Here is a 72089-nt window from a genome sequence, read left to right on the forward strand (position 1 = left end):
ATAAACTGAATAATAGTGATATTTGCCCACTAAAAGGATAAAAAATCCTACTAAAAGCATTATTTTCAAAAGCAATTTCCTCTATAATAAGTTATCAGATTTTAAAAAACAACTAGATTATGAAATCTTGATAGATTTTGATTTATTTTATTCAATAAAATCACCTTTACCCTTAATTTCAGACTCTATACGAGGCCAAAAGTGAAAGCAGTTCTTCGCCACTTGGTCTTATGACAAATCTAGAAACTTGTTGAACCGTCTGATAATTTTGTCTCTGGTATTACAGGGTGTTTGGTTGGAATTTTGTTTCATCGTGCCCCGCATAAAAAAATCCACCGTGTGTAGATTCGACGAGTTTGGAGGGTAAAAGTTCCGGCGTGATAAATTCGTCAAAATTGTCTTGGAGCCATTTGATACTTTTTTCCCCCGAGATGTACAGGGAAGCAAGTCCAGTTGCCTCATGTAAGGGCTACTATACTTTGCTAACGAACGTCACACTGAGTACCAGAGTTGAGCAATTATTATATTGCCGTTCCTGGTACAGATTCCAATGAGGGCTCTATGCCTTTTCAAATATTTGGGAACGCACATTTGTCAATTGATGTCCTTTTTTTCAACTAGAGTAGGTTTGAACAAGCTGTATAACAAACCAAATCAGCTGCATATGTGCCCGTGTTTGCCCAATGGAGTACTTCAAAGTGAAGGCATAGATAGCTTGCGTACACTCTAATTTGTTTTGATTCTCCAAGGAAATGTAGAAATAGCATTTTTATATTATTATGTACTAATGATTTTTGAAGATTTATCTAAATTTGGTTCCAATGTATTTCTTAGAATAACACTCATCAATATAAGATACCACAAAATTTATAAGATTCTTATTCTTAAAATATGCTTTTGAAGCTACCTATATGCATATAATTTTTTTGCAAAAAATAAAAAAAGAAGTACCACGATGAAGATACATTTGCAAATTTTCTTTCATATCTTGTTAATTATGTTATCCATACATATAAAAATGTAGGGGAAAAAAACAACAGAAGAAAATAATTAATAAATTAGCTTTGTGATATGTTTGATGAATAAAAAAATATTTATATTCATATGAAGATGTAAGTAAATGATGAAAAAATATAAAAATGAGTTAAAAGTAGCTATGCGTTTTTATTAACATAAAATATAGTCAACAGGAGGGGTTTTCATCATTAACCCTATGTTAATTTCCTATCAAATCTTAAAGTGAATACGTTCCTGAGGTTTTTCATTAACTCCCACAACAAAAGTTATTTTTTGAAATTCCTTAGATGAGATTCCAGTTTGAGAATTTGAAGATTTCAAAATTGCAAACGTATTTATATATATATATATATGGCTCGTCAACACAGAAGCAAGTTAAATTGAATGAATATGGCATTTGCTTTCTTCTACAAATAATTTTCAATTTCTATCTACAAATCAAAATTATTAACTCCTTGTAAGCTCTACCAAATAACACTCAGAATGATAAATTGATATATTATATTGAAAGGCCATAACTGTGCCACATTTTGTCTATAAATAAAATATAAGTTTTAAGCTATGACTAAAGTTCTTGGATATCTTAACTCACCCCAGTAATTTGAATACAAAGCCTATTGTGGACTCAAATATATTTATAAAAAATTGCTTAGTATGTATGAAAAATAAATTGGGTTTGACTCCTTTTCTTGATTTTTGTTCAATATTGCTTTATGTTGATACAACATATGTATATATATATATATATATATACATATAGTCTTAGGGTTAAATATATTAAAAAGAAGTAATTTACAAAATAAATTTGAGTAAATCAATAAAAGCATTATATCCAAAGAAATGCAAAAAAATATAAACATATATCCGATATAAACATACGAGGAAAGCCATTAGGGATTTATTCTAGTTTGGTCATATATGTATACAATATACATACAAATATATACAGTTGGGCAAAAAATATATTCTTTAAGCATAAATAATAAATGATGAAAAAAGAAATGTAGAAATTTTATAGCTAAAGCTAGGTGCTCATGATTAAATAATTTACCTATGTTTTAAAATAATGAACATTGCAAAAAAAAATCCCAAAGTACATTTTCTGTAATAATATTGATTGATTTTTAAGCTTTATAGGATTTTGTAACTCTTTAATTTCGTAAGAATAAAAAAAACTACTTTAAATATCATATGAATGTAATAATAAAATATTTGTGTTATATTTTTATAACGTAGTTATTATATTGTTTGGACCCCGACAAATAAATGTATTTTTTTATTTGATGGTTACATAAAAAGAAAGTGCCCGGTATAAATATTTATTCGCCTATGGTTCATTCACATATACAATGTATATGGGTATTGAGCGGCGCTCCCTTGAACGCACCTCACTTATGCTTACTACATGAGTCTGCTAGAGAAATAGTTACATACCTAAAGTGAGTCACGGATCTCTTTTGAGTAGGTGGTAGAGAAATGATCAAAAATTTAAACATCTTAATAAATATTGGAGTTAAAGTGTTAAATTAGTGTAGGATTTGAATGGATCCAGTATTATCCAGTATATCCAGTAAATGTATTTTTAAACTACAAACATTAATAATTTTATGGGTGACGTTTTTTACTCTGATCACATACAATATTTTCATTTTAAAAAAACTCAGGAATTAAAAGTTGAAAAATATTTTTATCTTAATGTACATACGTATATCTTTATGGTATCTAATGACACCATATTTTTATTTCCTCCAAAAAAGATTTTTCATTATGTGTATGCTGATATATTTAATATGTTACTGTAAATATTTATGTTTAAGAAAAAAATTGGTTGTTTTTATTTAACAAGGGCTTTACCTGGCTCAACAAGAGAAAAAAAGGATTTCAATAAATATAAATATTTGCTCAACTTGAAAAGTATGTAGAAATGTTGAGCCTCAAGTATATACACTGTATGAATAAGTGCACACCCAACAAGAGTATGTGTATAAGTTTAAATTGGTTCTTAAGCACTTAAAGCAGAGCTGTTGAAAACGCTAAAAATGAAACTACAATCTATCAGTAAACAAGGGTCAGTTCTTTGTTATTTTTTTGAAAAACCAATAATGAAAAAAAAAAAAAATCTCCTATGAGTTGTTAATATGTAACCCTCTTTGTATTTTTTTGTATACTTACAAAAACGATCAGAACATTATATTTTGTAGGCATGCACTGTATGTACTATTATCTTGTCAAAATATGATAATACTATATTAAAATATTATTTTTATAAATAAATAATGGACCTATCATTTCCAAAATTTGTATAAATATTTCCAGACTAATTCTTGTAAATTAAGAAACATAAAAAAAGGATATATTGGATAAAAAAATTGAATAAAATAACCTACAGCTTTCTGAAGCATAATTTTGAACTAAACTCTAAAATAAACCAACAAATATCAATTTTAAAAGTGCTTTTTACAAATAAGAAGTAGTAAAATTAGCTAATATCTAGAACAGAGATTATAATCAAAGTGTGAGAAAACAAGCCCACTTTAAGAAATATAATATATTATAATGTGATGTTTATCAACAAACTGGCCTCCGATTTTCCATGCACCCCTGTCCTATATACACCAATATTGTTTAGTTTGGCACGCCTATTTTTGAAATTGTAGATATAAATCAGTGATCGAGAACAGAGGAAAATTACCCTTCATGCAGTAATTTAGAAATTTTTGGGGATATGGTAATTATGTTAATGAAACGAACATCATGCCACTAAAAAGCTAAAAAAAGTAACCTAATCCATGATCTAAATGATCATGAACATCGTTAGGAGAAACAAAAAGTTAAAAAGAGTTTATAGAACCTCTTATATAGTATATTAGTATTATTCTTCTATATTTAGATTCAATATTTATATACAAATATACTTATTTTCTGTTGATTTACAAAATAAATTAGGATTCTTATTTAGGTTTAGTATAATATAATTGTAATTTTAAAGATTTTATTAAATAATAATAAAACTGACAATAATAATAAAACTTATGATCATAGGATCGAGAATGGCCGAAATAACAACTAATTAAACGTACTGTCATGTTATTACATCTATTGACAACATTGCATTACCTTTGTGCTACTTTCATGCATGTGATGCCTTCGAAATGAGTGATAATTATGAAAATAAATTACTCAAAAATTCGAAAACAACAACATTAACGCTGTACAATTTCAACAGTGAATATCTATTGATAGACGTGAATTAACTTCTACAGTACTACCAATCCACGACTTTGTTGAACGTTTCTTTGAAAAATAGTCAAGCTAGCCAAACAACAATTTATTAATAAGGCCCAAAGCAATTTCTTAAAAAAAAAGAAATTACGAGCGAAGTAGTTTTGATAATTGATGACTTTTCAGAAAATTATATTTTTAGTGTCCAGGATGCGGCTCAGGACTTTTATTGGAATAAACCAAAGGCAACAATATACCCTTGGGTTTACTATTAAAAAAATAGTGGTAGGCTATACCACTCTGGCAGTATACCAGAAACGACTTGTAAGTCAATTAAATGAGTAATATTAAAAAATATATTGATTTTCCGATGGGTGTGCAGGCCAATAAAGAAGCCTTCTTGAACTTTATGTTTCATCAATAAGACATTCAATTGTCTGCTGAGTAGCATTTTTTGCCACAATTCACGGCAAGGGACCTTCAGATGGTATAGGTGGTGCTGTTAAAAGAGAAGCTACGAAGTGAGCATACGACGGCCTTATATAAATTACAAAGCCAAATTATTTATTAAAATATTCACGGGACAACATAAAAAATATGAAGATAAATTTTTTCATCGAAGAAGATTATCAAAAAGAAAATAATATTTTTTAAAAAATTAAGATTTGTAAAAAACCATTTATAATACACAAAAATTTTATTGTATTATTCTCAAATTCAAAGTCGAAAATAGAACATGTTATATAATTTAAGTTTAAAATAAAAATTATTAACTCTATCATAATATTATTTTATCAAAATCTTTAATGGTACTGAAGTGAAGGTGTGCACACTTGACGTGGAATAGCTCATATAAATGTACTCTAAACATTCAAAACTTTTCTTGCAAAGTTATTTCTACTTAATAATTTTGTGTAGTATAATCAGTTTGATTTTTTTTAGCAGTAAACTCAATTTAAGGGGCAAAAAATTACGTTAACATAGTTCCTCGTAAATTTTCACAAATATGTACAAATGGAGATCGATTTAATAACATTACATAAATAAAGTATTTATGTATGAAGTAGACCCCTTCTAGACTTTCTTTGACCCATTTTAATGTCTTTGTGCGTGAAAAAAAAATCTAGTGGTGAGGAGAAGAAAATAAAAATAAAATATTAATTGAATATAAGAACCAATTTTTCACTTTCTCACATTGTAATACACTTCGTTTGTCGGCTTATTTAACTTTTTTTTTTTAAATAGTTGCACTAATGAATAATATATAAAAGATTTTAATGTAAAAGGGGTCCCCACATAAAGCAGTCTCAAACAATGTGAATTTTGCATAACGCGTTAAAGGAACTATTCCGACTCCTGGTATTGTGCATTTAAATCCTGTGGTATTGTATTTCTTTAAATTATGATAAAACATTATAAAAAACTATAAATTTATTTATTTATTTAAAATAATGGATTTTGAAAAATAGTTTCTCCTATTTGACTGGTTTTTGTACTAAAAAAAGTTCACGTACGACACGAATCCTTCTTGTTCCCAAAAATTGCAATAAGCTGAATCCCCTGTATGTATATTTGCATTATAGCACCTTGGCTAAGAAAAGCGTTTCTCAAACTTTTTAACTTTCTCATCTGCTCTCAGATGGGAATTATAGAGAACTTTTGTCTGACTTTTTCATAATAAATAAACCTTTAACTCTCCAACGTAATGTTATTACTTCCCTGGGGTGTTTAGCCACCTAAACATTCAAATGAGTATTTTTACAATATAAAACTTTCTTTCCCTTAAGTAATTATTACAAATGAAACTTAAAGCATCAGAGAACAATTTGCATACTTTTTTCATATTACAATATTTAATACCTATGAGCTTATTATTTAAAATAGTTATAGAAAAAAAAAATTAAATTTTATAGATTAGTTATCAATTAATAAATGATTCTCCTTAAAAAATATGTCATGTTCTATACAGAAAAAGGCATCTACTCTTTCTTCCTCTTTTTTTATTTTCATCGTTATTATAGATAAAATAAAAATATTTAAGACTTCGTTATGTAATTCCATAATTTATTAGTTACTCAGAAACTAATCAAGTACCATAGCAAAAGAAAACAAATGGAATATATGTAATAATTTATTTATAATAATCGAAAGTTGAGAAAAAATATGAGACCTAACAAGGATCACTTGGGGGATAAACATCCCAAACAAGTAGCATAGGGTTAAAAGAAAGTTATGAAACGTGATAATTTGCTAAGTAAGGTCTTCGTGATTACAAGTTAAACTTTTTCTACAATATGTTGCTTTTGCGGTGTTTATACATATAGGTACGTTATAACACAGATCACTTCACCTTTTTTTCATTCATGGAGCTTCTAATGAATAAAAAAGGCGTCTATTAGTCATACAAATTTGTAAACAAACTCATCGATTTACTTTTTATCAATTTTTGTATCGTCGCTTCACAACTTTCTTCCACCACATGTTTACATAAATCTTTGCATAAATCCAAAATATTAAAATGCCCCTGTTATTTATTTAACCCCCCCCCCCCTTATTATAACTAATCATTTTTTCTCATGACTTATCACATTTTTTCTTCCCTTTGCGTAATTTGCCTCATAAGTTTTGATTGTAGGGTGAATTCTTAGAGTTTGTGTAATTAGTTATAAAGAATTTCATGGAATCATCAATTCCCTTAGTAGACAAAAAATATTCGATCAGGCAACTTAATCGGAACAAAGTTACCCACGTGATCATCGTATTTTCGGTGAAAGCCTTTAGATGAATTTATTTAATTTTCATAAATGAAAGACACTTGACTGGGCCTCATGTCTATTCAAAAATTTCGGGACAAAAAACTCGTTGTTGGATCCTATTTTTTTCCAACTGGAGCATCAATATGTGATAGCAACAAGCTATCTAATGAAAAAAAAATGAGTTGTCTAAGTACAAGCGTTTGCCCAAAATAGGGCACCAAAGTGTATAAATAGATTGATTTACTTATATCTGAATAAAAAAATTCATAAACTTTTAAGGGGGCTCAAGGATGCGACCCAATTGTGTTTTTGAAACTATATTCTTCATTAAAGAGATAGAGAAAAGTGGGTTTTATTTAGAATTAAATATAAATATGATATTATTCAATCAATGATATGGTTTTTAATTAAGGTCACATCTACAAGATAGAACAATGTGGAGAATCCAATGCCTAATTGAAACAAATGTAACCAAGCTTAGATTGATAAATAAATACAAATACTTTATATATAACATGTTATACGATTTTTGTACAATGTTTGTAAGTACAATGATAAACAAACTATATTTTCATTTGATGGCTTTACTGATGGAATACTAATTAGATCTCTTCCCCCAAAAAATAGTCAAAGATTCACTATAAATGTAAAAATAATTTCATGTTTTATATCTTTTGTTTCTTATATTTGTTTTATTTGCTCTATTATCAATTAAACGGTTGAAGATAAAGAATATCATATAAAAAACTTGTCAATCTGTATGAAAATCATGTTATTCATCTCATACCCAAAAGAAAAATAGAGTTAGATTTGTTTACATGTACAACATACATAAAATTAATTGGCAATTTTATTTTTTGGGTCATTTAAAACGTTCTAATATCCTTTTTTATCAACAATTGGAGCTTTTAATTAAAATTCCGTTAATTTGAAGAGCTTTTCTACAATATCTAAAGTCTTATACAGAGCCATAATAATGGACTTTATTACTTTTTAATTAATTTCGACGTCATTTTTTGAAGATTGACAAAAAATTCACGTGGTTAATTTGTTTTGGATATTATTACTTCACATAATACAACAGTGGTTCCCAAAAAATTTTGAGTTCAACCCTTAAAATATGTGACTAGACATGCGCAATTTTAAGTGTATTTTATGAGTATTTTAAGCAAATAGATGACTTAAAAGTCAAATCAACCTTCAAAAATTCAATCCAAAGGCAAATAATATAAGTTATAGAACTATACTGATGAAGAATAAACATTTTGATTCGACATATATTGGAAATATTATAAATTGAACTTAAAAATAATCAAATTTTTATTGTAAATATTTATTCAGCGATATATTTTATACTTGGAATAATTTTTTACTATCCTCTTTTCTTTTCTTTTTTTTTGTCGTAAATAAATTCAAAATTGAGACTCTCAAATAAATAACATTACAGGCTCTGGACATGAAAATAGGTTAATTGAGAAAATAATCTTAGTTTTGATTTTGGAATCATCAACTTGAAGATCGTCCTCCAAGTGTACCTGCAATCTGTAATTACTTTTGAAAAAAGTTAATACAGAAAAGCTCTTCTCACAAAATAAGTTGGACTAAATGGTATAAGTAAATCTAAAGCTACTTTAGCCTGCAGTAGGTGCTCATTTATCAATGATATCCAGAATTCCTCAATTGTTTTAGACTCAATATATATTTTTATTGTTTGGTCACATCAAAGATCGGATCATTTTCCATTTCAAACGTAGATAATTAGCTGTGGCGATAAACGGGGCGTATCGAGTTACGTTTTTGTAGAGCACCATCTTCCGGTAAATTATATTTTATAAGGATCTAAACGTGACTAATTAATCATTGTTTAAGTTTTGATGCCACTCAAAGTAATGCCAATTTAAATTAACTCAATGTATTTGGAAATCCCCTGGCGACTCTTCCTTTGTGTTCTGCAACTCTCACTATAGGAACCACTGTATTGCATTTCTATGTATCTTATAAATTAAAAAACCTATATAGTTTTTTGAACACAATATTAATTCTACATCAATGAAATAGACATATTCTTAAAGAGACTATTGGAAGGAATATTGAATAAGAGAAGAAGATTTGCTTCCAAGGAACCCTCAAAAACTCTTCAATATAAGATGTAATAAAGAACTGTCAAATATTTAAATATAATTTGAATAATATCAGATTTTATTTATTTATAACCAAATGTTATGGTGTCATTATATATTTTCGGCTAAAATTGAATTTGCTCATTTTAATAAATTAACACGCTCCACCCGAATCTAAGGAAAATGATAGATTGGACACATAAAAAGTTTACAAATTCTAACCTTTTTTTTTAATTTTAATTCAAAAAGATATCTTTTGAAAGTTTATGTTTGTAGGCAATAGTTATATTGGGAACCGTTAGGTTTTAAATTATTTTGTATATAAACTTATCCATAAAGTTGATCATCGCCACTTGTAGTGATAAATTTTTTTATTAAGAATAGTTCATTGGTTTTTATGTACTAATATATGCTACATACATTTTGTATACCAAATACAGTTTTGTGAGCCCTCATATCAGAGCCCGGACTATATAGTTTCCAGGTAATAATTCCCATATTGAAGGTGGTAGTTGTATTAAGTATTTGAGGTTATAAAACAAACATACATATAAATAAATTTATAAAGTAGCTATAAGTGTGGTTAAAGATTTTTGTGTGAGGCTCATTAAATCAATATAAAAAGTAGTGTATAAACTTACAAGTATAGAGAGTGAAAAATGCTAACTCGACATTTTTTATGAAGTACTGCTCTATTTCATAAAAATAAAAAAGAAAGAAGGATAAAAAATGGAAAAAAACGGAGGTAGTAGAATTCTTTTATGTAGCTACAGTCATTCCTTTCTATGACGAGTAACATTCATTTGGAGAAAGTACTCGTTCTGAAAAACTTAACATGACCTTCTTTCCCAAAAATCAATTGACAATATCATCCCATTGCAATGACCAACTTGTGGCCTTTCCATATAAAGCTAAGGATTTATCAAAAAATTAGTGCACTAATCAAGGGCGGTTTTTGAGTGAGTGCCGCCCTTTTTTGTCTTTCATTTATTAAAATTGTGGGCCATTTTATATTCATTTGACTTTTTTATTAGAATGACATTTTTCTATTTATTTTTGTGTGTATATTTCAGAAATTACATCCACTAAGACCCCCAAACAACAACAGTCCTGGGAGCGTGCCTCTTTTAAGCCCAACCTTAGTCTAATGGAAAGATCTTGTTGAACTTTTTGGAATAATTAAAGAAGAAAACACATTTTACCGATTCAAGAAATCCCTCTTTACCATCCATATTGATAATTATGGACTCTCAGTGTCCAAAACATTCACTTAAAAAGTTATTTGCAATGGATATACTACTTTTTTAAACAAAGATAAATTTCTGCAATATATATATGTAGAAATTTACATGTATCGACATATGTATAATGAACATATTAGAATATTGCATGCTAAAAAAATCATAAAAGTTGGATACTTTTATATACATACTTACTAATTACTTTAATGTGTCCATTTTTCCTTCTCTCTCTTTGATTTAGACAACCAACATAAGCTGAATACTTTACTATATCAAGTATAAGTTGACTAAATTGAAAGTTACTGCAAAAAATACTACAAATTATCTAGCAAGAGGTTTTTTTTGTGCTTGAAGGGATGGACATAAACCGGATACAGTGCCGTAATCACAGATTTGTTATTGGAGGAGGGAAGGGGATTGGAGTGACTCATCATGATTAGAAAAATAAATACCACAACTCAAAAAAAGTATTTTGGACTCTGAGATATTCGCAGGATTTCATTTTGGGGTTTAACTAAAAAATATAAAGTTTAATTTTTTCCCTCAAGGCGAACATTTTTTCCTTATAGATACAAAAATGTATTGATTTGGCTGCAGGTGGCGGTACAACCTCTCTTGCCTACCCCCCGACTCCAGACCTTCTATTGATTAAGAGCCAACATAGTATCTAAAATCCAACCTCTACTTTTCATTTCATACTACTTGACTAATTTGAATTAAGCTTTCTTGAAAATAAAATCTTACCGTAGATCATAGTGGATTTGGATTATTTATCCAAAAGTCAACAATGGTATTATTAAGATGACCTTCCACAATTTCCATTGTTGCTAAAAGGAATATGATTAATGTTTGATATTTTAAAAAAAAAAACACATGATGGACTTAGTTATTTTCAAGGTTCTACTGACAAAGTGTTCTTTGATCAAAAAAGACGCTAATTAGTAACATAAAATAAGATAACAGTTAGACCATATCTGATCCAAAGAAAGTCTTATAAAAAAACATAGCTAACATTTTTTAAATTTCTAAACTTGTTCCAGAATCTAATGATGATTCCGTTTCCCAAATTTCTACCTTGTGAGTACTATTTTTACCAGACCTTTAATTGAAAATCTAACAAGTTGGCCTTATTTCATAGATATTGCCCTTTTGACTATAATTAGTAATTATATGGACTGATAAAAGTAAATCATTGCTTAGAAAAATAGGTGAGTTACGATATACACTCGATTTTTACGTAATGACGCCACGAGTTATAAGTAAAAAATATTTAACATATTATGTTACTAGTATGTAAATAGTTAGGATATAAATTTGACATAACAAAAGATCAAACTTTATATTAGAAAGGCCTGATAATCTATCAGTTGAGACAAACTTCTTAGATCATGCTCTGCAAAGAAGATGAATATTTGAAAATGTAATACTACCTATATGTGGAGCTCTTAAAAATGAAAGCATACATATAAATAAATAACGATTAGTTATTGCGTCTTCCTTTAGAGAAGCTCCATATCAATCCAAAAATAATTAATTTTCTGTCAATAAAAGTATGTATGTATCATATTAATATTTTTTTATATTTACAATTACTCAAAAATAGTTTGTTGTACACATCTTAATAAGATATCCGCCTTTTTGGATGTTTTTGGTCTTTCTAATAAATAATGTTTTTGTCATAATATTTATGTTGTAAGTTTTTTTTACGTGTTAAAGCATTATAAACTAAGTAACAATGAGGTCAGGCAATAAAATAGTATGTATAAACATACATACACCACTTTGAGTCATAAATTATGCTAATATGCATTTGAAGAATTAAGGAATGAAAAATAAAAATAATATACTCAATTATTCCTCATTCTTTCATATTATGCCACGGTTAAAAATAATTTATTTATGTTTTTATCATTTCGGGGTTACTTTAGATACATATGCCACATACAGAGAGATCATTTTTGTTCTATAAAGAGTATATTTGGCCCATCAACATATAGGAAAGATCGATGATTTTTTTTTTTTTTCAAATTTTAGTTGTACCTAACTTTTTCCATGTAATTCCCAATTGTTTAATTGAATTAACAACATTACGCCCGACTATAGATTTGCAAGTTATCTCCTTTTGTCCCATACTTAGAATCATTGTTTTTTCTTTGTGAATTCCAAAACCATACTTTTTTTTGAAGCGATTGTCAATCCTTATACAAAACCTTACTTTTTTTTAAGTTTTTCCTCATTTGGAAGCTCTATAAAACTGTAGTTGTCGTCAGCATAAAATTCACATGAGATTTTTTTAATCTTAAAGTACTATTCCAAGAAAATCACAACGATTTATTTGGTCCAGTAGAGGGATAATTGCTGTATTAAATATATATGGTGATATTGGATCATCCTGACGTACGCTTCATCTACATTATTTGCTCATTTCATTTAACATTTTTAAGTAAAAGTCCTTCGTTAAGGCATGGAAATAACACACAATAAAAATTTCCTCATTTGGGGGCATTTACCACTGTGGGGTCCCAATTTTAATGAAATATTTAGCAATTATAATTAAAAATGAATAAATATGTAGAAAACTTCAATCTTACCAAAGCTAGAATTCCCTATTTTATAAAATGATGAATAGGCTATCAAGCCATGGATGACTTATTATTATAATATCAAATTCAAATCATCAGTCTTAAACTATAATTCGCAGTTGTGCGTTATTGAAAACATAATTCCAATCGAGGCGGTTAGATTTAGTTACTCATTTGTGGGTCTCATGCAAAGCATTAATTTTTCAACTACTAAGAAGGTGCTAGGAAACTAATGGGCCAGCCAGTTGAAAAAAAAGGACTTCCTATATAAGAAAATTTTATTCGTGTTATATTTTGATCAGCCATACAATTGAAGAAGGTCAATCCAAAACCATTTGGCCCCTATGCAAGATAAAAGTAAATAATATGTTTATTCAATATTTTTTTCTCACACAAAGTCTCTGACAAACAATAAAAACCTCTAATAGTATAATAAATAATTAACAAATGTAACATCAGCCACCATTGCATGATATAAAGTTGAACTATATACAAAATGAATTCTGTAGATAAGTGTTACAAAATAAACTATTAATATTACAACTGCTCGAATATATGTAAACCGGTGATATGCTCATAATATATTCATAATAAGCGCAACAGTTCTTAATTGGTCGGGGCAGTGCATTCAGGATGGACTTTAGCCAAAAGGCGGGCCTTGTTAGTAAATAAAGTTAATCAGAAAAAATATTTCTTTTCAGCTGTTTTTTTAAAGGAGGGTGGCTGTTAAAAATAAATTGAAGATTGCATTTTATAATACTACTGCCTCAAGGCACTTTTCGAGGCTGCCTTAAAAAAACTTCCGGGATACTATTTTGAGCCTGTTCAAGTATACCATTTGAATAAATTGGAAGCCATTTTATAACAATTGAGAACCTAATTTTTACCATTATATTGGAACCTTCTTCATTTCAGCACCTCTAGGATTGCCTGGTTTGCTTTTAGTAAGTTACGCCCTGAAGGTTCTTTTTTATTTATTGATTAACAAAAAGGGCTTTATACATTAATGAGCATTGTGTGAGTTGGACTTTATATTGTAGATAAATAATAAATAAATAAATCGCAAATGAACGATTGATCGGGAAAAACAAATAAAAATATAGGAAAAAAAATGAACGGAAAATGTTTACATAATGAATAATTGAACTAAAAAAGAGTGAACAGAAACAAACCTACCTCTAAATGACCAAAAAAAGACTGTAAAAGATTGAGTCGTTCCATGAAAATTTTTCAAAAGAAAAGGATTTAACTAAAATTTGCGATGTGATGTTATTGACAGTAGATTAGCTAAGAAATGAAATTTGGATATGTAACTCAATTCGACTCTGAGTTATGAGGCCTTAAAGATGAATAAATTAGCATTTCGATAAATATTTGATTAGCGATAAATCGTAAACCAAGGCAAATATAGGCAAGTTATTCTATCAGTAAGAATAACAAAACTTATGTTATTAGTTTCTAAATTTTGAATGAAAAAAAGAAGTATAACATCCCCTTTATTTTTTTCTCTTAAATTTTTCAAGTTATGTTGTTTTTGAAAATTTATCATTGAATGATAAAATAACTTAGCACAAATTTACTTTGTTTGTGCTGTATGCTTTCCTCGTAATACTCTAACTTAGTAATATCATCCATGACATACTGCTTATAAAGAGCCTTTATAATTTCCAACAATTCTTTAAGTTTCTTAACTGTATCAAATTTCAAAGATTTGATATGTATACCATTTGATCATTAATTGTGAAATTATCAATTTAGAATGAAAAAAAGTAAAATTTCACTTCATAATTTCCCTCAACTAAAGTACAAACAAGGGACAGTTCAACCAAAAATGAATTATATTCACTACATTTTTGTAATTCCTAGAAAGTTAGAAAGAGTTCTGTTGTATGTTCTTTTAATAAAACAATTTTTTCGGCAAATGAAAAAACATATGAAGTTTTTTACGCTGTTTTGTGAAACTTGAGCTGTCTTTTTAATTATATCTCCTTCCGATATAAGAAAAAATGTTTTTAAAACATTCAAATGTTATTTAATTGATCTTGTATTTATTTTTATTCTTTTGCAAAAAAAGAATAACAATTATAAAATTATATCGACATTATATAAAAAGTTTTCTTGAAAGAAGAAATAAGATATATAAATGTATATATTTATAAGCAAATAAAACTTTTTCTAAATAAATATAAAATTTTATATGAAAAAAAAATCTAAGTCTAACTTGTAATATGTTTTTTTTATCTTCATGTTATTAAAGTATTTTTGCTTTACTATCTAAAATGTTTAGTTATATTTACATACATATATATATTATTTGGGAAGAATTTACTCAAAAATAACACAAAATAATTTTATGTATTATAGAGTTTTGAAAATAGAGTAAGTGTCTAACCAATTATGAAAGGATGCTATAAACAATTGTAACCTTGAGAGATATCATACCATCTAATAGGCTGGGAGTGACCCATCTGTCTTTATTTTGCTTTTTCATCCAAAAACAGCTTTTTTAAATTCTTTGAGTATATCCCTACGTAGATGACGTGAAATATTTTTTCGATATATTATTTTAGTGAACATTATTTTTATATTGGGGTTAGTGAAGTAGGTAAAGTTAAAATAATACGACTTTTAAATTTCTATCATTTTTAACTTTTCCACCCCTCCTTTGTACTCGTAAATATCAATTTAATTTCAAAAAATACTTGCATGAATATAGGACATCAAGAAAAAATAAATTTTATTTAAAAATAATCTGAATACCTTGAGTTTCAACGTGATATAATTTGTTATCCTTATAATAAAAATATTGAGTTTCATTTTTTGGATTAACTATATATTAACAATTTTTTACGTTATGCAAATTTTAGAAATCAAATTAGTATCTATGAGTTTTGATAAGGCTACATTTATTATTTAAAATAGGATCTATAATATTATAACATTGTAGCTACCGTTGTACGCTTAAGTCCCTCATAAAAAAAATCTAAGTAATCAAAGGAACAACTATTTAGAAAAAATGTTAATTCAATTAATTACACCTCGCTTAAAAACTACAAAATATGAGAATAAATCCTAATCAAGCCATTATAAAGATAAATACAGAATTGTATATAATAATATTTAATGTTTCAGAACCATACTGAAAAGTTTTGGCGCTAAAATGTAAGTTCAATGGGATAAGAACCATTTATATAAATCTTTGGGTTTAAGGTAATACCCACACCCCCTAATAGATGTGTCATCTAAGAAAATCAAAACAGAATAATTATAACTTTAAAAACAAATATATAGCTAATAGTTTCTTTAACAACATGATTTTGGGGGGGATTGACGCTTGCCTGAAAAGGATCTTTTTTACATATATACTTATACTGCTATGAACAACAACTCATTTCTACATCATTTTATAAATTGGGCAATAGTTCAGTGGACCTTAAGCTGTGGCAATCTTTTAGAGACACGTGGAGGAACGTTATCAATATGTGAAAGCTTCCTTCTGTATACAAGTTTAGTCATAATACTGACTACTTGGAGATCTTGATATTTTCTTCGGTGGTACACACAGTAAAAAGTTCAAGAACCTCTATTTACTTCAATTCTTTTGATCAATCATTTTATAATCATTTTAAAATATATTTTAATTCCATCTACATATTCAGATAAACATTCAGAGATAATATATTTCTTTTATCGAGGATAGACATAAAATAAAGTATATTTTTTAAAATTGAAACGACTTACAATTTTAAATTTTTAAAGAAAGAAAGTTATTATTTCATTTCAATTGTAATAAAGTTTATTTTTATTCCTTCTACTCACAAAACTATGTCTGACCTCTATGGAAAATTTCAAGCTAATATTTTTAAATGCAATGAGGATATACATTGAATCATTCAAAGATAGGATTGGGATTAACTATTTTGATTATTGCTATCATAATTCATGTGCATTTTCAGGATATGTTAAGATTTGAATTCAATATAAGCATAATATTGAATGGAAATTTATCATTTAAAAAACACTTGAACACTCCGGGCAATGCCGGGATCTACCAATAATCCCCTATATTTTCATAAGATTTTGAGTATTATACATACTTATATACAAAAATATGTGGATCTTCAGTTTTTCTAAACAAAATTTTTCAATGGCCCCAACAAGTATCAAGTTTATAATTCGAAAGAGCACACATTAATGACTGTTATAACTTTTATTCAATCTTTTATTTTTATAAATAAAAATTTTGATGTATTTGATGAAGTAATAATTTTAATATTTTAAAAAGATTATCAATAGTTTAATAATAAATATATGACCTTTTGTGAACTCATATAATGACAAAAAGCAGAAATAAGTAATTGTCAGAAGACATGTAATTTTTTGTTCTTGAAGGAAACTGTTAATATAACCCATTTATAAAGAAGTAAACCACACACCATGAACTAAAAGGATTATTCCTCAGTAAAGTATTATGTTGACTTTCAACGACCCGCAAGTCCAAAATTATATATGACTTAATTTTTTTTAATACTCTATAAAAAAGTATTTAATAGACTGTGTTGTATTTTTATGAAGAAATATAAAATATAAGTATCACATCAAATATTTATCCGTGTGTAGTAAAATTATTTATTGTAGGTTTATTCTGCATGAAATTGACAAAAAAATACATCACACAACCTAATTTTGTATTTTTTAAACGATCCTTTACTAAGAGTCACTACCCTTTTTAATAATAGTTTTAAAGACATTAATACGTTGCAAACAAAAGTTATTTAGTAGTTTTATCCTTAGATCATTGATGATGAAGACTGATTGATGATGAAGTATTTGAAAAATATATGATGGCACTATTTAGAAATGATTGTTCTATGGGACGAGTTTATCCTCAGTTTCAGACATATTTCAGATTTAGGACGAGAAGTCATACATTTTGGGGTACTTCATCCCAACAAAAATCAAAATAACTTGTTAATAAAATAGGATAAATATAAATGTTAATAAAAATGTCGCACGGGTACGTTTTAAAACGAAGGCCCCTCATTTAAACTATTTTTATGATTTGTTAAATGATTTTGAGAATTAATGTAGTCTGAAATAAGGCTTCCAGTGCATGGAGTTTTCCTCTAGATATTGGGATTTACAATATCCTCTTGGGTTCTTGGGTTTTAGTTTAGAAAATAATTTTTTTATAACATACAGTAACAAAAATCAATTTTTAAGTTATTTTATTACAAAATATAATATATTTAGTTATTTGCTTCAAAAGTATATATTGAATACATTTTTGTGCACACAAAATGACTCACAAAATTATGAAATTGACAAAGGTTGACGAAACCCCCGTAGTAGGATGGAGGTGTACTTTAAATAAATTTCCCAATGTTTCCAAATTAGCTTCTCGATATCTTGTAACTGTAGGCACATTTGTATCAAGTGAAATATTTTTTTGACAGTTAGCAATATTTTGAAAACTAATTGGTCATGTTTATTCCTGGAAAATGCAGAAAATATCATTTTTTTGCAAAAACAAACAAAAAAAAACTATAAATGAATAAATAAGTGTAAGTATAAGGAATATAACCCGTGTATTTTATATCTACTTTTGTTTTTTTAGAGAATATTTCGGAATATATAATACACTGTAATTTGTTTGTACAGAAAATAAACTATTAAAGAATAAAAACTGCTCAAAATTTATTAATTCAATTAAAAAAACATTTTACCATTATGCTGTTTAGGTAACCGTCCTAGGCCTACTAAATATGGCGAAAAAAATGGAAGAAAATTACAGTTAAACTTAATTTATTTATCATTTAGAAGAATACAATACTCAGAGGCAAGAGGTGTAGTTGCTTTAATTCTTGAATACAGCTAAGAAAAATCATCATTGCGTTGATATTCATGAAGATTTGGTTATTTTATATCCTGGGTTTTATATAGCAGCTGGCAGTTCCGGTATGAAATACATATTCCTAGCAGATTGTTGTCTCTTAGAATATTGTTACTCTGCAGCAGACAGATTAAAATGTCTGAACTATCATTAGTCATTTGTAATCTTTTTTTATTACACCATGGTCTAATTATGGCTTTGTTTATATTTTCATATTCTTAGGACTCATATCAAAATTCCTACATATATATAATAATATCCTTTGTTTGCGACATTTTACATTATATATCATCCTTAGAGATTGTTTTTAGCAATGAGAGAAACACCAACCAAGTTTATGTAGAGATGCCTTTCTTTTTCTAACAACACTAGTATGTAGTAATGGTTCCCTTTATACACCTCTTCATTGTTAAAAAAAATAGGTCACCTATTTCACTATCATATTTATAAAGGAAAACGAAATAAAATAAAAACCAACAATTGTCATGAAAAATAAATAATTTCACGGAAATTTATTTATATCTATTTGTACAGATAACATTCAGTTTTGTCCAAGTTTAACCAATTATTTTCTTCATATAATAATTGATTGAAATATTTTTCTTCTACAGTTATATATATTTGGATAATTATATATCCAACCATAAATTATTGAAAAAATTACAATATTGGATGTGAGTAATATTTTTTTTCTTTTCCACCATGGAAAATCATCATAATAATATTGTCTTATTTTTTGAGCGCTTTAAATGGGTTGAAACAATATAATTTTTTTTTTTAATTATTATTTTGAAGGTTTTTTGCTTCAAATTTTATTAAAATGGAATTTGAATAAACTTTATCATTTTTTGAGTGCCATTAGGAAAGGGAAATAAAATATTTATGATAGGTGATCATGACATATATTAAGAGGAGTTCATGCACATAATACCTATAATATAATCTTTCATATGCTTTAAAAATTATTATAGATGTTAGAGTTTGACAAAAGCTCAGTATTTGTCCCATAAATTCAAATGTTCACAGGGATTAATTTACTATCCTTGTTGGTGGTTAAAAATTCAGAGTGAAACTCATTTATTTTACATATATAGAATTGAAAAGAAACATCGTACATTCATCAAACATATGTATTTTATTTGACACTGGAGTTCAGTAGGTAAAACTTGAATATGTTTCAAAGTTTAAAATCTCATCTATCGATATAAATTTGTAATACTTATTCATTGTGGGTTATTAATTTGGGAAATATCTTTAATATACCAAGGTAAAAAAAAATAATATACTGTAGAAAGTGTAAATATCTGAAAATAAAAAAATAAAAGGATTTATACAAATGCCAAGGTTAATGTGACTTTAACCCTTCAATCCTTTTTGTTACACATATGTAGCTTAACCAAAAACGTCATTTTTGGTATAATATGTATTTTAAATTTCAACTTTTTTTTGCATAAGCAATAAACCTGTTAGTAGGTGTGAGTAAATGATAGTAATATTTTGCATCAGCAAACACACTAAGTAGGTACTTAGTAATTAGAAAAATACCAAAAAAATTCCTATTTTTAATTATATTACTACTATAAAGAGTGTTTCACTTGACAATTTTTTTTTCCAAGCGAAAAAGTACAAATCTTTCAAGTGTAAGTATATAAGATGTACTAAAGGTCTTAAAGTTTTTTTGCAAATAAAAATGAAAAACTTTGAACCATTTACAGTCACGGTTAACTTATGTTGTTCAATAAACAATTAATAAATTATAGTATATTTTTTTATTTATTTAACTGATATTATACTTGCCTATAATAGCTTCGATTAATAATATATCGCTCATCAAAATGTTAATTATTTCATCATTAAGATTTCAAAGCACCAAATTGGTTTACATAACTGATCCAATATAGTATTTCTGACTAGGGATACTATAAATGATACCACATACAAAATTTGAAATACCGTTCTTTATGAAATGGTTTTTTGGAATGACTCATATATACGAGGGTGGTGTTAAGAGTTTCCGAATTAAAAAAGATAAAAATCATTTATTTCTTAATTTTTAATTTTCAACATAGGCTTCTTTTAACTCTACACACTTCTTCCAGCGACAGGTTATTTCTGTAACCTGTCCAAATAGTACTCGTCCTTTATCTCTTCTAAATAATTGTTCACGAGCTTTTTGTTTCGGCTCAATTTCTCCGATTTGTATTAACTTAAAAGTGTCAAATTTTAGTGAAACAATCCTACACTTATATGATATTGTTTGAATGTATTTGAAGATTAAACTTACAAAAATCAATATTTAATGACAGCTTGATACTCAATTTTGTCCGTTTTGACAAAAAAAAACCTCACATCAACTAACTTAAACTAAAGGACTCAAGAGAAAGAGTTGACGGACAAAAAATCTACAGCAACAACTAAAATATAAGTGAAATAAATATCTTTTAGATCAAGGAGTTTTGAATATGGGCCAATATCAGTAATGTTCAAAATAACAAAACTAAGACAGTCCGAACAAACTGACGGACATTTCTTAACTTTGTTTAAAATAGGTATAGCTAGCAATATAATATAAAATATCAGTTTGTTATTCAGACAACAAAGTATCTTCTTAAAGATGAGGACTTAGTTCTTGAAAAAAGATGTATTCTCCTGCTTGTCAGATTTATTTTTCCTTCTTTTAAATCATCTAAGAAATCGATTAGATATTCGTTATCATTTTATTGATAATTGGAAGAGCCCCTTTCCTTCATGAATTAACTTAAAGCAATTATTCTAAGATTATTTTGAGCCTCGAGGGATTTTGAAGTAGGGTTCTTATTGCGAATAAGGATGAATTAATTTTATATTTTAAAATGTTTAAATGAAGTAGGAATTACATTATGTACCAAACGTTACCGTCCTTCTGGAGGCTTCCACAGGAACATTGATTCTTCAAAGTGAACTTAAAGGGAATAATTGAAGTATGAATCATTAGAATATGCACACCCAGGGACATTCTTATAAAACATTAAATTTAGTTTACATATCCCTCATATAGCAATGAAAAAAAATGTTGATTATATTACTTGGCAAAAGCTTGAGTCTTTGATGGGAGTCTAATTCGCACGTATAATAGTATTGATCCACAACTTCCTTCGATGGATATATTTTGAAAAGTTAAACATTTTCATTGGCAATAAGTCTGTAGAATTTTTAGGCAAAGTTGATCTATTGTTACAATACACTGCACTACACCTTACCATTATGAAAAATATATTACAATTTATAAGTATTGGCTAATTATGATAAATAATTGAATTAAGCCCACAAAGTAGAACATAAATTGCCTTCAATACTTTTAAAATACATCTTATGGCAGCTGATGCCATTTTTTGATGCCAATCAGCAAAGAGAAGGAAAGATATACTCTTCTTCTACAGAGTGTCCACTCTTTCCCTGGAGTCCGTTAGCTCAGACGACAGTAACATAACAATTGCACGTCCAAAACGGCTGAAACTTTGGTGATTAATTGTCCACAGATGCAAAATAGATATAACCAGCTTTTATTTACAATTGTTGGTATCTTCACGTGGATGCTGGAAACTTTTCAGGCCACCCTCGTAGATAAATATGGTAAAATACATACAGCTACATAAAAAATGTTTTAAGAAAAAATATTCTATGAATATAGAGATTGTGGACACAAAACATGAAGTAACACTTAATTAAATTTTAAAACCTGTTATTTAAAATAAGGGATTTTATTACGTCACTAACTGACAGCTGAAACAAAAATAATGAAGTCTTGTTTTTATCACATGTCTCTATGTGTAAAACTGTCGAAAAAAATGTAACGCGTACACAATCTTCTCTCCAACTTTGTCAGTACAAAGAAGGCGTCATAAATCGTTGGCATCTCTATCGGAAATGCCCATACATCAAAAAGGTGATTAAGGATGGGAATGTTGTTGAAATTTCTATTATGAGCCCATGTCATCGTCCTCCAGCCCTGCCCTCAACCTCCTGGACTTGACAGTTTGAGGCGTTTTCGAGAACGTCTGTCACACCTCTCATCCAAATTTTGATTCGCTCCGAGCTTACATCATGACAGCATAGTTTGCCATGCACACGACCTTCATCCTCAAGAGATTTCAATCTGTTCGCTGGCGTGTCGAGGCTGTTATTTAAGAAACATATTGCTTATCTTTTTTTGGGTCACCACTCTGTATATATATAACGTCAGCCACAATATATTTTGGCAGATACCGGTTTCTAAAGGCTCTCTTGACAGTATATTAACTAATATTTTTGTTAATAATTTTTGTTATTCTTTATAAAAATGGATGTTCTATATTTTTGTATACGTCCGGTGTGAAGGTAATTCAGTTTTGCCATTTAGTCAATACATTTGTTTAAAAATGCTTGCAGTTATTAAAAAACGAGGACTAAGAGAGAGAGAGGACAAAATGATAAAATGTAATCAGAAATTGCCAAAGAGAAACTGCTGCATATGTACTATGTTTATACTAATATTACCTCTACTACTAACAACTAACAGAAAACTCATTTTTACACGCAAACGTTTGCTTTCTAAATCGATACGCAAGCAATATGAAATGCATATTCTAACTTCCAGGGGATCTCAAAGTGGTTCCATATTATGTGTATGCATTTAATACACGTTTAAAAGGAATAAATATGTCATTCACAACTAAATTAGAAAACTTAAAATTATAGCATATACATAAACTAGTGATGAGACTCGGTCCAATACCGAATAATTTTTCAATACGAATTGGTTTTAATTGATATTTTCTAAACCTCTTTGAACCTATATGTCAATTCGAACCACAGGCTCAAACCATAGATCAAAGTAGAAATTATGGACTTCAATTTTAAAATAGAGGATCGAAACTGATATTGTTGATTTAAAATTTAAAACGCTCAATTGAAATGGAAATTGTAGACTCTTTATATATTAAAAAAATTAATTTTATATCTTCTCTAAAAAAATTAATTTTATATCTTCTCTAAAAAAATTAAGATAATTATTTTAGAAATTTATTTTCTAAAAGATTAGCCTTTTTTAACCGATCAATATTTTTTTATTGTTTAGAGCGAATTAGTTTGATTTTGCAAATAGATCCGGACCGAAACCAAAACTAATTAATACATACCTACGTTAATGTAAAGGTAGATTAAATGCTAAATACCTAAGTAACATTTTTTTGATATGCGACAAACTTTATAAATGTGCCTAGGTGATTATTTAAATGTTTGATTATGAGTAATACAAATAACATCAAATTTAAATATGTGAGTATATGAACAACTAGTTATACATAAAATAATTCCAAGCAATACGTAAATAGAGTATGATCACTTGTTTTATAATCTTTCGGCCTTTCTATGTATATATAAATTTATTTGTAGACATAAAATTTTATAAAAAAAGGAAATTATGGAAAAAGTCTATTGAACATGTAAAAATTGTCAACACTTTGCAAAATAACTTAAAAGTTGAATTAATTACAATTATACATGCATTTCTGATTAGTTTACCCACCTGAAAAGTGCACTAATTAACTGCATGGACTCATGGACTGCCTTTTACTCATTTGACATTATAATGTTCTCTAAGTGGATAATAATATTTATCACTTTTAATTGCTGAGTTATATCTTATAATTATCCAATTACTTCATGGACATATATTAGAGAAGCTTTTTACCTACAAAAATTATAATAAAATGGTGTTATAAGCGCAAATATTATTTTGTAAATATCAGTATCTATTGTATGTATAAGCCTTTGACATGATTTTGCCAATCACAAATAATCAAACAAAACTGACTCTGAAGTCATTTTTTCTTTCTATTACAGTACATATATAGTTATATGTCATTATCCATCATGTCTTATTTGATGGTAAAGAGAAATGAACCAGAAAATATCAATTGGCAAAAGAATTGTTTGTGATCTCGATTTTGGTATCTTTTTACATTCTCCAAAACGGAAATAAGTAAATTGGCAGTTGAATACACAAATCACACAATACTCGTAGCTTATGTCATGGTAACATTGATACCTTATTTTAGGTAGATAAAATTTTAACATTGAAGGATATAAATTATCATGGATTTAATTAAATATTGATATTTTGAACAATAAGATATTCATTAATCGATATTAGTCAAACATTTATCATAAAATCGAGGGGTACACTAAGATTATCGACAAAAACAAGGAACTCACTATGAAAGAGTTATCTAATTTTTAAAAGTAAAAAAGCTCAAAACTGTTTTATATGTAATGTTTGCCATTTCCCATTATAAATTTTTTTTTAAACTGCTCAAAAATTAATTTAACCTGTTATTATTATTGTTTTTAATTTTTTTATTGAGTTTTTCTTTTTTTACAAATTACAAAAGAAATAAATCAAGCAAGAAAGATCACGTAAAAAGATCACATGAATAAACATTTTAATTTATAATTATCCTTTTCAAAAAATAAACCTACTTAAACACTATACACATATTACTGATCAAAAACAACTAAGTAGGATCCTTCAACATATAGAATTTAGAACACACATACAACCATATAGCCAAAACTAAAACAGAAGCAAATAAGAATAGTATCAGAAGCAATCCACCAAAAAAAGTACAAACAGTCTCCATCGCAAGACTATTTCTTTTAAAAAGTATAAATACATATTTTGCAGACATCGAGGGTTATTACCTAATAACATCGCCTCTACATTTCCATCCAGATCCAGAGTTGTCCAGAACCATCAAATTGAAAGCAACATACCGTGAAATAGCTGAGATGCAAACAGTTCTTATCTCTTTAGCAGCAAAGGGCTCATAATTTGTAATTTTGCTGACAATAAGAGCTTTGTAATTCAATAACGCTAATCTCAATACCTTCGTCTTTCTCGAGGATCCCTTTTGTTTTGAAATCCTAAGTAAAACTAGTGCTTTTGTAAATTTTGATTCTTGGTTGTCAAGTGCCTTTACATTCAGGGAAATAAATACTTTTAGAATTCCAACACTGAGACAATCTACGAAAGCATGTATGGAGAAGCTAAAAGTTTTATCACAGACTTTACATGGATCACTATAAAAAATAAGGCCTGCACAGATTTGAAACTGCATACTATATTTTTTCCCAAAATTTCGGGAAATCTATATTTTTTAATAAAATTTTCACATAGCACAGTAACATTATTATTAAAATATCTCGGATATAACATTTTCAAATATCATGGAGTTAGATGAATGTGGTTCATAGTAGTTTTTAAGCAGAAATCAAAATTTACCCTTCGCAAATACTGAATCTGGGGGTTTGGAATGTTATCAACAATCACAATAGATTTATTTAAAGCCATAATTTCTAGGCAGCTCGGATCCTCTAACATTGTTGAAAAAATGTTTATTTGCTACGTTTTGATGAATTACATCTATGGTAGTGTTAGACTCATACTTTTGCGTTCCAAAACATAAAACACGACGAACAGCACCCCATGAAATTTAGATTTTCTTGACTGATCCATTTGATAAAATAGTGCTCATCATCAGAAGCATTTAGGCACAAATGAGAACCTGATATTGTAACTCTCAATTCCAAGAGGGGATTCTTCATAATGTAATTATAAATCTTCTGGTATATCTTGGGGATATTAAAAGATAGTAGAGTTTTCTTCATTAATTGCCTTTTCAGCTAAATAAAGGCAGAGAATGTATATCATATAAAACCAGGGGAACCATTTCAGCACCATACAATCCAACTCTTGTCAGGAAGTAGTATTTCTTTAATTCTCTTACTTTTTATTTTCCCAATTACACAGTGCTGTCCCATTTGGTTAAGTTTAACCGTGTTTTTCCCATTCTATGACTAAGATTTCAACCCTTTTTTTTTCATTACAATTTAAAAGATTAGTAAAAGGTCTGGCATTTAAATTCCTGCTGGGGCAATTTTAGTTTTACGATTATTAATTATCAAGCTATACCTGTGTTAATATTTTTCAAAAGACTTTAGAATGGCTTCAATTCGTATAACTAACTGACGTTCATTGTTGGCTTTGACAAATAATGTTACATCATCTTCATAGGTATCAAGTAAATATTTAAATTGTCTAAGAAAATTCCAAAGTCCCTATATCTCCTTAGCAAAGATATACAAAAATTTTCCATTCAAGCAAAAAATAACTAAAATAATTGAGAGTAGAATTAGTGTAAAATATCCTTAATTTTGTTTCAGACTTTATCTTCAAAAACGATATTCTTAACATTAGCTTTTGAATTTAGGTTTTTGAAATGCAGGATTCCTCTTCGAATATTGAACTTGAACTCGTTCTTAAATTTTTTCTCCTTCTCTTCATCTGCAATATCATATATTATATACACATTAAGAGTATCACCTAAAAAAATTATAAAATACGGAGTCCTTCTTTATTATCTCTTCAACATTTTTGTCGAACAATATCGATTCTCTCCTGTTTGCCCTACTAAAAATATCAGAAGTAATTGAGTATTTTTTTATAAGATGACAAGCCAACCGGTTGGTTGATTGAAGGAGGTCAATAAGCACATCCAGTCTGTGTTAAAGGGATTTTATAATGTTTTTTTGTTCTATAATCCACCTGGATAGTCTATGTTGCCGAATCGAAGGACTTGCTCAAAATTCCAATTAAAGAATCTTGTGATCACAAAAAGGGTTCTGGACGATAAAAATATTTTCAATTTTTTTTTGAAAATGCTTGGAATAACTAGAGCAAGGTATACTCTTAATGTTCAATTTCCATTTCTCCAAGAAAATATGTCATGAGGGCTTAGAAATTTAACAATATCAATGAGATTGAGTTCCTCTACATGCTTAAGTAAGAATTTTAAGTTAGTAAGTTCGAATATTTTATCTATATCTACATTCATATCCCCTATGAGGATACATGGAAAGAAATCACACTTAACATTGTACAACATCGATTGGTAGACAGCATGAGATATTATGTTTGGTCCATAAGCATTAATGAAGGAAATCCTTAAAATATTGTTATTAACTTCAAATATATGCCATTGACTCTTGGATGAGTACTCTTTGGACAAAGAAGAGCACTCCAGTTTCTTAGAAACCAGTGATCGAATGCCTCTAGAAGAGTCAAACCTGGTAAAAAAATTAACGAAATCATAAGGAAAACAGAGCCTATAAGAACTTTTACAGGTTGAAAAAAGTTTGGTTCTTATGTATCATAAACAAATTATAATAGGATTAAGCTTTATGGGTATTTTAATTAAAGCATGTCTGGTCTTTCTGTCTCTTCCACCTCTTATGTTAAGTGAAAATAATTGGAATGTTTTCATGATTGCAAATATTAATTCCTCTGTTGTTTTTTTCTTGGATTTTCTCTATTCTGTGGGGAAAGACTAGTATCAGAAGCAGATGTTTTTGTTACTGACCTTGATCTTGTACGTGAAGTGATAATGTATTCTACATTAATTAGAGGTTTCTTTTTCTTAGTTGGTTTCATATTTTCATTCGAATATAATTAAATATCTTCCAATGGTTCCCAATTGTTGTTTTCATTCCCTTTAATAGGTATACCTATTTTATCATCGGCTGATAGTGAAGCACCTGTCCTTGACTTATTTCTGCATTAGATACCTCTTTTAATGTATCAACATTTTACAAAGTCACTATTTTCCTGAGATTCATCATTATTTGTCTATTTATCAGTTTCAAACAATTCCTCTTCTACATCTTTGTCATCTCTCCGCGTTGAGTGACTTCTTTCTTGTTATTCTACATCAATTGGGATATATCCTGATTCGAATCCTTTCGTTTTTGAAAATTCACCGTTATACGCTTAATCTTTTTACTCTATCTTGAACAGATTTTTTCATATTTTTAGGAATCTTTTTAACTTTCTCGTCACTGCTTTTTTGGTTTTTGGTAATACTTATTGGGACAGCTTTTAGCAAAACCACCAGTTCCATAACATTTAGCACATGTCTCAGGTTGATCTAAATAACTCATTCTAGTTTTGAAAGCTTTGAGTGGAAGAAATCTTCGTAAGTCACACATAGGGATAATGGAAAACGAAGTTACCATTATTTTAACAAATTAATCTCTCGTCTTGAAAAACAATTGTTTTTGAACGATTGATAATAGTTCCATATTTTTCTAGTAATAAATTAATTTCTTCATTTGCAACATATTCATGTGGGGAGTAAATTATAACTTTCTTTTAAAAATAATAGAATTCCCGAAGATTCTTTACGCTGAGTTTTTAAGCTACTTACTATTTATTTTATTCCTCTGTCTTTTTCAGCTACTTTCCTGATGACAAATTCATCTTCAACATGAGTAAAGGTAGTCCAATGTTGAATTTTTGTGAAGAACAATATTTCTAGCGTTTGGGCAAACATGAATTTCTTGAAGTATAGAATGATCCAGCTTAAGAGTCCCAAAGATTAGGGTGTCTACTTTTACATAAGTAGGACCCTTAGGTGAACAATCACCATCGATCTTCTTAAGGTCTATTATAAGTTTGCTTCCAATAGCCTTTGCAACTAGATTTTTTTAAAGGAATTTAGATAAATATATTGAGGATGAGACTTACTTCAGGATTCATTCATTTCAGCTATTAATTTCACAAGAAATTAGCTGCAAGGAGTCACTACACCAAATTTATTTTTCCTGAAATTAAAGAAAACAAATAAAATAGACTCTTTGCTTCTCTTGTATTAGTTGACGCGCTCTCCTTATTTCTTACTCATTAATATCACAACGTACACTCACACACCAAGGTATCGGTGTTCCAATAATAATTATTAATTATCCTGTTTAATATATGTACACCATGAGTGAACAAACAACAACAAGTATTATTTCAGTTGTAAAGGAGAAAGAAGTAATACAAAAAAAACCTCATTCATGGATATCCCTATTCTGCTCTGAAAAACAAAAATCAAACGATCTTACTAGAATCTTCGAAGAACGTTGAATCTTATGATATCAAAAAAAATCTCTGAATATCACTTATTTCCAGATTAAACTATTATTCTTTAGAGAGAAATAAATAGCAAGTCCACTCTCTATCAAAGTTTACATATCACATTATATTTTTCCTAATTTACATAAATTTGGAGTATTTAAATAGCTTTCTATTTTGGTAAAGCAAAAATTATCTTGCTTTTTATCTGTTTGTCAACGTCTAATAGCTCTGTGCAATCCCATGTACTATCGGTAGTTGTTTGTAAATTAGAAGAGACCCAGAAAAATTGCATCAGACCGTTTTTAACATCAAAAAGCTTTGTCACCAAATGTGAATTACAATTGTATAATGAATATTTTTTTGAAAACAATGATAAATACAATCTTAACTAATTTTGTTGTTTTCCTTGACATTGAAGAAAACATTTGACAACTTCTCATACGACATAATTGAAAAACATTTGGAACAAAATGGTATTGACTTTTCCACAATTCAATGGTCCAAACATGTTTACTGAGCAGGGAAATCATTTGTACGCAACAGGGAATAAAGATGTATTTCACTCCCACAAATGGTTGTCCTCAGGGAGGGATTCTTTCCCCATTTGTATGGAATTGTGCAATTCAGCATTTAATTAGGCCTGAGCCAGATCCATTTTTTACAATTGGATTTGCTGATGAGCCCTAATTATCACAAGTATAGACCTACGGTCTATGGCTGATATAATCCAAAGACGATTAAATGAAATGACATATCAAGTTTCTGAAATTCAACTTAAATTCAGTGAGTCAAGAACAAAAAGGAATGATATGCACCCGAGCCTGCAAAGTGATATACCCAAAAATTAAAATCAATGATAGAACAATAGAATGGGTAGAGCAATAAAAATATCTTGGAATTATTATAGACTTCAGACTTAGATGGGCGGTCCATATTGAATATATCACACAAAACCCAAAAAAGTTTTATTTGCAGTCATGAATTTTATTGGACAAAAGTGGGCTTACGGCCTTACTATATACAATGGATTCGGAATGGCCGCTTGGATACTATTATTTGTTATGGATCATGAATATGGGCATCTCGAGTTATTGAGGTAGACCTTTTTATCCAAAGGATAAAGAGAATTAATAGGGTTGCCTGTCTTTTGATTTGTCGAGCAATGAGGTATACTCTTACAAACGCCATGGAAGTTATGTTCGAAATGGAACCACTACATTTAGGCATAAAAAAGAATACCTTTAGGTCAAGGCTTAGAACTATGGATAATGTTCCAATATTGTCGATTAAGACTTCCAGATCTAATAGAGCGGCAGAAATACTCCAAAAAGAGTTAAGTATATGGGTGAGCAAATTTAGTGTCCCCATATAAAATACACTTCATTAAGCTTATTCTCTACCTCCGTTTGTATTGATACAAAATGAGACACTCTTGTATACGTATTGCTTGAATGTTTTTACAGATGGATCGAAGATTGCGGACAAAGTTGGTTATGATGGTGCATTTCCATTTGGAGACGAATGTTTATTCGATAGATACGGAAATCTGAGCTGGCTTAATACTGTTTTTCCAAACTGAGTTGGAAGGTATTTATCAAGTAATACATACCCTAAATGAAATGGAAGAATACCTCAAATCCCTTGTAATTTTTCATGTTGACAGTATGGTAGCTATTGAATGCGTAGAAACGAAAAGGGGATCCTTCACAGAGCAATAATGTATTTTAGAAGAGATTGGAATTTCAAAATGACCCATAAGTATAAAATAGATAAGGGATCATGACGGCAACACTGGGAACGAATTTGTGGATGTCATGGCTAAAATGGGGTGCCAAATGACTTATAAATTGTATATAAAAATTCCACAGACAACTTTGTAGGTAGAAATTAAAAAATAGTAACCGCCAAATAAGAACAGGAATGGCAGATTGATCCCAGTTGCTGTCATACGAAACGGTTCTTTATAAGTCCTAATTATGGATGGAAATTGCAATCACATACAAAAAAAAATTGTGAGCTTTGTTTCTGGCCACATTCCAATGAAAATGCAACTAAAAAAAAATGGGATTAGTCGATGAGCACTCATGCACACTATGTAAACAAGAATCAGAGTCTCCTATCCATTTCCTGACAGAATGGGACGTTCGTTGGAGTAAAAGTGATGTACAAAGTTTCATTAAAATTTTCTCGGCACTTAACACTTTGAATACGTTTTTCAAGACGATAGCTTCATTTTTAACCACATATTATTTTTTTATTTTTTATTAATGTGCCTTTATTATTGTGTACAATAATTAACTAAAATATATCCTACCTCAAGGGTATTTGTATAACGGGATGCTGCATTAAATTCCAGTTTCCGTGACCCATAGAGGGTGCATGTGTTCTTGCTCCTTGGAAATTGATAATGGAAAAAAAATCTTCACTACTTTTTTCAAAATATTGGATAAAAGTATTTTTTTAAGTAAGCAACATTTTTATAATAATGAAGTCCGTTTTTTATTGTTTTTCTTGTAATATTTATCATTTAAACTATGAATTATTTTTTATCACTTAATATAAATTTACCAAAATTCTTAACTCCGTCATTGTGGAGAAATTTGAGATATTTCAACACTCAGTACAAAGAGAAAAGTTGCTACAAATGCTAAAAAACTTTAGTGTATTCCTTATTCTTCTTTAATATTCAATATAATTACAATTTAAAGTAAAAATCTTTATTGGGAAGAGCAGGGCTTTTAAGAGGGTTGTGAGAGTGAATTTATCAAATCTATTTGAAATTATTGAGGAGTGATCTATATGTAATCTTACAATATCATATTATGATATATACATACATAAAAAGTTAATTATTCAACCCTATGTAAGATCTATTTATTTATTCCTCAAAAAATAACCTTTAGATAATTTTTCATAATTTATAACTCAAAATCAATCAGCAGTAATTATACGTGGAAAGTTTTGACATTTAAAGATTTGAATAGTTAAACCAATTTTGTGGAAAACTACCAACTGGAATCTAAGATTCAATCAATCTCAAACAAATGTTTGTGTGTTTCGTTTAAGCTTTGGCATGTCTCAAAAATAAAACTCTGGGTAATTCTTTCAACAAAAAGTATTGAAACTACTCAAGGTTGCTCTCACGGAAAATTTACCATTTTTTTGTTGTAATTCATTGGATTGGAGTGAAGGATTCAATGCAAATTTCTTTGAAAACCTTATTTATTTTCTCCATTAAAAAAAACTCAAACTGTTAAGTAACGAGTTCTTTTACTTTTATGACAGTACATTTGGTACAGATATTTACCTAAAAAATTCCCAATACTGACAAAGTTTCTATAGTCTAAAAAATTGAAAATGTGCTGAACCCTTGTATATTATGGCTTCGACTGGTGTCCAACAGATTCTGAAATTTTGATTTATAACACAGAACCTTTTTTTGGAACTGTATACGGTGCAATTTCTATCAAATATATAAAAATATACCTTGAGCTAATGAAACTTTGGAAAAAGTTACAAAATACTATGTAAATTGTTTTTTTTTTTGTTGGTATGAGATTGTATTAAAACTTTATTTTCAAAATTATATTTTTTAGACATTTATATAATGGTTTAAAAATGTTGGTATAATTTTTAAAAAACTTACTTTTTATAACCCAAATGTCGATGGTATTTTTAAAAAATGTTAATATTTATTTACTTTCAGATTTACGACGTATAAGCATTATTTTGAGGGCGGATTACATATATTTATCTTAAATAGATATATATAAAATAAAAAAAGTATTATATTCATTAAAAAATCTCAAAATATGATTTATAAACTTGGAGTCGTATCTTCACCCAAGTGTACAATCTACATTTTACATACATTACATTTCATCAAATTTTGGAAGGGTTGAATTCTTTTGGTGACACTTTTTAAATGAGTGTAGCTATCTTAATTTAGAGAAACCAAAGCAATTAAACAATTTTATTTAAAATATGGTAAAGACTGCATTGAATATATTTACATGCATATACATAAATATATACCCATGCAGCTTGAGGCTTTGAATTTAATTACTTCTCATCAATTTTTTCCACTTAAATGCAACTAATTTTATTATCTTCTCCGCTTTGACGAAATACAAAATGGTTTATATGTACTCGTATGAATATTTTGCTAATTTAATAATTAATTTATATTTTAAATTCTTATAATAGGCTTTGTAAAACACGATTACATAAAAATAATAGCCTTTTTTATAAATTTATTCATTTAGATAGAAAAATTGAGCTATGATGTATATGAGAAAGAAGCAAACGAAGTTAAATTGATTTTTTATCACATAATTGATATAATTAAAGTTGACTTTTATTGAAATAATGATTGTGTTTTGAGGTCAGTGTGTTTTTTTTTTTTTTTGTAGGAACTTTTATTGTGATGGATTTTTTATAGTTATTGCAGAATATATTAAAATTACTTTCTTCATGTCATAAGCAAAATAAAAACAAATTATATGATTAACTCAATGTTCTGTTTATGATCAATTAATTGTATTGACTATGGAACGAAAAAGATAAAGAACGTGCAGAAAACCGGAGACATATTCATTATTTTATGTTTTTAGCTTAATTTATTGTTGCTGATTTGAATTTGACACGGCCAAATTAAACATAAAAAATCTTTGCAACTCTTTTTGTAGACAGGGATGGTTTCAATAGTTTAAATTAGAATTGAAAAAATATGAATGAAAGATATTTTATTGTCGAATAAAAAGATTAATATTTAAAGAAAATCACTATTGAAAGCTTTTCAGAGTCTGGCCCTGGCAAACAAATATGTTTCATATGAAGTGTTAACATATAAAATATTAAAGAAGAAAGATACACGAAGAAAATTATAAAATTATATAAAACTGATCCCTTTATACTAAGCATTAAAATAGGAATATGAAATTTATTTTCAAAGAGTGAACTATAATAAAATTGTCTTGGCCAACTACAAAACTTTCAAATGACATAATTCAAATCAGAAATAATGAGAAACTGGCTTAATTATTGTGAAAATATTGTTTCTTCAAAAAATTATTTTCACCCCTAAAAATCGGTTTTTATTCAATATCTCAAAGAAAAGTTGGCAAAACTTAATTATTTTTTTCATAATAATAATTATTTAAATTGAAACTGCCACCAGTCCTCCTTACATTGTATTTGTTCATATAGCTCGTTACTATGATGATGTTACCTTGTGAGTATTGATACAATTTATTTTACGTTTAAAAAAAAATCTAAATTGCCTTATTTAGAGATTATTTATGTATCTATTATATGTTTGTTTATTAAAATTCCAAAATTGAATTATAAAGTATCAAAATTAAATAATCCTATAACTATAGAATGAGCAACAGAATAATTAAGAATGTTTAGGTAAATAGTTTGAAAGAAAAATATTTATTTTATTTATAAGTTAGTACCATACATTTATATCAGGGTTGTTACAAAACCCGGATTTGAATAAAGAACAACACAGGTGGGTTTTTCATTGAAAAAAAACACGGGGTTTTAATGGTTTCAAACGGGTTTTAATAATTTTTGGATGTTTTAAACCCAGAAACTTATCACAATGTGCTTAGTTTACTAAAAAATATAACAGTACTTAGTAAAGGGAACTTATTTTCATTATAGAAATAATCTTTGTGGATTGCACTAGTGTTCACAAAAACCAAATATATACATGTTTAACCTAATTTAAGGGTCTACTATCTACTTAATACTCATACTTAAGCTATCATGACAAAGGAAAACAAAGGCTTCTTCACATGTATATTGTATGCGTCATAAGTCCTTGCACATTTTTTACTTAATTAGAAAGAAAGAGAAAATTAGGTTTAATATTAATGATTAAAAAAAAATTATTAAAAGGAGATGATGGATATTTTAATTTCTATTATTACTTAAAAATACAGAAATCAGCTCCAATACAGAAGTTCAAGTGGGTTTGAAACTTATGACAGACTCTCCTGAGTGTGTTTGCCGGAATAATGGACCATTCCTCCTCTACCTTGGCCTTCATGACCTCCACGCTGCTATGGTGTTGGGCTCTTGGCCTTCCTTTCTACGGCGCCCACATGTAATAGTAATCTGGATTCAAGTTGGGGGAGTTGAGCGACCACATCTTAGAAATACTTTTGTGTGATCTTGGAATTGTGGCACGGTGCTCCATCCTTTGTCCATACCCTATTTGCAATGCTGTAATTACGATAAGGGCGTAAAACACATTCTTGTCCACTATAATTTTATATTCATTGGTCTTCAAGGTCCCTTTTATCCACACCGGTGGAAACATCTTAATGTCTGAAGCAATGACCCCGATCGTCATAGCATTGGCTGGGTTTTATTTATGCCCGGTAAATTTTACCTCAGAAGGGCGTCCTTGGAGGTCTTGGCGATGAACCAACTACTACAGAAGTTGCTGACTGGGTTAACTATGAAAAAATTTCATCCGAAAAAATGAGTAATTATCCATTGGGTTTCTTCTATTTATAAGGAAGATCTTCGATTGTTCCAAACTCTTTTGCTGTGTAAAGCCGTCAAACCCTGAATTTATGTAACAGTCCTCAGCTTGAGAGTCAAATCCTCTTTAACAAGGCAACGGGCATCCGTATTGTGAGTCTGGAGGTCCCTGTCCATTGGCAGGATGTTGTCACGAGGGGTTGTGTCCATCTTCGCATTCACACTCCTTATGACGCTCTCTGTGCGAACCAATTTTGGTCTTCCCGTCCTGTGACCATCGAAAAAGGATACGATTTCGTTGTGGAGCTTCTTGGAGTTGTATACAGTGGTCCTACTGATCTGAAAGTGACGTTCAATCACCGAGGGATTGTCACCGGTTTTGATGCATACAACGATTTTTTTGACGAAGTGTTTCTATTACGAAATTTTGGACCTCCTGAAAGAAATACAGTAGATTTGATTTTTTTCAATAATTTTTTTATTACTTTTTTTTATGAAACACACTAGATTTAAACATAATTATCTGTATAAAAAGTGTACACGTACTTATGGTGTATATGGTATTAGGCTTATGCAGTTGCCCCAACGTTATCCGAATCGGCAGAACCTAATCTCGGTACTGCAGCTAGGTTAATAAAACACAAATACAAAATTTTAGCAAATTTGGTTTACGTTTACCTCTTACACCATTGTAATTTCTAAAATTGTATGAATCAAGACTTTGTTTTTATAGGTTTTATTAAAAACATGTTGAAAATTCACATATTTCTATAATCAAATAAAAAATTATCTAGTTTTTACAAAAAAAAAAAAAAGTCACTCCACTTTCCTTGATTGTATCAAGCAATAAGTGATTGCACCATCTTTTTATAATAATATAAATGTATAATTATAAGGAAATTTGTAACTACCTTATATATATAAATACATAGGTAATTTGTCAATTTTTAAATACAAACCACTTTTTTTTAGCTTTTGTTTATTTTTATTTTTCTCTTTATTTTTTGGTCACATAGCGTAACTTTATTCAGAAACGAAATAAATTAATGGCTTAGCACATCGCATAAAATATAAAATTTTAAACTTTAAAAAAAAAATGGTAAAAACAAGAAAATTATCATACTAAAAATAAGATAAAAAAACTAACTGAAGAACAATTAAAAATTAAAATAACCTAAGTGGTATAGCCTTCATTTACCTGAAGAACTAGTCCATATCTTTAATTAATTTGATGTGTAACTTAATAATGGGGGTGACGTCTGTAAGGCTTAAGTACTTCATAGTCATTTTGCATATATTAATTGTTGCTATTCCACATTTTTCTAACCCATAAAAGCTTAGTAACTTCCATATTTCCGAAACGCTCATCACAGACAGTTCTCCACTATTCCGTGGACCGTGAAGCCTATCATAGGAGATGTTCCATTCCTTCTTCGTTCGTTTGGAGAAATAAGCTCTCTATAGCGGATATATTTTTAAGAGTGTCCTCATTGTATGGCTTAATCTTAGAAGATGGACCACTTTTGGGACAACATATGAGTCCCATGCTGATGTTTTGTCCCAGGTTGAAATTTATAAAAAAAGAGGTAGCCTGATTAAGTTTCCTCACGATTTCCTCATTATTCTTTTGACAACTCTCATTCCCCACCCAGACTCCAAGGAGTTTGATGTTTCTTGTGATACGGAAGCTTGGCCATCCTTTAGCTTTCTATTTTTTAATTTGGATGGGAATATATTGAGTATCCCTCTTACTGTAGATTTTTTGTTTTAAAGTCAGTAATTTCAATACCACGCATGCTTTGATGATATTTCAAACTAAATCAAAAAATAATGTTAATCGTACAAGATGTTCAGTTATGTACCACAAATATGCTGTGAATTGGGGAATTTGCACAAGTTTTAAAGATATTCATATAACAGATCAAGTTATCGACTGATAGTAGATCTGTCAAAGCTGCTGCTGAAGGAGGTGAAGCTGTAAACTACCAAGAAGGGAACCAAAAATAAAAAAGCGTACAAAGTGTTTAATTTTCTGTTACTATCCAGTCATAAATACAGTCCCCTTCGGTAATTCTTGAACTATATTTTGGCTTTGCAGATTGATCTTTATAGGATAAAAAAGTTTATACATCCACCTTACATTGTATAAGGGATTAGTTCAGATGAACTGTCAAAACATTTATCGTTTCCCTAACTTATGTAGATAATTACCATCATTACCAGCTCCTTACAATCCCCTCTAACAAAAGTTGCAGTGAACCACTGCCTACAAAGCTGAAGGATATCTGCTTCTTCTCCTCTAGTCTAATGCTGAAATTGATAATTGAGGTGCTTGATGTCACAGCAAAATAATGACTTACGCTAAAGAATAGATTAATCCAGCACTCTAATATTGACATATGATACTAATAAACAATGTGTACCCTGTGAATACAAATTCGACAATTCGTAATACCACTTTAAACAAAAAAAAATGAATATTTATGCTCTACGCACTAAAATTTGACACATGTACTAGTGACTGCGTCCGGATATGTGTTCAACTGACGTTATTGCAATACTATAAAAAGGACCATCGGATTTTGAGAATGATTTATAATTATAATTTTATATATTTTTGGGGGCTTACAGGGGGTGGAGGGGAACAGCAAAACCCTAAATGTGGTTATTAAACCCAATATTTATATTCTAAATTTAAATTTTCATTATATTTAAAAGGATAATTAATAAGAAAAAAAGGAAGAAAGGGTTTTTTTTTTCTGTGCAGAGGTTTTATTCAATGAAACATTTTTAAACCTAAGCTGATGTCCTCCTTTGAAACATTTTTCAAATTGTCAGGATTACTATGTTATATTTTGAGGGAGGGTTTCTTACTTGGCTGTATTAGGCTTGGAATTGACAAATCTATCTATATGTCATATTTTATTGGGCCAGATGCCCACAAAATGATCCAAAAAAATGTTCATGTTATAAAATAATAATTTTGTTACATTTGGAGATATTGATATTTTCTCACTTATTGCTCAGAAATCTAAAAAATTTTTAAGAACCATTGGAACATACAACATGTATAGTGAGTTATAAAACCACAGCATAACTCATCGTGTAGCAATCATTTTATCTGCTAAGAGAAAAGACATATAATTTTATTATCAAATCTTTGTAGGTAGATATGCTATACTACACCCAAAACCATAAAATGTGAACGGTTATATACTACATTTCATTTAAGTTATATATATGTAGGTACCTATCTATGTACATATATATTACGCACAAGAGCATATATTCTATGGCCAATTGGTTTTTTATGATAGCTTTTTCTTTAGTATTTTGTGTGATATTCATCTTATCTCATTTTTTATTAAAGTGCATAATTTACTCTTCTAGATGATAACAATTTATTTGTATATATATATATAAATATATGTATTTACTATTTTATAATCATAAATATTTTTATTTATTTATGAATATACATAAATAGTCTCAACTACATACATTTAGAAATAGTAATCAAAATCAGCCCAAGTAAACAAGTACGTCAAAGTCTTCCTTAATAACTAATTAATTACTCAAATGCGCATACATAAATTTTATTTAAAAAAAATATTATACTTCATACTCAAATATGTCACCAATTTTTATTTATTAATGAATTGATGGTTGGTATATGACGGCATGTAGGTAGACAACTGATTCAATATTGTTTTAATTTCCTCCCTTTGTTCATTTGGAAAATATTTGAACGAGTATGAAAGCTTTCATTATTTTTCCTTACAGCTGATGGTATTACAAGATGTTGAAGGACTCTAAGGAAGCTCTAAGGTCATTTTTTTTCTTTTACAGTTTTCCTGATGTTTACCTCAGCTGCCTTTATTTCTTTAGCTAGAAAGTAAGTTGAGATAGTTGTGTCAGAGTTAATTTTTGTCTTTAACTGAGACTGAAGTCAACATCTCTCTTTCTGTCTTGACCAACAACTCAAATGTGTCTTAGAAGACTGCTCAAAGGGTTGATTGTTTTATCGGCATTGTAAATACTCTTTAAATAGACACTTACAATCTTGATAATGTCCTTTTCCCAATTCCAGCGAGAAGGAGGTCTGAACCCCTACTTCATTTTGCTTCCTGGTTAACCATTATTTACTATAACAAATAATCTAATTGAAATAAGTATAAATAAAACAATTTTAGCTTTATATTGAGATACAGTTTGACCCTTTAGAACTTATAAAAGTCGATAAAAATAAATCTTAAATATCATGAAACAAGCACTTTCAAACTAAATTTATGTGTTAGTGAGGTAAAATAAGATTTAAGGAAATTAAGATTAAGGATAATAAATTTTTCTATATTGGTAACACTGCAGGCTCATTGTGACGTCACATGAAAACTTTAATTTTTTTTTCATAACATGTAATAATAGTTACCAAAATATTTTTCCATCATGAATTCCTAATTCCTCTATTCTGCAAATATAATGTAAACACAAAGATTATACACCCCAAAGAATCACTATAACTTTTTTTTTTAATTTATTATTTTTATATTATAGTGAACACAATTAAGCTAACATATTTATAACGCCTGATTGGATTATAATTTATGAAAACGTACGTAATATGGTATACTAAGCGCCGCACACACCGTTTTTGAATGTTCAATAATGGGGAGGGGGGAGAGAGACAATAACTGTAATTAAAAAAAGAATATTTTTTGTTAATCTATGATAACTTTTAATTCTAAAAAGGTGAAAGGCCGTTTCCCTTCTGTTACAGATCCCCTGTAACCGGATGGGCATTGCAAATGGTTCTGCAAACTAATAATTATATCACAGTCTTTACATATCGAGAGTTAGTACTAAATAATAGACCAATAGCAGCAGACTAGCATTTTTCTCTATTTGTTTTCCTCATTTAAAAAAGAAAATGAAAAAGTTAACAACAACTTTAGGTAGCTATGATAAGTTCTAGATAAACTTCTGGAGCTCTAGATATCCTAAACAAAAAAGTATTTTTCTGTATGTGTCAATTTTTTTTTATATGTGTTTTATAATAAAAAAGAGCTGAATAAAATTGAACATTTATTTTAAACAAACAGCTCATTGCTTACCACGGATTTAGTTGAATTTGTTTATTTCCATAAAGTAATAACAAAAAATTTATCTAAATACCAAATTATGCAGTAAGCACTGTAAGTTAAAGTGGAGGGGGAAAGAAAAAATTAGGTCTATTGACATTCATGTATCTATAATTCCAAGGTTAAGGTATCTTTCGGTAAGTGAACTCATATATATGTACATAAAGCTAGCTGCTTTAAATTAGAAAGAGTCAACTCATCAAAACAGGCGTCATATATTTTACAAATGAAAGCCCTTTCATTAATTTATAGGTATTAAGTAACAAAAGTGTTCAATGTCTAACATGGAATCTTGGAACCAGGCCCAAAAGATTTTGTAAAGTTGTATAGTATCATCAATAATTTATGACACTGAGAAGAATATAAATATTACAATCTTAATGCTATAAACTTACATTCATAAATTGATGTGTTAGGCAACCAAACCCCAGTTTTTTCTCTTCCCTTTTTTTAAGTTAAAAAAAAGGTAAAGGACACTCATTTTAGATCATAAATATTACTTTACGAATTTTCTAAAAATTAAGAACCGTTCAAGCAGAGAAAAGAAAATAATTTATAGTCTTATTTTTTATTCTTTCTCACTTTCTCTACCAAGTATGTATGTCATGCAAGCGTGCAAATGTGTAACAGCAACCTGTTATATACATAAATATAATGCAGATATTCATACATATACAATTTTGCAGATATTTTGTTGTTATTCTTGTGTTTCTTCTTTCATTTTCCTTCTCTTTGAACAGGTATATAGGACATAGGTAGGGCTTACTTCGATGCGGATCCTCAATTCTACTCTGATTCCAATGAGGACATACACTTATCACTAAAGTTGTATAAAATATGACCTGCCAGTATGGAAAAATTTAATAAACCGAAAACCAAATTGGGAACCCTGACAATTAGAAGAATGTTTGTGAGAGGAGAGGCACAGCTGCATTGACGTTTCAGCTATGATTTGAAGGAAATAAACACAAGCCCCACCCTGCATCAAGAAAATAATATCGGAGGAAATTACTTCTTTATTAGCTCAAACCTTCATTATAATCTAATTTAATATTGTTTTTCATATTTTATACACAATAATATAATAAATTTTTGGCTATTGAAGTAGTATTTATAAAATAGGAGAGAATGGGATGAGCTGTGACATTTTTTGCTTTTAAATAAGTCAATGAAATAAATACATACATAATTGTAAATTATATGACTTAAAAAAACAACGGAAAATGACATGGCAACCTTGAAAATTTGAATAATACTGGGGAGAAGTACAGCTCAGCTGTCATTAACTTTTATTATAATATCTATAAAGTGCTATAAGAGTGTAAAGAGGGAAATAAATACAAATCCTACTCTGTATCAAGCATGGTCATAGGGAGTAATTACTCTGTTGTAGATTATCATGTATATTTTAAGGTTGAAAAGTCCTCTGCCTTACTTTTTATCATGCATAAGAACTATTGGTTACTTTATAAATAAAAACAAACCTGTACTAAGCAGTGAGCTAAGATACACTGAAAATTTGACTTCTTAATTCAAGTGAACTCTTAAACCAGGTTTGGTATTTTTGAACTTTTTTGAAATTGGAAATAAAAAACGACAAGTACAACGACAATAAACGATCAAATTCACATCTAGGCAGTAATGCAATAACATTCATTTTCAGATAGAGAGTGAGGGAAAGACAGAAATGTGGGGAAAACCTTTATTTTTGCATATACATATATTTTTTATGTATGCACCCTTTCAGAGAGGGTTCAAAAGTATATAACAGACCATTTCATTTTTATTTTTTACTCAACAATCTTTGTCAATTTTAAAAAGTGAACGTAAAAATCCGATCAATCTATGATCCTCTACGTAGTATCTATATAATAATTTAATGTATATTATCAGGGTCATGCTATCTACAGTTTTTTTGTGTTATAAAATTTCTGTGCGGGAACAAAAACATCATTCACATTCTAAAAAAAAATACGCGTTTTAGTTAATATTTTTCAAAACTCCATGGATAAAATTGTGAAAAATACAGTATCGGTATGTTAAAAAAAATGAACATGGTATCCCCAATAATTAGAAGAATTTTTGAGAGAGAGCAGCTTACATGCTATACAAATTTGTAAAATTAGCTGCAAGCAGCTATGAGAGGTCGAGGAAGGAAAAAACACAAATCCCCAGAGTAGTGTATAGAGTGTGATAAAATATGAACTTATCCCGTGCAATATTTTTTTAAGTTGGCAAAAAGTTAAAAAATCGGTTTTTTTATATTATTATGTTCTTGCATTGTTTTTCCTGATAAAAGTTGTTTTGTTGCTTTATTATATATTTTTTTGAAAAGCCTGTTCGTGGGAGTTAAAACATAATTTTGTTTATATTTTTTAAATAATTTTATCCTTTAAACATAAAAGAGGTAAAACGATTTAAAAACAAAAGTACTGTTGGGTTTTTTCAAATACAACTTTCCTTTTTCTGTACTAAAACCTTTAAAAAAAAGAAAAAGAATGAATAATTTATTCATCTAAATTTGTGATCTATTAATTATACACTTAAGAACCATTGACTTGAATAATATCTTATTTTTATATAATTTAAAAATATAGTGATCGACAAACAATTTCATTTAAATATACAAATTGTTTCTTTCTAATAGTATAAAATAAATTTGTGGTACATGATTATCTACAGCATGGACTAAGTATCATTTCTGTATGGTTATCCTTATTATATATAAAATAATTGTAAGTTGACTCATTATGCCTACCAGCTACTACCATGTCGATCAGAATGTTGAAAATAAATAATTTGTGACTCAAATTAATTATTCGGTCAATGAATGTATTGAATGATTCTATATTAGAAAATATTAGTATTTTTCGTTTCTATCCTTTTGAAGGATTGAGAGGTGGAGTTTTGAAAGTTCCTTCTATTTTTGATTGAAATCAATAGTGCTTTATTTTATTGGATACGGAATAACAATATTGACATATTGTATTACATATGATATCTTGATGGACTACAATACTGAAATATGCATATATAACAGATTAAATACTTAGTTCTATAGGAATTCTAGATTCATTTTTTGGTTTGTTAGAAATTATTTTTTTATACACATTATTTGCACTGTAAAATAAATCGTTTAAAGATTTATCTTTAGTATATCTTCAATAAGTATTTAACTGTTTCTTTGATGAACTACATAATGAAGGCAATTTTTTTTTATCTTTATTCATGCCATACATGTAGATATATTTACAAATATAGTCGTACGAAACATTAAATTAATATAATATAAATAACTAGAAGGAATTGTGTTACACTAACATACATAAGCATTAAAGCTTCCAATTATACCTCCTATCCAAGACCTAACCTAAAAACTGACAAACATTTCAATTAAAGGATCACAAAATTATATAAAACAATCACATACTTATATTTTTTTCAAATTATAGAAACTAATCTATTGGTCTTCCTTGATGAAAGTGTCCTTACATTAGTGTAATGTATCGAGCTGAATCTGAACATTTGGCTTTGAAAATGTGAGTAGAATTATCCCAAGAATTATCACCTATCCTTGGTATTTAAGTTAAGATATAGTGTTTATGAGCAATAGCTTTGAGGACAAAACTATAGCTCTCAAACTCTCCACATTTCAACTTGTTGGCAATAAGAGATTTGGCGCTCAAAAAAGCAAAATGTATTGGCAGATTTTTGGAGGATTTTTGTCTCCACATTGTCGGCAAGCCAAAAAAAGTTGTTGCCTTTAAGCTACTAAAATGTTTCCCCTTCACATTCGGAGAAACAAATCAAATACAAATGAAACCAAAGGGGATTCCTCTAAAATTATTAAAAAATATTCCTCAATCCTAACAGGGATCGTACAAAAAAAATAAACTCTGTTGAAATCTGAAATGGAGCTGTAAATTTTTTGTTTCAACAATCATGTCAGCAAGACACCAGCACTTCCAATTTTCTTAGATACATCAGCACATGAAGGCGAAATCCTCATCTTTAAGTGACAGTGATCTTTGAATGGAAGTTCATGGTGGAGGTCAGGTAATGAAGAATAATCATATAACCATTTACTGCTTCAATTTCAAAATCACTAGTATTTCCTTTAACCTTGAAAAATATCTCTTTGATTCATTTTTCTCTCAATATCCATTGTTATTTAATTAAATATATTTCTACCAGCGGCAATACTAAAGTGTATAACAGTCGACTTATAGTTAGTACAAGTAAAATATAATAATAGTATTTGTAACAGTAATACATATTAGGTAAAAATTTTAACATTAAAAAAAATGTAAATGTGTAAAAAACAAATGTAAACAACATATTAAAAATAATGTCATCAAAAAATTAACTTAAACTCGTTCTAGATCAGATTCATTATCCTGATGAAATGATAGAATTTTGGAATTCCAGAAAATAGTTCATTTGTATAAAAAAAATTCGCTTAAATATTAGTTTATTTATGTTTGGGATTTTTACGTAGATGGTGTTGTGAGAGTCTCGTTTTTTGGTAGAAGTGGGAGATAAGGTTATCGTTTTCTTCAAATTTATATGGAGCGTGATTATATCTTTAAATACACGTGGTCAGGAGTGATTTGTCATGACGTTGCTTAAAAAAAAACAATAAAAATCGAGAACCAGTGATCTTAAAGTATCTAAGATTGAATAAGAGGTCAAAGCTTTTTTTAAGCAATTTTTTATAACATAAATTAGATAAAAAACTATTTTCTGTTCAATTTCCTAATGATCTTAATGTGAAGTATTTAACAAAAAAGTAAGCGAAAATAATTTGAAAATGAAAGTTATCGTCAAATTATACTGAAAGTAGTAAAAATTCATCAGCAAAAATATATAAATACATTCATTTGATATATATAATTATATGTAGTGTTCTTAATTGTATAGTTCAAATGGAGGTTCTGAACTATAGTACAATTTTTTTGGTATTTCAAACCATCCCCTAAGTTTGGGAAAAAGGTCTGAAATTTAACGAAATGTATTTATAAAATATAGGACTCTTAGTATATATATATTTTTTTTTATTATTAATTAATGCTTTATCTCATCGGGAATCAAAACTGTAATAACATAAAGGTTGAACTCGACGATTTTTGACAATTAAACTTCCAGAGCGTGGTGCAACATTTACATAATAATTATCAGAACCGAATCGATCAAACCAAAATTGAGCGTTTACAGTATAAGATCATAAATATGAAGGTTATCATACATAATGTGTCATTAAGAGATTTCTTTACTTTTGTTTACTGTTATTTTGATGACGTCACAGAGGAGTCAAGAGAGGAATAATTTCAAGTTTATATAACTAATTGTATTAATACATTATATAATAGTATTTTATTTTCTTATAAGACAATTCTATTAGTCATTTAACAAATAAAAGGAATGACTTTGAAGTATCTACTCCCCTTATAAAAGTATCAATAACCAAATAACTTTTGCAAGTTCAAAATAAAACCGAATGAATCAAATAATCGCAATATGATTTTGATAATTTTTAAATATTGTCAAACAATTTATAATTAGTTCGTATGGCTAACATTTAGTAATTTATTTATTTTAATAAAGATTCCAAATTTTTGAGAAAGTAATATTCCAATATGCTAACAAGCAATTTAGCAGCTGAGAAAATGATTCCTGAGTCAACAAGCTTAGATATTGCAACAACATTCAAATATTTTATTAAAATCTACAGAAGTTAAAAGTCACTTACTACATCTTTTAACACATAGTCACTTAATAGTTCCCAATAACTATTTATATACAAGAGCAGAATAGAACATGCTTTGCTGAAAAAACTACCATAAAAAGAGAGGTGCATTATATTTAAAGTCTAGAATAATCTTCCATTTGTTTTCCAATAACAAAAGGGACTCACAAGGAATAAAGAAATCCCTAATCAGGGGTGAGGCCTAAAGTATACGGTTTATTTAATTATCCACATAGACCATATATTTCTGCATTATACACATCAAGGACTATCAATACTCAAGAACTTGAATTAAGGAGTAGTGCATGGAGGATGAGAACTCTCCCTCTTCCTCGCTGGATCTTTCACTCGATTATTCTGTCGTTTATGGAACTTGATAGTTCTTATAGGTAGATGTATACGATTATCTCGTAAAAGATCTGGAAGAATTTATGTATTCTTGAGCATAGAGGCAATGATTCAGGAGGTCAGAAGTCACTATCATAGACCATGATGTGAAGCACATTTGCACAATGCAGGATTCTTCTATTAAATAAGATGATTTCTACTGAGGGGGGGACAAATATTAAAAGGTGAGCTCCCTTTAACATGAAATTAAACAGAGGATCAGAAGACGTATTGGATATTAAAAGGAAAAAACATTAATTATTATGAACGGAAAGAATGGATGGGGGATATATCCGAACCTTTTGTCGGAAAGATTCATTTAAATCACAATTAATTAAATTTATTTCCTAGCAGTTCACGACTTTTTTATACTTTTTCTTTTATTTTTCTATAAATAACTAATTTTAACACTTATTGGTATTGAGTAACCACTTATTTTTTCTCCCTTTTTTATTAAAAATTGGAAAGCCTCGTTTTGCAAAAGAAAAAATAGAAAATTAACATGATCCTTAAAATTGAATTTTAAATAACAAATAAAAATGCCAGAGATTTAACTTACAAAATCTGCATACCCAAAATAAGATTCAATACACTTAGAAGGACATACATAATATTCATTAATACAGAACACTTTATCAACCCTTTTAAAATATCTCATATTGTTCCCGATTAATATTCAAGTTGCAAAGAAGGGGTAAAACTTCTTTTTTTTTAATTTATGTATTTTATTCTTAACACAGATTGTTTTAATAACCATTCGTATTTTGAATTGAATTTACATAATCCAAGGAATAAATAGTCTATACACGAAATATGACCTCTTTGTTCTCTTCCTTTTTTTAGACCAACTACAGGCTATTTTTTCCCTACTTTTTTATATTCGGAGAATAATAATGTAATGAAAGAGGGAGTTTTAACTAAAACAATTAAAGAGGTTGGAATTTAAATCAAACCATATGACGTAATTAAACTACGTAGTAAGTTATCTTGTGACTTTTTCCAATAAACACACATACCATAAACACCAAATTTATCTTTATTATGCTCACTTAAATGAAAGTGAACACACAGTATGTGGTATGAGAGTAAAAAATACACCACTGAGTCATATATGCGTCATTATTTCATTTCCAAGTTTGTATTTTTTTACTGGGAGTGACTCATATAGTGATAACTCTTTAATACTCCTATAAAAGATTGAGTCCTGCCATTGGCATACCTATATATGCTGTATTAATGAGTAATACTGTGCAAAGTTTGAAATAAAATAGCTTTCGAGTCTAATTCTAGTTGCAAGTCTTACCTATTTAATCAGACTCAAGTCTCAAATCTTTGATTGTAAGATTGAATTGCAAGTCTTAAAATACAGGCTCATTCCAACTCAAGTTGAAAATATCTAGCAGGCAACTAATATTCTGTCCTAATATGTCGTATGTATTGAATCAATTTTTTTATGTTATTGTCAGTCATCGTAACTGTAATCTTGACTGTGTTTTAATATTCTTTGATTTTAGCAAAACTATCCATAAAATCCTTCACAGGGGAGTCATCTTTAAACTGTCCAATAAACGCCTCGCAAGATCGAAGATTCTTCTCAACAAGCTTAAGAAAAACCCACCTTATGTCGTCGTTTTGTTCAGTGACGACACACCCTTCAGCCTAAGCGAGATTGTAGCCCACGAAGTATAAACTTGTTTCAACTCAATAAAATCACGAATATGTGCATGGCGTAAAATTTAAAGGATCGAAATCGAAACTTAGGAATCATTAACACAATTTTGAAAAAACTTAATCTTTTGTTCATTCTAAAACTTTATGCCTTCTCGATCTTAATGTACTGATCTGAGACAAAGAATCCCTCCAACAACTATTTGATTAAGTCCCTTGAAAAAGTACAACTTAGGCTCTTGTCGATTTTTTCTTCATTAGGACATAACGTCATCTATCAATGCAAAATCAAAAGACTTGACCTAATCACTCAGTTTGATAGACATGACATTAAGGATGTTACACATACTTTTAAGCAGAAAAAAAAAACTTTTTTCCAATAAATAGTTCATACAGACAAGCCTTAAATAGTGTTGCATCGTTTCTTAGTTCCTTATTCCCCAGATTTCCCAATTATGCTTATCTCAAGCAATTTTAGGTAGTTCTCTTGTTATGTGACATATTTATATATATATATTATGTACATTTTGATATTTTTTTTTTTTTTTGTTTCTTTACAAATTTAAGTTATTTTTAAATTTTAATATTCTAACCGTACATGTCTTACTTTTCCTAGTAATAATAATTTTCATATTTTATAAATACTAACTATAAGTCATTTACTATAGGTTTTGACTATCACCACTCGTAGAAATAAATAAATGAAATTAAAATTCAAAGCGCCAGCTTTCTTTCTCCCATACACCTTAAATGATAAATATCAAATTATATATATATATAAATTTAACCACATATACTTTGTTTAAGTGTTTAGCTGTACAAATGATCACGCTAGGAAAAAAGGTTTTGTATTTAGGACAATATAATCTTCTTGCCAGATTTATTTGACTTGAAATTGAGCAAACTTCAATCCTTGTAATTATCATCCTTGGAGTGTTGTTAAAAGAGACTGTATGTAATTAACAAAATATATTACCATATATCCTCTACAAAGTTATATATTCATTTCATAAATCATGGTTAAAAGGTGATAATATACATAATGTAAACCATTTCATCATTCTTACACATTGAGACATTCATCAAGTTTAAAATATAATACGAATTTGGTTGACCAATGTTATTATTTTTATTTCTTTGATAAGAACACTTTTTTAAAAGTGATCATGCAAACTAGTCCCTTTTCTTAATTTCTTCAAAAAATTGTTGTAAAGTTATCATAATGGATTTCAATACATCTAAAGCAATGATAAATTCAAAGAAAATTCCATATTTCTAACTTTCTTTCAAAAAAATTTACCAAGAATCTAAAATATTCTTAATTACATTCCCCATAAATAAATTTATTATTATTTGATTACTCATACGTTACTCAAGTCCTTTCAAAGAATAATTTCCTTGAAAGAAAAAGCCAGTAAAACTTAGAACATATATTTGCATAAATGGCAGTGAATTATGTCTATTAAGACCAATCAATAAAGTGCAAATTTTACAGACAATTAAGCAGCTTCAAATGAGAGAGAGAGATAGAAAAGGAATGGAAATACGAAAACGAAGGATTTGCAATAATGACTCAACAAATTTATATTAACCCTCTAATATATATGATAATAATCTATATTTACATACATATGTACACATCAATTAGCCGTATAGAATGAAAAAGAAATTATAAAATACAAACTATAAAAAAAGGTTAAGATTTACAAATAAACTTATAATGTATTTCTAAGTTTTACTTACATAAACCGAATATAAAATGGCTAACAGGTTGATCAATCAAAGAATAAATGCCAAAACTTTTTATCTTTCTCATTTTTTACAAAAAAAAAAAGTAATAATGACCTAATCCTGATTAGTATATTTTAATTTGTTCAAGAATCCTAACCTTTTCATATTTGTAGAGTCATCTACAACGTACTTTTTGTTTGAATAGTTAGATTAACATTTTATGATGCCCTCACCGGAGTTATAGACAATGCACCACAAAGTAACAACGGCCCGAGGAGTGCTGGAGGTGAATAATGGATCCATTATAAAAAGGCATTAATATCAAAAGTTCTAAGAACCCCTATTGCATCCCTTTAGAAATAAGTAACCTATCTTTTTTGGTACCATCTCTACAGTTAAAAAATGATTAGAATCTTGCCAGTCTATTCATATCAACTCATCAAATACATCATACTATCATCCTTTATATTAATTATTGTTGTTATGTTAGGCATATCATAGTTCTTTAATATTTTAAATTTTTGGTCCAAGCATTTTTTTTTTTAAATCTTATAGTTTTTGCAATTAAGCCATTTTGAATAATTTATTATGGCCACACTTTTTTTAAACCATTTAAGATATAATATATTAAAATCAGAAAAATCTTAATCGATTCACAGTACAAAAATCCATAGAAATTTCCATACTAGTGGAAGATATAGAGCTCTTAGTAATAACATTACTTATAGATATATAAAAAACATGCAATTGAATTGAATCAAAACATTTACAAATTTTATCTGCTTAAACCCTATTCAAATATATTGTTTGTTATTCTTTAATTTAATCAAACAAAGGGAGTGAAAGCAACTAACGAACGTTAAAATGTCTTTATTTTTTTAACAATCTCAGTTAGATTTTCGTATATTTATCTTTCAAATTTAATGTTAATCTCTTTTCCATTTATACATATATATTCAAATATTTAATAAAAAGAAAGTAAACATAAGAGAGAGAAAATTAGACCTTTATTTTCAAAAAAGTGTGTTAGGATTATTTCCTTTATATATATTTATGTATGTACAATAAAATAATATTGTTCGATAAAAAACAGAACTTATTGCTTTTTATTACAATAAGGTAGTGAGATGGTTATGGAGGGGGGAGGAGGGAGAAAGCATACTATTGAAAAGCGTTAAATACCAGAAAATATAAAATATTTATATATAAATATATTATTTATTTTTCATTGAAAGAAACGTATATTTTATAATACAAAAAAGGAATGAGAATTTGAAAATTATAAGAAAATTGAAGGTTTTCTATTTTGAGATTACGATTGTATAACTTGAAGTACAAATTTTGAGTCTTAAAATTTATCTTTTATCTATTTTTCTGCATAAAAGCTTCGGTTCTATCCTAAACATGTCACTTATTCCTGTTATAAATAAATACATTTTTTTTAATGGTCAATAAATATGAAGTAATTTGATATTTAGTTTACTTTAATTTATATTATTAGTACTATTGGTTATTGTAGTTTTTTTGGTCTTAAAGTGTCTGAAATTATTTGTTATTAACATTTTCAATAAACCTTGAAGTGGACATTATGATAATAAAATAGTGGAACTCAGTGAAAGTGTTAATATGGATATTTTTATTATATGGAGTATTCATGAAGGGTCCTGAATGAGTTTTTTAATATAGTAGTGATCTTTGTTTAAAGTAGACCTATCCTCGACGGATTTTTGCAATTTTTTCTAATATTTCACCAATAAAAGTCACCGTTTATAGCAAATTTAAGGACATAAGTAGATCCGAAAATATATTAATGAATCATCTCTGAATACTTACTAACTTTCAGGAGATATATTCAACTTATTTCAAACAATATAATATTACTTTTGTGGGATTGTTTATGTAGAAAAAAGTAAATTTTAATTCCATACGGAATTTAAACCTTTATAAATGTTAGAAATGTCAATTTCAATGGTACAAATCATAAGCAAAGTGTGATTCCACTTTAAAAAGTATCTATAAAAATAATATTATATTACCCGTAGTATATATTTTATTTCGAATTATTAAATAAAATAAATGAAGAATTTAGTAAAACTTGTCGATAGACGACATTCATAATAATGTTAAATTTGTTTCTCCTTGAATCATAATGAAGATTCGTACAAAAACAAACTTGCTAATCCTCTTCTTAATTACATTTTTTAATTTGTATTTAATATATATAGGAATGATTCACTTTTGGGAATTTTTTTCCTTTTGTGCATTTTCTAATAGACCATCTACACCTTAAAAAAACTTTGATACACGGGAAATCGATCTTGTTTTATGAAAAAAAATCAACTTATTATTGAAAAAACAAACTTAGCCTCCAAAGACCAGCAATCTGTTCTGATCAAAACTAAATGAATTTTTAAATTAGATAAAGAAGAGGAAAAATAGGGTTGGCTCTAAAACCTTAGTAGGGCAAATAGGATGATAGACAATTTTTTGTTTCTATAGTAAACAATTACTGGAGACAAACCAATTTTTTTTGTTGCAGTGTACTTATATAATTAGTATAATGGGCCAATTTATTGAGATTTTTTTTTCTAGTTTATAATGAATTTTAAGCATAAAGATTGTTCTTATTTGGCACATATCAAGAGAAAATAAATTAACTACAATAGTACAATTGATGATATATAAATTTAGAAACACAAGAACATCTGTCTATGGATTTTACAATAATATTGGAGAATATTGTATTTAATATTTATATATACGAGTATAAAGTAGTACCGAGTTAAAAAAAACCGACCAAGTTTAATTGTTCATAGTTTTCATACCCGTAAATAAATCAAAAACTTAGAATTGGAATGGGTCAAAATCAACTGATACCACCATTTACTATTTGGTATTTAAAATGACTGATACAATTCAATAAGACGTTATACGACGTATAAGTTATAACTAGTAAAATCAGCTAATACAATTTGCAACTTGTACACAACATACACACCCTAGGGATTCATGATGTTATTTACTATTGACAATGAACCAAAACTAAAGCCCATTTCCTTTGCTTATGTTCAATTGTATTACTATAGTGACTTTAAACGATGATTATATAGAACTTCATTTTTAAATCACATTTATGTGTCATTTAATAATTATTGAAATTCTGATACTATAATTTTGAAACAAAAAAAAACTCTAGTCATTAATAATATTAATTTAAAATAAAGGGAAAAAATTGATAATAATATTTCCATCCCACACTTTCTTAGGCATGAGTCGTAGTTGTATTTAAAAATGAGAAAAGTAAGTATATTTTTTTGTATAAATTTATGTTTTATATAAATTTAAAAAAATTTAATTAATAATAAATAATATTTAGTAATATGATTTTAGAAAATAGTTTATGGTAATCCAATAGTTTACTATTTCAAATTTATAGCTTACTGCTTTGTCTCATTTCTGAAGATGTTTTTTTTTATTCGGAACAATTGTTACTTGTTTAATTTCTACTTCAGAAAGAATATAAAGTAAACTTTCGTGATTAAAATCAGCTATTCACAGGGTGCGTAAGTTGCAGGGTGGTAACAAGTCAATCTCTACATCTATTTTAAGCTTGAACGGGCTTGTTATCGTGTATAATAAAACATCTTTTTCAATAAAAAATAATAGCAGTGAAGGAAGTAAAACCAAAAAGAATCATTCGCATATATAAGATCCAAAGGCACACCTAAGTACACTTTATATTGAAGATAAGGTAAGTTAAAATAAAGCCTGACCTAACTATTTCAATGCACTGCTTAGCTAAAGAAATACACTTCACTAAAGGGATGATCTGAAAAGCTGTAAATTAAGGTATTGACCTCAAGAACTTTGTTAAAGTTCCCCAACACCTTTTAATAGCATCAGCAGTAAGGAAAATAAATAAAAGAAGCCAGAAAATTTTACTGCTCAAATATGTGGCCTCTCTTATCTATGATCTGAATTTATTTTTCCATTTCTAGTGCCAAGTCGTCGGAGAGAAAGTCAAAATCTACTTTTACCCAAATTTGGATAATCTAAAATAAGCAATTTCTCTTACTTGCAACAAGATTCCTGATTCATTATCAAAAAAGCCTTTAGTAGTTTCTGCCTCATTTTGGGAAAATTATGGCTTCGGGGAGTGTTCATTTAAGTTAATTTATTTAATACCAAAAAAAGAAACTCCGTAGTGCGAAACTTCCTCCTTAAACTATTTTCCTTAAAAATTAAATTCCATTTCTACATTATATTTTTCTTCAATAATTTGCAATTTTGAATTTTTTGTATCATTTTACGTGATCTTGACCTTTGACTTTATGCTTTATAATAAGTGTATTATTATACCTACTAAGTTTTTGAGTTATGTATCTCAACTTTTTTTAATTTTTGGTTAATTAGGCTGTTCAACATTTCGTGAGACCTTGCCATCGAGATCTCAATTTTTTTTTGACCTCTTACTATTAACATTGATAATATTTCTGCAAATGTATAAATTATAATAGTAAGAAGTACAAGAATGGTGTAACAATAATTTTGAGCATATCTTAACCTCCTTGACTTTGCGATTGACATAGAGTATGCTGCACAGAGAAACCGATTCAGTTTTAAGGAAGGACTCTCTGATGGAGCCACATTCATCCCGTTGGGCAAAAAAATGCGAATACGTTTTGCGTACTAGCTGCTAATTAGCGACAACGTATCTTCACCAAGTTGTTCAAAACAAGGGCAAGCATATTGAATGAGATATTAGTCAACTGTAGCACAATTTTAAATTTTTAATAAGTATTGCTACATATTCTAATACAAACCATAATCTTTAAGGAGTTTAATTTTTTTATGGGAATATAATTCTGAATCACCCTGGGATTCACACCTCCTTTAACAATGTATACTGCACTCAATCCTTGGGTGATGATATCCAAGAAATTGAATGTAACTTATTCAAAAAAAATCATCAAGCAAAAAAGGAATATTTCTACACTATATGAATAATTCAATACGAATATAAGCATTAAACTTACAGAAAAATAAACGTTAAAGATATACAGGGAGCGGGGATCAAATTGTCGCCAAAATATTTTTCTACAAAAAAAAAACACAAAATATACATTTTTTTACTTTTTTATTGAAAATCAAAACTATGACGAGCATATAGGTATAGAGTAGCCATTCATTCGATATCATGACCGTTGACATCAATAATGGCCTCAATACGGCCTCTGAACTGGCCGCAGGCTCTTCTGACCATCTCATTGTCCATGTTGCCGAATACCTTCTTGATGGAGTCCATCAGGCTGGCCTTGGTCCTATGGGGATGTCTGTTGGTATATCTCTCGACATAGCCCCAGACAAAATAGTCCAAAGGCTTAAGGTCGAGAGAGTTAGGAGGCCACAAATCCTAGGTTACGACGTCATAACAGTTCTTGGTTAACATCTGCATGGAGATTTTGGGGTCATGGCAGTGTGCTGAGTCCTGTTGCCACACCCAGGCAACTCCCATGGTAGCCCAGATCCCTCGCCATGGCCTTCATGGACCTGGTAGGGTCATCCTCAACCATCTTCTTCACCTTGTCGACAAAGTCGGTGCCCCTGACCTCCCTGTCGGCACCCTCCTCCTTGGGTACCCTCTTTATGGTGGCATTAACATCCCAGGTGTCCTCTAGCTTCTTACGGATACGCTGAACAGTCCGTAAATTCACTCCTAAGGTTGAAACAATCGTTGAATTGGAGATTTCACCTCCATTATTAACCAATGCCATGACTACGGCGGACCTCGAAAGCTCCTCGTTCCACTTATAGCTCTTTATCTCCTCATATGATGACGGCATGATGCTAACTGAACTACGTATCGTCAGCCGACGAGAATAGCTTTCCTATTTGGTAACCGGTTTTTTATTTGATAATGTCGTCTTCAAGTTATCAAGGTTTAAAATAGGTGACAATCTGATCCCCGTTCCCTGTATCTACCTTGGCATGAATATTGCTTGACAGTCAGCCCATCAAACGAGTGTCCGAAGCTGTGAATTATATTCATTTTGTTCTCTATACTAATGTTTAACAGTATTTGATGAAAAAGGCATTAAAGATTCAACCAGTAAACATTACCCTAAAGAAAAGCAATTTTTCACATATAGAGTAAATTAGCCAGAAAACTAACTGCAGTAAAGCTAAATTCTTCGCACAATGTAAACTAGGTGTTAAAGACACATAATACCTACTTGAAGTTTAATTTATAAATTGAACACTATCATTCATACCCAAAGATAATAATTAGTATTAATATTAATTTATTTATTTTTAACATTTTTTCAATGTTCTTTTAATTGGTCAGATGGAGTTGCACTGATTAATTATATGCCATCATTATATTATTAAAATTAATCCATCTGACCTAGGAGTTGTATTTGAAGTCCATTTGCTTAATTTATATTTCTTTCTGTAGAACGAATCCTATTATCCAACCCAAGGACATTAAGCTCGAGAGAATAATTTCTATCTTGTGCTTTGTCCATTTAACTATGCCACAACAATTTAACATTAATTTTTTCAAAATGAACAAATATGGAACATTTATATTATATTGCGTATTTAAAAAATAAGTAGTTCATTTTTGAAGCTTTTGATTCAATTCTGAACTCTTTCATTTTAAATAAATATATCGCATCGACAAAAAAATAATTAAATTGATTCAAAAAGGTATGTTACAAATTCAATATCAAAGTGCTTATATACTCCTTAAATCTAATTTAATAAAAGTTTAGACGTAAAAAAAACTGAAGTTTAACACTACGTTAAAAATTAAAAAGAGTTTGAGGAATTTGAATTAATAGGGAATAAGAATTTAACACGTGGACTGAAAAATCTAGGACTAAACAAATGAAATATGTTTTTTCCTTCAAAATTATCTTTTTTATTATTGCTTTAATTGTTTTATAGAGAAGAGACCCTATAACATTTTTTTAGCCATTACTTAGCTTGAACAATATTATTTTCCATAAAGAAGCTGTGTAAAAAATAAATATTTTTGGAAATAATAAAAGTAGCGTCCCACTTCCTACAATAACTCACAAGTAAAAGAGCAGATTGTCATAAAATATTTTTAACGCTCTTTTGAAGGCTGGTACTAACTGAAAATGAGACGAATTAAAAAAAAGATAGGGCCATCTATATGCGAAGCCCAGGACTTTTCATCCCATGTGTTACGCTAATATTTGAATTTAAAAAAAAAACATTTATCAACAAGAAAAAAATACTACCAGAGTTTTAATTCAGAAAATGAATATTTCTCCAAAGTGGATGTACTCACCATTATTAATTAATCCTAGCTAATGTAGGACTGATAGCTTTTTTTTTATTTCAAAACGATGAAGCATAAATCTTAGAATATAAAGGATATTTTTGGAGAATGTTAAAAATAAAACTGTAATTTGTATCTACAAGAATCTTACCTCTAACAATGAGGCATAAAAAAGATGAACATAGCCCAGTAACAAAAATTTAAACTTATCAGAATAAAACCTGATATTTTTTCCATTAATATCACGTCATATTTTTATTGTGACTCGCAAGTTTTATTTAAAAAAAAATGGCCCTAACTCAGTTATTGGTTTGTCAATACTTCCCAACTATTGAATTATTGCTCAATATTTTTTGGAAAATTGTTCCCAGTTACTAAAAACTTATTCCAATTTTAAAATCTCAATGCATAAACAAAAAAAAATCACTTAATTAAAACAGAGACAAAATTATGGATAAATTGGTATAATATAAAAAAACAAAAATAAATAAACATGACAAAGATTCGAAACAAAGAATTGCTAATCACTTCTTCATTAGTAATTATAATTAGAAATGATGGTTTCTTCAATAGAAAAGATTCATTGAGAGACGAACAAGCATAATTTAAGGCAGGAACATAATTCAGTCATTATTCCAATAGAAAATAAATATTTAAGGCGTTTTATATTAATAAATATCGCATATTTTGTTTACAGCGAAAGATTAACAATAACAACATATAAACTTCATTTTTTTATATTTAACGCAAAATATCTTTGGGGCAAAATGTATTTCAGACAAAATGTCCTTAGGTAAGATTACCAGGCACTGGGAAAAATAATTGGAAAAATTGACAACTGACAACGAAATACACTATAATTTTTTAAATCTTTCCTTAGAGTATCTTTAATAGAAACTTGAAGCATATCAACATATTCTCGCATCAACTAGACCTGTACATCCTTATACGTACATAGTCTCAAAGAGCCAAGTTAATAAATTCTATATCTATGTACATACAAAAATAAAATCAGTTATGCTTTTTTTTCAACAGAAGGATAAATTGTCAAACTTTTTTAAATATATTCTTTTCTTTTTAAGCAAAATGATCAAATTTAATCATCAAAGATCAATAAGGAAACTTTTTCGTACAAAAAGTTTACAATCTATCCCTAAACTTTACGTTTTCAAAGAGTTAACTTACTTTAATTTTATTTTTTGGTACTTACATATTTATATTTTTGTCATTTGAATTATGTTCATGTAAAATCAAGTACTACTGAGCCCATCTACGCATACGAAATTTTTTAAAAACAGATGTCAAAATAATTGAGAAAACTTATGTTTGAACAATTTGTAGAAAATTTATCGACTTTCAAAGAAAAATGGAATCATCATTTATAAAAAAAAAATGTTTACATATATTTCTTAAATTACATATAAATTTATTTTTCTTGTAAGTCTTCCCTATCCATAACATACACCATCAATAATTTACCAATAAAATACATAATTATAGTAAAAATATATTATTATTTTTCCTCAAAAACATATGTTCTATGTGTGAATCATAAAGGGGCATTAATTTTACATTATACGACGATAAATCATTTTTTTCTCCTTTCTTAAGAAATATACCAAATAAAAACAAAAAAAAACTTGACCAATAAAGGAGAGAATGAAAATGTATATATCATCTTTTTTGCCTTGAATGAGATGATTACAAAAATCAACAATTTTTTTTAATTTTTTGCTTTTTATAAAATGATACAAGCTACTAATTAATACATTAACAGTATTATATACTTAGACACCACATATAATGTAGGCAAAAAGGCTTTTCAAAGTTTGACAAATCTACGCCAAAATTCAAAGCTGTGCCAGCTCTTGATGCTCCTCCTACTAATTGAGTATGAGGAAGCCTTGTGACATTATCAGAAGCCTTTATAAAGCAATGCCCGATATCCCCCCCCCAATTAGTGTGTCTCATATATCTTCACAGACCCATTTTATATATTTTACTAAAAATGTATCACCTTTGAAACTAATACTTCTTACCACATAACTCATCAAATTCTTTGCACAACAAATTTAATCCACTAAAAGAGAGGAATATATATATAAAAAAATAGGTAAATTTAATAAATATATACCTTCTTCTCATAAGTGGCACAATTAGCTGGAAAACAATGTGGCTGAAAAATGATGTCATTTATTGTCACACGTAAGAACAAAGAAACTCTAGAATAAATAGTTAAGCGTACATCATGTTGTCTTATTACATATTTCCCCAGTTACCTCTACAACCACTAAGTTAGAAAAAAAAATTAAATAGTACACAGGGATACTATTACTATTTGACCTATTTCTGACAGTGTTCATTAGTTATTGGGAACCAACAAACTTCATCTCGAGATGTAGCCCACGAGAAGAGTTTCTTCATACAGACTATATGACATCAGTAGGACAAGTTCATTGAAGAATGATGCTGTAAAATCCTAAGACTTAACTGCAATTAAGAAGAACGAAAAAAATATTAAGTGACACACAAAAAAAATTACGGATCCGCTTACCCCATTTTTTAAAACTCTAGAGTGCATATATCCTTATCTAAAATCGATAAGACAACCAAAGGTGGCCTCATAAAATAAATATGTACAAATATTGCTAGATACAGCCTCTAGTAGATGGTGCTTTGACCGGTTCGTGTCAATTTTTTAGGAATGCTTTCAAAAACTTCAAAGAAACATGGCTCTGTTTGAGGATGGCAAACTCATCACTCTTTCTAAATAATGTATTCCTTTCCATCTTTCATGATCACGTGGGAAAGTAGAATAGTTATTTTTCTATATAGATTTGTATAGATTAACAATTTGGAGAATATATGCACTGCTCAGATTACTAACTACCAAAAAAAATCACATTCAAGTAAGTGATTAGAATTCACAACCCTATTGATAAATATTTCCATAACTTCCCTACAAATCTTCAATGATGTCGTCTTTCACTCTAAATATATACACACAACCTTATATTTCATATACCTATGTACATATTTCGGTAAATTACCCCTCTACTTTTTACATATAAAATGTTTTAACTAATTCTTCTATGTAAATACAATTTAATGGAATTTGTAAGAGAACAAGTTCTATAAAAGTATAATGAGGCATTTATACTTATCTCCTCTCTTGATTTTTTTCAATTATATATTTTTGAAATAGTCTCAAGTATATAATTTGCAGAAAGAGATATTCACTAAAACAGCATAACGCCTATATTAATCAATACAAGAATAGTCACATATTTTTTGTATAAGTAATAGGTCTTATAGCTTAAATAAATCTAATAAATTCGCCATCAAAGTAATCGAAGATCAAATCTTTTAGTATTATATATAAAATATATTTTACACTTTGTTAATCATCCGTTAATTCATTTTATCAAATTAGTTGCATATTAAATAAATTTAAATTGTTCAAACTTAATTCTTGAATGGTGATTATACAACTTGGATAGTAAATGCAAAATGATCAAGATAAAGTTACATAAAAGGTATACAAGCTATCTATGCGCCAATTTTGTGTCCTCTCTTGAACAAAAGGAGGCACATAGAAAACTGATTATTGTCTGTGAAATAGCTTGTTAAAACTTGTTTTAGTTGGAAAAAAATGAATTAGTGGACGAATTCGTTGTCCCAAATATTTGGAAATGACATAGAGCCCTCTTTGGAAACCGCCGGGAGAGACAAAAAACTATTGTTCGAACTCTGGGACTTAGTGAAATGTTTATTTTTAAGGTTAAAAAGGAATTTGTTCCCGTAAATGGGCTTTCTCCCTCCTAAATCTAGAAAAAAAGTGTATTTTTATGATGTGTTATAAATTAGTTTTTAGTTGCTTAAATTAATTTTCATAATTATATTATGACAGTGCATTTGAAAAAAATATCATTTTCACGGCACAGATAGCTTGCACAACCAGTATGTAATATATATGGGTTAATCAACTATTTAAGAGTTGTGAGAGATTATATTTATCCAAGAAGATAGTGTAGAACATACTTTAAAGTAAAAAACCTTTATTAAATAAATTACCTAATTCTCCGAAAGAAAATAAACACTGTATTATAGCGAAAAAGTATATGTTTGTATAAAAATAAAAGAAATCTTCTGAAATTTATGATACAATTTTTATAATGAAAATTCTAATAAACGTGAGAGGGAGGAGGGTATTTAAATGTATAAAAGTATATGTACCTATAGTTATGTGTTCTCAGGTATGTACGAAAATGTTAGTAGAGGATGAAAAAGGCTTAAAAATATACACTTATAAATCTTTAATTATGTTTTATAATCGCGTTAAATAGCTTTGATGCAGTGTAATTTATATAATGAATCTGTGGTTGAAAGTTGCTTCTTTTTGTTGTTCTACAAAAAGAATTATATTTTTTTGTGGAAAGGGTATATATAGTCTGTTAAAGAGTATTTGGCCTTTGGGATTTACATACATACTTATTAACCTCCCCCCCCCCCTCATGTTTGTAGAAGTTTTCCGTGTAAATATCATTTAAATATACAGTTTGTGTGTCGAAATAAGTATAAAACATATTAGACCATAACTAAAAAGTAAACTCGACTGTGTTTTGACTGCAAATGAGGAATCTTTTTAGGAAATGTGTAAGAAAAAGCCACCCAAGAATGAATTTCTTGATAAAAACCATCAAAATGTCAAATTTGTATATAAAAATATGACTTTTTTTTAGCAAGAAATAAAAAAAAATTATATCTTTTCAGTAGATATGAACTAAAATTTTATTTGAGCCTAGAACCTGTTCTATTTTATCAATTCATGACAAACCCAAGTTTGGATGCCTCAAATTAAATGTTGTGCGTATATTGAATGGAAGACCACGCCTTCCAAAAAATATGGCCTAAACACGATTTGTCTGTAATATTGTATTGATTTATGATTATATAATACTCTGAGGTCAATTGAAATCTAAACACTTACTAATTCAATAGTTAATAACTTATGTAAAAGTCGAGAAAATGACGAGTGAACATGAAGTAGTTGGAAGTCTCCAGAGCTTCCGTGAACGTCGTCACCAAGTCTAAAACGTCGGAGAGGAAGAAGGATATCTGTCAAAAAGGACAAATTTGTCCCGATACAGTTAAAGAAAATCCCCTCAGGTCCATTAGGGGCCTGTCAAGAGATATTCCGGTTTTGTACCATACCTTGTTGAAATTTAAAATTCAAAGTGTTCAGATTTTAATGGACTACTCGGTGTGCATTATTATAGTATAATAACTTATACTAAATAACTTTTATAACATTGATACTACTGATATATTTCCATAAAAGTAAAATTTTTTCCATAAGAGGACACTATTAAATAATTCGAGACTAAAATATATATTTAATTTAAACATTTTGATACTGATTGGAGCTTTTTTATTTTTTGCTTTTTTGATAGCTTCTGTCTACTCTGAACTGACCTGTCATTCAATTTGACAATGGTTTTTGCTCATAAGTGATAATATTTAAAGTAACTTGTGTTTATTTGGTGTAACTTGTAATTTTCATAAATTATTGTGTTCATTATTGCTTAAACAAACATTGCTGAGCTCTTTGTAATATTTTTATAATAAAAGTTGTAATAAATGATGATCTTGGCTTAGGAGACGTCTTAAGATTGCCATTTTCTTTTCACAATCCGCTTTCAAATGAAATAACGAGGAGGCATACATAGATGTATTAAATAGGATGTCTGATGGTGTTGATAAATAACACTTACTCATGATTTCCATGAATCTTCCTAATTCAATTTTCTCTCATTCTGATTCGACCCCAAACTTGAATATATTTTCTAGAGGAGTATTTTTTAAGGCTATACATCTTTTCCTAGATATATATACACTTGAGTTTTTTTATTCAGAGAAAACTCAATATATATGTAGAGCAGCAAAGTATGGAGCACTGCACTCTCCAATTCATAAGGTTTCCTGTCAGTAAATATGATTTCAGAATTGGAGATGTCGTTTTCGCAAAGAAGTTCCTTAATTTGAGTAAAATCCATGTAATGAGACCCATATTTTTTGAATATCAGAATAAAATTAGAGTGTACTAATAGTAGACCCATAGAAAACAGCACCCGCGAATTCAACATAAGACTTCTCAATTGTGATTGGATTTAACACCTAGAGAAGAAGCTTGAGAGCCAGCTTTACATAGATGGTTGATTCTTTGTGAAATATATATTTTATTAAATGAAGTCAGGTGCAGAGATAGTAATTCTTGGAGGTATATATTAGGACAAACAACTATGGTAATCCTTTCTCTGGAAACAATTTGCATATATTTGTAAAATTGTGCACTACATTGATCAGGAGGAAAACTCGTTTTGTGTTGTTGCATGGATAAGAAATAATTTAGTTATATTGATGTCAATGTAGATAGATATTTGCTATCCATTTAGCCACAATTTTAGAATCCTTCCGTAGAAATTGATGAAAACTTGCATCAAGGTAATTTTTATTGGTTTTTTATACTTTAGCCTTGCTTTCAACCAAGGCACAGTACTTGCACCCATAATTATTGATCAAATATAATTTAATCGAAGTCTCTTCTCTACAACTTCAATAATACGTTGTCAAAATATAATCAGCCATCATTTTTTGAAAAAGAGTGCACTCTTTTCTTAAATTTATTTCCAGATAACTTTAATATTTTATGTCCATACTTCTTAAATTCCTACTTTGAGATTATAAAAGGAAAACAGTTGTTGTTTGTACTCTTTCTTCTTATGTATTCATTCTTCATCAAATGATCGTTGTGATCACGTCTCCCTATAATATATAGTTTGATACCTATCTTTGTCCAATATCATTAATATTATATTTGAAATGGATACGAAAATTTCCTGACATCTGGATTGAAATTAAATAAGCCATGCATTTGGAGCTACGTACCACATTTCGACAAAATGTTTTTCCATCGGTCGTTAAGCTAAAGAGATTTTAAATTATGAGTTTATTTACGAAGAATTATCAATATTCAATAATAATCTCAACCCTATTACCGAGGCCATTACGTCTTTAGGTTAAAGACTCAGTTTACTTGTAATTTTGAGCAATGTTCCATATTTTTGCATCGATACCAATCTGGAGCCATTCAAAATCAAATAGAATTCCTTTTTAGAAGAAAATCACGCGTAAAACGATTAATGAGAACTAGCATATTCCGTGTAGACAATTTAAAAGAACACACCTATTGTAAATTGTGATTTAGAGATGATTTTCAGCAAGTTAGGAGTAATTCATACCAAAATAAGGTAGTTTCTATCAGTAACAAGTGTCAGAGACAAGCTAATTATAAAATGGTATCCTGAAATAAAGGATTTGTAAGAGTAAGTATTTATTAAATAAAGTTTTATAAAGAAATAAAAATACATTTTTTTATAGATACAGAAAAATGTGCAAGTATAACAGCCTGAATGTTTGCAAGCAGTTTGTCTAACATCAGTTCATTCAAGTAAAAATAAAGATAAGTTATAATTAAAGTATTCAAATATTCATAAAATCAATAAAGCCAACAACTTTTTCAAATTTAGGATTGCATATTGCTAATTTCATAATCCTCAAGATAAGGTGTTAAAAAACCACAACACAATTTCTTGAAGGGTTTTAAATTGGATCTAAAATTCAAATAGTGTGCAAGATATTTGTCTAACATCAGTTCATTTGGGTAAAAATTGGGTATGCTCCATGGATTCGAAAATATTTATGTGCAATTTATTTAAGATAAGTATAAGATAAAACATTAACTTATTTTTCTTTCTTAGCTTTACAAACGACTTACAAGTCAAAGAATGAGTATTCTAAATGGAATTTAGATGAATCTGTATAAACATGTCTCATTATATTCTGTATACATATAATTTACATATATCGTAAATAATTTGTTGAATCCCTTCGTAATATTTAATAGGAATAACTGCTATACCGAATCATTTATCATGATTAATTTGTTGTATTTTTTGTGTATAACTTTTCTTAAAAATTATTATTAACATTTTTCATTATAGCTAATTGTTCTTTTAAGTTACGTTCTTTATTTTTTTCTCATTTTTCTTCATTTTAGTATCACAAATATACGCTATAATACTTTAATATATCAATTAGTCATCTACTACTGTAGTTATGGTGATAATCATTAGTTTTTGATTACTGATTCTATAACATATCATATAAGTTACTTCAAGAGACTAAATTAAGAAGTATTTATGGTAATAGATTTTTAATATAGAAATATAGAGTTTTCCCATTAGTTTCAAGATGCAAATCAAGTATTCTTGAATTTAAAAATTTAAACCAATTTGTTATTAATACTTCTCTAGTGTTTCTTGAAATATACAAGATTCTCTTTTCCAGAGCAGAATCCTATTATATTATATCCCCCAAGCCCATAACATCAGAGAGCTAATTTGTAAAAGTAAACTTTAATTAATAGTACCACATGTGTTGATCCCGCCCTCTCCTCACACTCGCTGGTATGGCCAGCCCTTTATTGTATACATTATATAATAATAATTCTTACATGCTGTATATATATGAAGTCAAAATGGGACAGGTAAGTACTACCTGTATGGGTAAAAGGTGTAGGAAAAAAAGAAATGATTATAAGAATAAACACAGTTTAGAGAAATATTTCTATATATATATTACGTATACGAGATTTTAACCAATTAATTTGATCATATATTAAATTATGATCAAAAATTATTTTGTTCGATAAATATGTAATTTGTTTTGTAAATTATATGACAGATATTTTCAAAAAAAAAAAAAAAAAATCTACACACAAATGGGTAAGTATGTGAAAATTGTAGAAATTCTTGTCAATTTATAATCTTGAGAAATTAGGTGACCATTTCAACCAAGTGTCCTATTGTATTACAATTACCAAGTTAAAAACTGAAAATGGTTGCCGGGACACACTTAAATGAAGCGGTCGTGACAGAAGATTTGATTGTATATTACATTGTACCATAATAACAAAAGTTCAGAGTTTGGTATCACAGGATATTTTGTATTTTATTCATCTAAACAAAAAAATAACCTTCAATCATCTGGAAGAAAAAAGTTCCTTCATGGACGTGTATAAATTTTTAAATCTATAAATATGAAGAAAAAAAATATTTTCCCATGTTGTTCCTTTAAAATTGTCGAGTTGAATCAAGATACAAGACTTCTGAATATTTTCAAAAATAGTCGTATTGAACAAAAAAATCGGTCTGAAAGTGATACGCAAAAACAAATTAAATTTTTTACCCCATCTCAACAAGTCATTAAATAAAACTGTTTCATTCAAGTTGCTCCTAATATTGGTTATGAAGTTATCAACTAAATACAAAAAGTAAAATATTATAAGGAAATTTCGAAATATTTGGAAGAAAATTAAAAACGAACATATGGTTTAAATCAGTAGAATGTCTCTTTCTTGAAGGCTGAATGAACATAATAAATACTATATTTTGTTTATAATAATAGCCGAATGTTTCATTATAAAGAAAAACAAGAAAATTTGACATAAACATTTCCACCGAGAGGCTTTTACAGTTGCCATCTTTCTCCCCCAGATAAAGATAATAAATTAACGTCTTGATGTATATCATCATTCAGTTGAAAATAAAACATTGAATTACATTGGACGAGAATCGGTTGATATTGAACATAGAAAGAAAGATATATGAAATAAATGAACAAATGAAGGAGTTATTAAAAAAATACTGTCTTTATAAGAATTTAAAAACATGTTCTTTGGATCAAAATGATAAATAGGTATAATAGGCCTTTATTTGGCATAAATGAACTTAAAAATTATATTTGATAGCAATATACATTTAGTACCAATAAAAGAGATTTGAGTAGTAAAAATGAAGATACAAATAAAAATAACTGCACGTTATACTCGATACCAAAAGAGTATATTTATTTATTTGCCACATTTTTAGGACTAAAACTCTCATAATGTGAAGCAAATTAGAGAAACGTTGTGCGTATGTTGCTAAAAGATATATTTTTAATCTACAATACCTACTTTTATATCAATCTGTATATCCATTCAACTCCATAATTTAGAAGGAACGGTAAACTCAACTAGACCCACATATATGTTCTAATCTTTTAATTTTATAAGTTGAAGCTTCTTTTCAAGCAAAATTCAGCTTTGCTGTCATGAATTTATGCATTTTTTTTTTTTTTTCAAAATAATATTAATAATGATATTTTGTGAAAAATTACAACTTTTAAAATGAAGTTAAAGTAACACATTAAATAAAAGGTGTAGTAATTTTAGGATATATTTATGCAACTCTTGCTATAATAAAATATCTAATTTTCATATGGAAATAATAATATTGGACAAATATCAAGATATAGTCATTTAAATTATGCTCCTAGAGTTGAAACTATTAGATATATGTAGAAAAACCTAGAGTTGTAAAAAAATATGAAAATAGGCAAGTGGGATACTTTTTGTAGTTACAACCAGAATAGTTTTATTATTATTTTCCAATGCTCTTTTCATCATTCTTAAAGAGAGAACATATAATTATAAAATAATCACTTGTGTGTGAAAGATGAAGAGTAGCAGTGACAATTTGTTGCAGAATTATTAGGTTGGGTCTTTGCTGCACTAAACAAGTCTCAAAGCATACTGAGACGTTTTGTAAGGAAAATAACAGGCCCCTTTCACATTGTCTCAAATAGTTTCATTGAAAGAAGAGTAAAGAGGGGTGGACTAGACCTAAATAATTTATTGAAAATATGTTGCTTTTCGCCAATGCCAGATTTGTTAAGTTAAGCAGTTTGGATAATAAATATATAATGGTACTTAAAACTTAAGCCCAGGACTATTTAATAAACTTGGAGTCAAATATTTAGATAAAAATGTTGTAAATAAAGATGATTATGAGAAGGAGGCACATAAAAATTTGATTGACACCAAAATTGATAAATATTGTCTACATGCAATGGACCTTAGGAAATGTCTCACGAATAGAACCATTCCTGTGTCGAATTATGAATTTCGACGCGCATGTAAAGTAATGGCTGGCAACCTTCTAACCAAGTCTAAAGTTAGTAAGGTTAAAGATGACGTAGGGGGGTAACAAGTGTGAATCGTGCAGTGATAGGGTTGAAAATTTGACCATATTCAACATGGCTTCTGGAAATTAAGACACAACAAATGACTTGGTTATCTAAAGCATTACCTTACCAAACATGGGACCAGGGTAATTTTTGAGCATATTTTTGAGGTCGATGGAGTAGTAATGAAGCCATACATGATATTAACTAAAGGAGGGAAGACCTATGTCCTTGAATCAAGCATAACAGAGAAAGTACGGATATGCTAGACGTATATAATGCCAAAGTATATAAAAGTAGAAATAAAAAGCTAAGCCAAATAATTACAGATGAATATGGAGCTAGCACTGATTCCAAAATTATAAACCATGGAATTGTCTATAATTGGTCAGATGCACTATTTGAAAACTCAGCACTTAAAGAGCAAGGTATTAACAAAAGGGAGTTAGTTTACATTGAGATGAAAGTGCTCAAGGATTCATAAAAGATATGGTCAGGGGAAAGATCAAGACCAGATCGTGTAGTTTAGGTACAGTTTATAAGTACATAGTATTATCTTATTGTAAACTCACCATCTATTCGATTGGTATGCTATTAAGTATTAACACAGATGGGAGGGGTCCCTTGTTATAAAGAGAAAAACTAAGAGTGATTATAGAAGTATAAAATTTAGTGAGTTTACATCCATAAAAATAAGTGAGCTATATTAAAATCAAACCTATACCTTCCGAATCTATGGATGGTGGTTATAACAAAGTACTATTATTCATGTTATAAACATTACTACTGATGAATCCTCGTCATATTAGCAATCAAGCTATAATGTTCTATGTAGTGTTATTGGTTGTTTGACTTCTTGCACACAATAGCTGGGGGAGCAAGAGAGAAGGGTTTGTGATATGATAAATATGGTATTGTGCATATATATATATAAAAGTGTCTTGGAATTAACTTAATTAAATAAACCCTTTTAATCCCTATATTAAGGTTTGAAGTTTTAAAAGTTGGTGCTAATAATTAAATACTATTAATGCCCTACCCAAAAATGATACATATACTATGTTGATTTTATTTTACTGATCTTGTTCATAATTATCAAATATTAATTTGTGTTTATTATTGTCTGAGGTATTGTATTTTATGAATAAATAAAGTAGTTTGAAGTTTCAGTCCTCCTAAAATAAGTATTCTTTTCAATTACTTAATTTTAAGCCCTTGTTATAGGACCCAACATAGTCCCAAATGGAGGTACTGAGAATGCTCATCTTGGATGCTGATCATACCCAAGGAATATTTTTGAGACTCGATATTGTCCTCGATACAGAGATAAGTTTGCGTTTATTTCTTTACTTTCATAGCTGCTTGTAGCTCATTTATTCAAGTATCATTAAAACTGTCAGAGCTATAATGTAATTTTCTGGTTTTTTTAATTAAAAATACCGGCAGGTCATATTTTCTACAACTCTATAGAAAGTAACAGCAAAACAAAAGATATAATAATGCAAAAAACATGTTCCTAATTTATTTTCACTTAGTCGTGCATCATCGGTCAGAAAATGCCTAGAGTGGGACTTTTGTAAAACATGAAGATAATAAGAGTGTGCCAAAGTTCTCATCGTATCAAATCTAACTAAGTGGGAAAATATTTGCACGCAAGGTTAAAGTTCAATAATTATATTTTCCTCCGCGAGATATTCTTCTTTTTATCTCAAAATTCCAAACTTAGATGATAGCTCCTAGGTATACGCAATTGAGGTGATATGGTATCGTATTTCGGATTCCTTCCGTTACTATCGACATTGAAGAGGATCGTCCAACGGTTTGAAAATTTTATGAAAGGATCAACGTTTTAAATTGAAGAAATTTTTTCACCAGTTTTACATTATTTTCTCTTTATTATTAGTAATTAGTTAGTGAATACTTGTATTGTTGTAAGGTCATGGTTAGATAGTCTAATTCTAAGTTATAATTCTTATTTATGTATTTTTATTAACACAATTATTCTTAACATTTTATAATCTTTTTATTCAGTAAGTACATTATGAGCCATATAAATAAAGACATTATAAAAAAATAATGCAAATAAAAACATGTTCCTAAATTATTTTTACAAGCTCACTCATCATCAATCAGAAAATGACTGGGTGCGGGACTTTTGTTAAACATGAAGGTAATAAAAGTATATTTTTTTTCTCTACAAAAATACCATTCGTAACAATCTCAAGAGACAAAAGATTAATAAAGCGCAATAATGCAATTTAAACCTATCAAAACTAAACGTGATCATTTTTGTCCCTTGAAATGCTTGTCGTCTCTATCTTTAAAATTCTTTGAAAGATATATGCATAAGTAGAACAAATTTTCTAAAGACGGAAATTCTTAGTACCATTTCTAGGGCCCTCTTTATGTCTTTTAAAAAAATACACGTAAATGTTTATTTATACAAATGGATAGATTTATGGAGTCTTTTCTAAGGGGTGTGGATATCCCATTTTAAAAATAGTTTATTTTCGCTCTTTCCTGACGAACTAATACTTTCGTCTTTTTTTTTATCTCCGTACTTTTTAAATCTAACTGATGAAAGAGAGAAAAAAGTTGAAATATAAATTATAATCAGCCCCAGTTTTATAATATGTATTTATACATACACTTTAAGGTATATATATTTAATTCCAT

The sequence above is a fragment of the Lepeophtheirus salmonis genome, chromosome 6 (assembly GCF_016086655.4).
Source record: "Lepeophtheirus salmonis chromosome 6, UVic_Lsal_1.4, whole genome shotgun sequence".
Lineage (NCBI taxonomy): Eukaryota > Metazoa > Arthropoda > Copepoda > Siphonostomatoida > Caligidae > Lepeophtheirus > Lepeophtheirus salmonis.